At 43.2% G+C, this 72,089-nt stretch overlaps 4 long non-coding RNA genes across 5 annotated transcripts; 2 read left to right on the plus strand and 2 right to left on the minus strand.

Annotated features, from left to right (window-relative positions):
- Positions 1-17,539: 17,539 nt before the first annotated feature.
- On the minus strand, positions 17,540-24,279 carry LOC125183009 (uncharacterized). 2 transcript variants are annotated; one of them, XR_007163980.2, is made up of 4 exons: positions 23,544-24,279; positions 21,484-21,610; positions 20,589-20,853; positions 17,540-20,028 (listed from the first exon to the last, which is right to left on the minus strand). It is a non-coding gene; the product is annotated as an uncharacterized lncRNA (long non-coding RNA). The 2 variants fall into 2 exon arrangements; XR_007163981.2 differs by lacking the exon at positions 23,544-24,279 and adding an exon at positions 22,094-22,583.
- A 2,130-nt stretch (positions 24,280-26,409) lies between these two features.
- LOC106036046 (uncharacterized) lies at positions 26,410-46,386 on the plus strand. Its single transcript, XR_001207073.3, has 3 exons — positions 26,410-27,047; positions 33,672-33,769; positions 44,659-46,386. It is a non-coding gene; the product is annotated as an uncharacterized lncRNA (long non-coding RNA).
- LOC136786613 (uncharacterized) lies at positions 40,155-41,338 on the minus strand. Its single transcript, XR_010825778.1, has 3 exons — positions 41,054-41,338; positions 40,792-40,877; positions 40,155-40,507 (listed from the first exon to the last, which is right to left on the minus strand). It is a non-coding gene; the product is annotated as an uncharacterized lncRNA (long non-coding RNA).
- Positions 46,387-50,118: 3,732 nt separating the features above from the next.
- LOC106036067 (uncharacterized) lies at positions 50,119-55,145 on the plus strand. The gene is made up of 3 exons (XR_001207081.3): positions 50,119-50,444; positions 51,409-51,512; positions 54,197-55,145. It is a non-coding gene; the product is annotated as an uncharacterized lncRNA (long non-coding RNA).
- The last annotated feature ends 16,944 nt before the right edge of the window (positions 55,146-72,089 follow it).

Here is a 72,089-nt window from a genome sequence, read left to right on the forward strand (position 1 = left end):
CAAAAAGCACTTGTCAGCAGTGATGGAAACCCTACTGCAAAACCAGTAGTGTCTCCTCTGAAAGATGATTCAGGTGCAGGCTATTTAATGTCAGGGTACCCCTAGATGTCATATGTTGGAGGACTGTGATGCTTTTGGAATACTGACTTGTAAAAGTGAGTTACTTGCCTTGATCCACTAAAATCTGATTGCTTTTGTAACTTTATCCACTAGAATAGTTTGTGAGGACTGGGACTCCAGAGCTTAACCCACATGAGCAACTCAAACCCAAAGCAGATTCAGCCATGTCAGCAAAAAGTGACTAACTACTCCATTTAGCCTGTCCTTTTAAAAATATTTTATAGCAATCTCCATATGAACTCTGATGTAATTGTTACCAAGGATGTAGGGCAATGGAAAATCAACCATAAATATTGCAGATGCTCCTCCTTTCCTGTTATCGGACTTTCATTCTTTATTTTGTTTGTGTCATGCTTCTTTTTCTGATCCTGCAAAATTTCTCTCTTTATTTAACACTGAATATGTTGATGTGCTGAATGTACTTAGTTGAGCTACAGGCAACATGTCCGTGCTGCATATTAAATACTGCAATTTTAACTAACTTAAAAATGAGTGTTGTTTCTAAAGCAATCCAATATATTTATCTCCAAAAAATCTGGAGAAGTCACAATGTTCTACACTCCCTTCTCCAGCAGTTTCAAAACACTATTTTTTAAATGCACACACACATATGTGTTTGTTGTTATCCACTATGTCAACAAGAAGACTTATGGGTGAAATTTGCATTTTACCACCATTGTAAAAGCCACAGTGCACGTACCTAGAACATGTGGAACATCAAAACCATCTTTAAATAACAAAACCTTTTTCTCTGCTTGGGATGTTGAATTTCTTTCAAGCTACAATGGTTGTGGGGATTTAAACACCTGATTTATAGTTTTTATCATTCTCCTTAGTGTGTTGAAAGCATTTCTAAGCATGTGACTGATGAAACCAGCAATAATTTGGAATGACTTCAATTTAAGAGATACAGATGTGTTATAGAATCATATTATTTTTATAATAACTGCAATCAATTATTCTGGATCATTTCAGTCACTGCAACAGAGGGCATGTCTGGGAAAAAATGTGTAGTTATGTTTATGCAGCATACCCAAGATGCATAGCTGGGTGAGTGTCTTGGCATGAAATTATTCAGGTAAAGGGCAAGCTGCTTCAGCATCCTTGTGTCACTAAGTGAGTATCTGTCCTTCCCTTTTCCTCCTACATATTCTCATTTCCATGGCTTCCTGGGCTTCCAGGGCCCCTTCCCACTACGTTGCCTGTCACACTCTGCCACCTCTGTCTTCCTACAAGGCTCCTTTCTTCTGTCCCTCACTACCGGGGCCATACCAGATCTTTGCTCCCTTTCAGGGCAGGACACTCTTTACTCCCTCCACGCTCCCAAGCACGTAGTCAGTGCTGTCTGTATGCAGGAGCAGCAGGCTCAACCTGCCAGGTGCTTTGGAGAATGGTAGCAGGGCCATCCACAATCTCAGGTAAGACACAAAGATAAAAAAGCTTCTGCTATGCCTAAGGTTGAACTTGAGAGCATAAGCAGCAAGAGATCTTAGCAGAGGTGCGCACAGCGTGCTAGCAACAGAGCACATCCTATCCTGATCATGAGTTATTGCTTTCAAGCATATGCAAATATTCAGCTCATTAGCAGTCCGATCCAAACCCCTGTCCCATTATAGTCAGCAACAAAACTCTCCAAACTGTGGTGGGGAATTAGAATTTAATGGAGCTACATTAGCACAAGATACCTTCCCCATGAATGATAATAAAGCAACCACACTTAAAAGTTGTTATCTCACAACAGTGACATCATTTCTCCTTTCTGACATAATCTGTTTCAAGTCACTCTTCAGGAAAGAATTCCATGAGCTCTTACCTTATCAATAGGTAGTTCTGTATAAATCATTTCCATTAATGATTATGTCTTTTTGAACTGAAAAAGAAAATGATGCCAAGTGTATGACAATTGTTCTATCAATGGGGTAACAAGTTTTGTAGCAGTAGTCTCAACTATAGCCCAAAATGAGTGTCATCCCAGTCATTATTGGGTAAAAAGGTGGGTGGGAATAGATAGAAGTTCTCAGATCCCCATCAAGTTCGTTCCCACTCTCATAGGGATAGTGTCTATGTTCTAACTTGGCTTTACCTCTGAGGAGTCAGGCAGTTTGATCCTCTAAGTCCTGGAGTTAATCTTTAATTTTAGTTAGTTTAAGTTTCCTGGGATCTTTGACACTGGGTCACTCAATTAGGTATCTGTATTACCTTTAACAAAAAAGCATTGAGTATAAAATCTGAGCAGAATTAGCAGTGATAGGCTGTGGTCCAGATCTGAATAACACTCAGTTTTACAAGACATCAAGACTGAAACTCTGAAAACAAGCAAACAAAAAATATTCATTACTCTATTCATTACTCTAAACACCTCAGTAGATCCCAAATGCCTCAGTAACAAGGGCTATCACTGGGCTCCTCTCCATCCCCATAACTTCAGCTGCGTGTGAGGGATCTCTACACTTCTCCCACCTTAATTCTGTTTTCTCACACTATACCATCATAGACCCTTCGTACATCTCCTGGGGACCCTCCATATGCACACAAAGGAAGAGAAAGATCAACCTTGGCAGAAAATTGAGCTGAACATTTTTTTTTCTGCTGATGAAGCAACAAAACGTCACGGAACAATTTGTTTTTGCCTGAAGTAATGATTGCAGTGTCGCAGGGAAACAGCTAGTGCCAGAAAGTTAATCATCAGAGCCTTTGCACACTTGCTTCCCACACTCCAAAAATTCTGTTCTGTGATGTTAGTGCAAGTTCCTCATGTTGCCATTGCAACCATGAAACCAAATACCCTGAAGTGACTGCTCTGCCCCCACTTAGATTTTACTATAATTATTCCTGTGATTCATCTTAACTGTAGTCAAGGTATCACCAGGTAAATTAAATCTGCATTGGTGGATCACCACTGAACTGCTCAAATTAAAATATTTTTCAGTATTTTATTTTGTTATCACACCAAAGTATTAATTACCAAGCCCTTCTAGAGATGCTGAAATGGAAAGCAACGCAGCCACTACTGCATAGACATAAAGAGATTGCATGTAAGGATTATATAGTTAAATGATACAGAAATCTAGGCTTCCACTTAGGAAAGGTCTATTTGGAAAGGACTTGAAACACAGGGAAAGATAAAAATCTTGTGTGTTGAAAGCTCAAATCCTAATTATTCTTACTTAGTGATATCTTATAGCATGACTCCATGTAGCTGAGGAAATAAATCCCCTACCTCCTTACAAGTCCAAGAATAGCTAGTTCTGCACACAGCAATTGATGAGAACCTTGCCCAAATTAATGTGGGTTCTTTCTAGAGCACTCTCCTTTGAGGACCTCATCTTCCCAGTATTTGCTGTGCTTATCTGAACTTTTGTTTAACTCCTTTGCTCTTCTGCATTTCTCTCTAAAATACTGATTTTGATCAGAGGCCAGAAAGAGGGTGGAGCTTTCCATGATTCAAACCATGACAGTCGACATTGCCAGGATAAAAGACATCAAGCAAGAGGGCTGCCACTTCTCTAAATCCAGCCCTTTGCCACCACTGCATGGAGATTTCATAAATGCTCCCAGCCATCAGCTAATTACAGATGCTTGAACTGGCTCCCATTTCACTCCTCTTTCAGAAGGCCTTTCTCTGTATGCTTGCTTTGCCACAGTTTGGTTTTCCTGTTAGAAGACATCAATAACCAGAAAGTGAAGGAAGAAGTTAGCAGCCCCATAGACACATATCACCGTGTCCTGGAGCTAGCCACATGCTGCTTCTCTACGTGGCAATGTGGGGAGCACAGGGCATGCTTGCTGGGCTGCCAGTCAGAGCCCAAGCAGCTGGGAAGCAGACTCATGGGATTAGTGCTCAAGCACACCCTCCACCCTCCCATTCCCCTCAGGTTTCAGGTTTATTTCAGAGCCAGTCTACACCAAATAATACAAATTTGGAAAAAGCCTCCAGCTACATTCCTGCTATGCAGCTTCAGAAGACATCCGCAGCAAGGCAAATACACAAATTAATAATAAAGGCGTATCTTATATCCCTTAAGATGAGAGGTTTGGCTTTCTTTAGCAAAACTTCAGTGTTTTTCTTTTTTTTTCTTTTTTTTTTCTTTTTTAAGTTAACATGCCAAGAAGAAGAGCTGGGTTGAGCTGCAACACCTATTTTGCAGTGGGATGCAGCAGCTGATCCAGAGTCAGTCCTGAGCGCTGGTCCCACAGCCCCACACTCCCACCTCCTGCAGGACTTCTCATCAGCAGGGTGGTGATGCAGCAGGGGTCAGCAGCTCTCCCTTATGTGACTTGGATGACATCCATGTGCTTGTCGCATCTTCTTCCCAGAGAAAGGCACATGCTTGTTGTATCTGTTGGGAGGGGTCGTCTCTGCTGTGAATCTCAGCCAGGCGTGCAAACACCACAGGGAAGGGGAGTGTGATGTTTCCAGCCCAGGTCTGAGCCCTGTGGGAGGCAGATCTTCATTCTGAGGAGGTCTGAAAGAAGGAGAGCTCCCATCTCTGAGATGGTCTCAGGACATTTGAATAAGAACAGCACGTACCTCTTTCAGTAGGTAAAAGTAGGTCAGATGCTATAGTCAGAAAAATAAACATTTGGGTGTAGCAATCTTCCTCAGGTGTACACTATCACTTTCAGTGACATGATGAGACAAAATCTGGAGATTTAGCAGTCCTTCCAGTCCAGGAAACCTGTAGCTTCAGTCATGGATAATCATATTCACTGCTGTACAAACTTCTCACTTGCTTGAGGCTAAGATAGATTTGGAAATCAAGAAATATAATTCTGTTTCTGATAAGATTTGCCGTTCTATTGTGGTTTCCTCATCTGTGATATACAAAGCAGTTATTAAACATGAAATAGCTGATCTTGACAAGGTCATTTTGAGATAGATGAATATCACTCATACTTTTATGCTGGGAGCTGGTGCACGGGGAAGCTATGTGGACTGACTGCTGTCATATATTAGTTCTCTAACAGAATGAAGAGATCTGTCTTCTTCATTACAGTTATCTATCAGTAAGCTGTTCTTTAATATTCCGTCTATAGGCTTGTCTGGTTTCAGTGCACAGCTTCGGTGTGGCTCTCACTGAGCTAGCTTTAAATTAAATAGCTTAGAAGAGAGGTAGTTGTACTGGCTTTGAAGTTAGGTTTCTCCTCTTTCCCAAATACCCAGCACTGGGATCATGGGTTTTCCAGCATTTGCTGATTTTTCAGTTTCCCAAGTATATTATTTAGATTTTCATTGTGAGCTGCAGACTATATAACTCAGAGCTTCCCTTTTACCCTAAGCATCTTCAAGGGAGAAATAAATGGTTCTTTCTCAGAAATAAACAATATTTTACATGCATCCCAATATACTCAAAAGGGGAATCAAAGCAACTAGGAACTGTCCCACTGCACCAGAGTTTCAGTTTGGAAGTGAGGTCCTACTGCACGATAGATGCCTTCACAGCATCTAAATTTCGCTTCTGTAATTCACCATTTCCAACAGCATCAGTGAAGACATAGGTGAGACTGGTACACCTCTAGCACTTCATCCTCCCAAGTTACGCTTTTACTTAGCATTTCATGACCTGGATCTCAAAAACTATGGGAATGAAAAATGTCAAGGCTGTGTAAGCTCACTATGCCACTTCCTTTTATTCAGAACTTCCATCAAATTAATTTCCCCCCTGCAGACCTCTTACCAGCTTTCCTGGGCCTCCCACAGACCTTTTACTGCCTCCTTCCCCTCTGTGAGCCAGGTCACCAAGCCTGGTGAAGCAACAGTGATCAGCAGCAAGCGGTGCATGTTGTCAGCAGGACAGTGCTGGGGATGAGCCACCAGGCTAACACCCTGTCATTAATTCCTGTTGAATTCTTGCACATTTGGTTTCTCTGAGTCCTTAAATTTTCAGCACAGGGTTTGGAGCAGGAAGGAGAGGGGCAGCATGGTCCATGGAACTTGCGCACAGTGTAGAGGTCCCAAAGGCTGCAAAGGTTGGGGTTGTGACAGTGCATGGATGCATAGGAGGAAAGCAGGGTGTTTGTTTTCAACTTGCATAGATGCCTACAAATGGAGTCCACAGTGGCACCTGCACCTTTTCAGTGCCAGCCAGGCAGGACTCTCCCCTGGGCTGTTCCTTTTTCTGAGCAAGTGAAGATGCTGCAGCAGGGATAGAGGTGAAGCTGCACCCACAAGTGACCCAGTCTCTTGCTGCCAGCATTTCACTCCTCCTGGTCTCACAGACACAGCGTGGGGTCCAGCAGGCAATCAGGGCTCTGTGGGGAGAGCTTAGCAGAAGGCTGAGTCTGTCTGTGCAGGACCTTCTATACAGCCAGTTCCTGAGGCCCTAAGGGAAGGATCCTAGCTGGAGAATGAGTTTGCTCCAGTGGGCAACAAGCCAGGGCTTTAGGGTTTTGACAGAGCAAAAGTGCCTCGCTGACCTGAGACAAATTGGTCTGACTGTGCTGCAAAAGCCAGGCTCAGGATGTGCATAGGTAACCCGCACCTTGCCAGAGCACTTGGGACTTAGGGCAGGGAAGCATCCATCCCTGAGACCTGGCAGTGGCACAGAGCATGGTGGCCTGCCAGCCCTCCCTGTCAGCATGCCTGGCTGTGGGGGCATAATGTATCAGGATATGTATGTCACCGCCAGCATCCATGGGGAATCCCAAGCCTAAAAACCCCGCAAAACTATTTTGCATCCCCACCTACGGCAATATTGTAGGCTATAAATTTTGCATGTGGTCACTGTACTCTTCCAGAGTGTGTAGGCGGCTGTCAGCTTCCTAATCCTGGATTTATTGGCAGCAATGAGAGGAGAGAGAAGGCTCTTGTCAGGAACCAAGAGGACAAGAATCTTCTTGGCACTTTGGAGGACTCTCCCGTTGGTAGTTACATGCAGCGGGGTCCCCACAGGCTCCCAGGAATGTCACCCTTCCCAAACCACCACAAGCAACCCCCTAAGTTTCCAATAAAACCCACTGCCCTCAGTTTTCCTCCCTTTGCCATATGCACATACTGAGTAGCAATCCAGCAGCAGCACCCTCACCGCCGCTGCTGAGGAGCTCAGGCAGAGCCACCAGCCCAAGCTGTACCTCCTTGCCCCCAGTTTCAGGTACCCGGGGATTTCACTGGAGCAAGACGGGAGCCCTGGGATGAGCCTGCGCCTCTGCTGACTTCAGAGACAAACCTCCACACCCCGAGCTCCTCCTGGGGCATGGGAAGAGGTTTTGGCATCCACCTCCTTCTGCTGTGACAGGAGTCTAAAGCACCGTGGGAAGCCAGCAGGTAACGGTGGTGCTCACACATTTGTTCCACCCCCTGGCTCTTCAGATCACACAGTGTATGGCTTATGATTAAATAAATGAGGATTTCCTCCCCGTCTTCCATGCATTTTAGCATTTCTTTGAGAAACAAGAGCATTGTTCATCTGTAACTATGAAATGAAGCAGTGCACTGATCTGCAGGGTTCTTCTATGAAAGCTGGTGAAGAAAACATTTCAGAAAAAAAAAAAGAAAAAAGAAAAAAGAAAGGAAAGACAGAATTGCTTCCTTACATTATTTACATGCACTCTGCTACCTAAAGGCAGTTGAGCTCAACTCAAGTGTCTCACTTTGTGCAAATGTGTGAGCATCTGGCAGAAGCTTATAACTTACACGGCATGGGTGCAAGTGAGCAGAACTCTTGCATCCAGCAAAGACCAACAAGTATTATGCCATATAAATAAGTGACAGCTTTGGAAATGAATTCGTTTTAAGAGAGCCTGTCAGCTTGAAACGTAGCCACTTTGCAAAAAAAAAAAAAAAAAAAAAGCATTTCAAAACATTTTCAGGTTGATGTCTTCCCTGAATTTTCCCCCATCACTTTTAGCATCTCATTTTTGTACCAATTATTTAAACTTGCTCTCTGTGAAGAACCCACCAAAAAGGAAAAAAAAAATGCAGAGGAAAACCAATCATCTGTGCAAATGTACACGATAAGACAAAGCAAGGAATGTGTCATGACTGAGGAAAGATACTAACAAAAGAAATCAACACAATTATAGCTGGTCAAATAATTATTTCAAGAACTGGAGAGAGAAGGCAGGAGAGGGTGTTAGATAATGTTGTCCTTATAAAGCATCACAACTACAATAAAATAGAGCCTCATTAGTTTACCAGGACTAGCAACTCAGATCTTGCAAGTTGCGCACAGACCCCTGAACTGATGCAGTTGTTGTTGCCCTAATTTTTATTTTATGCTATTTTAATTTTTTTATTACTGACTAACAGCACAGTTTAGAGCAACCTTCAGCATGCTATGCCTTGGTGCAGGGAATTGAGCTACCACAGCACCGTCTACAGCAGTGCTGATTCCAGGCAAAAGGGTCTCAACAGGCTCTTTTGCATTCCCACTCTGGCTTCATCCATTGCTAACGAATGAGTCTGTTTAAGCATACATAACTCACAGTTATCTCTTTCAGATCATCTGCAAAATGTTAATGTAAAGTGTTCCCATTTAAAGATCCCTTTGCGTTGCAAGAGCCATGTGAAGCAGTCTCTATAGACAGGAGCAGCACCCAAATTAAGCTAGTGTGGAAGAAAGAGGAACAAGAAACCTTTGTAAAAGGCCCCGTGAAATCCTCCCCGTGCAAGAGAGCCCATCCGCCGTGTAGGCAGGCGGCATGATTAGCGATGGGCGACACCGTCCACCCTGGTGCCAGGGAGCTTCTCGGATCCACTCTACCATCCAGGCAAGACGTGACTCACGCTGCTCGCTTGCAACGAAGGAGGACCATCTGCTAGTCATGAGCAGATGACAAATTCACTGCATTGCGTCTTGTCGCTACTTCCAAATTTGTAAGTAAACACATTTTGTAACCTCTCTCGGAATACTTCAGAGCTTCGATAATGGAAAAGTTTAAATTTATGTAACGGGATGGCGGCGAGAGAGGGGGGGGAGAAGAAGTGTTTTTATTCTGAATGGAGACCGAAAGCACCCGCTCCAGCCCGAGCTGCTCGGCTCCGAGCTCCCCCGGGCTGCCGCCGCTCCGCGGTGCAGCCCCGACCTCTGCCGGCCCGGGCAGCGGCGGAGGTGCGGGTCGGTTTTCAGCGGCTGGGTTTCGCCGCCTCCCAGCTTGAAGGCTGAGAGGAGTACCGCAAAGAGTGAGCAAGGACCGTGCTGTGTGTTCACACTTCCGTTTGGTTCAGCGAGGGCATCGTCCGCACAAAGCATCCCCGTTTTGAAGGACAAGAGCCTATGGTGGATGAAAAGTTGCATGAATGTCACCTATGGAAGCTGTACACTAAACCCAGACATAAGAAGGCGCCAAATCACAGGACCATCCTCGCCTTACCGCTCCTACACTTCACACTCCCCATGGAAGGTAACTCTGTTGCTTGCAGAGAGGCACTGTCCTTTTCCAGTCCACCTCAGGGTGAATAACTGCTTTGCTCTAAGTCTCTGCTCTAAGTCCAGTCATCTGGATCAGCCCTACATGATGATGAAGGGCTAACTATGCTGCCTCTGAAAATTGAAATCAGGGGGAATTGGGTGATGATGAGCCTTGTATCTGTGCTATCCACATGTTAGCCAGCCCAAGGAAACCCTCTGTTGCTATTCTGCTTCTTCTACCCCAGCTTTTGTACTCCACAGAGTCTCTGCCTGAATGATTTGCTGACATGGGCAGCTTTCAGCACCTCTGCTTCTTTTGGAATGCTGGACATCCCAACCTGTCCTTAGCCCCCTTGGTGTTCACTCACACCTGAGAGACAGAAGAAAGTCAGAGACCAGCAATAAACCTCTGTAGACCGGCTTGTGAAATCACACAAAGCAGTGCACAGCCCTGAGGAAAGCACTGGACTCTTGCTGGCCAGGCATACACAAAGCCATCATCATCACTTGGTGGTCTATTGGCTTCTGTGCCCCTCACTCCCCCAAATACCATCTTTATAACATGGCCTTTCATCTCCCTTCAGATAAAATTTCTGTACAAATTTCCGGCATTTCAAATTGCAGCTACTCCCACCTCCTTTCCTTTCTGGCCTCAACAAACACTGTCTCATCCAAGTAGTACTCAGCCCGAGCACTGCCACGAGCATCCTTTGCTCTCAGGTGGCCATGGCTCTGCTGTCACCACCTCTGTCCCCTTCCCCAGTGCTGCCTTCTCAGCCACCTGCAGCAGAAGTCCCTTCCCCTCCTCTGTTCTCAAAGCCCCCCGTACACCCTATTCACTAACCAGATATAATTTCCTGCCTTCAGCTAGCCCTAGCCCTTAACATAATCCTTGAATGCCTACTTGATAGATTTTCCAACAAGGACCTTTGCTCATTCCCTCCCACAGCTCCTCAGGCGTGAGATGGGCACACCGCTAACACCTGCATGACTGCTCCCTTGTCTTCTGTCAAAATCATCATTACAAGCCTCTGGGATGCTCTTGGAAAATCTTTACTGCGGACTGCCCATGTGCTGAGCTCATTTCTGATCTGCCAGACACTGCTGTTCCATCATTTCCTCGTACTTTCCCTTCTCTTTGCCTACTCTGTCATCTTCCTTGGCCTCTGCTTCAGTGCTGAGCTCTGTAGGACAGGGCCCATCCTTTTTACTTAGCCATTCAATACTCAGTCTGGAGGTGTCCTGGTTCTTGATTAAGATTCCTATGAACTATGGTGATATGAATAGTAAATCATTAGGATCGACTCCCTGGTGTTGTACTATCACTCCAGGCATTCGCTACAGCTCCCGGTAGTAATTTGTCTTTAACTATGCTTCAGCACCTCGGCAATGAAGGTAGAAAATGTGTGATGCTAGTTAGCTGTAATCATGGCTGCCACTGAAAACACTGGTAGATAACCAACAGAAATAAGTCCCATAGTTCCTTATCTCAGAATGAAGATGTTGGTTTCTCTAGCGTTACATTTTTAACCCATTTTACTCAAATTTAATGCAGTCATTTAACTTTCATTTTCTTCCAGCTGCTAACCCCTCACCTAGTTCAAATGATTCATCCCTACTGCATTCACTGCCCAGGAATGTTGGCTTTCAACAAACTACAGCAAATAATGTAAAATAAACACAAGTGTGCTTTCATCTCACAACAATCTGGGTTAAGTACATATTTCACACACTGCACCACAGGATATGTTAAATTAAAATCAGAACCACCAGATTTAAAAATCCAATGCCAATTCAAACCATTGCTGAGTTATTTCTGTATTCACTTACATGTAATATTGGGCATGAGTAACAGCCATTGCTTTTTTAACCCTAAAATGTGCCATTTGACAACTTTTTTTCTCCATTAGTTGAGGAAAACCAAGATTTTTTGTTTGAAACTACTCCTAGTAAATATCCTTGTTATTTTTGTCAAGTATCCTGATCTCCTTGAACAAAACTGAGAGCCTACAGATAGTCTTGTCTCCATATTTCTCTTATTTTAGTGTTCTACATTTTCAAATTTACTTCCAATCATACACTGAAAAAGTAGCCTGGAATGGCTTACTTGAAATGATAAATAGGTTTTTAAATGTCTGCTGCTTCATTCTGCCAAACAGTCTGTATCTTGGACATATTCATTTTCTAGTCAAAAGATGTAGAGGAGCTACACTTGAACAAAATACTGTAAAAAGAGGTTGTAGAGACTGGGAACTGACAGAAAAATATCCATGTACTGGGCACAACTCTGATTTAATGCACTCTTACTCTAGATTTCCATAGTGTAATATTTTATGAATCTAGCGTCTCATTCCAACAACACTAGGATAGGAATCATGCTTTGGTTGTTGATTTATTTTGAAGATATGCAGAATAGACATTATATTTCCTTGAGACTTTATTAAATACAAGGCTTGAGATTGTCCCAGATTTAGAAAGTCTCTCTTTCTGTGCCATGTTGCTGTGTTTAGACATACAGAGGAGTCTAAAAGCCAGAAATGAAATGCTGGGGTTAGGAAGAGGAGAATTATTGTACTTCACCTCTTTTCTTTCCCTTGTCTTAATGAGGCTATTGCTTTGCCTCTGCAATATTTGTTTGAAGAGATGAACAGGAAGTTTTGGGGAGTTTTGCTAACTCTTTGACAACAAGACTCAGCTTCCTCCGCACTGCTTGGAAGGATCTGCACTTATGGGAATGACTGAAGTGTCCTGAGGACAGAAAAAGAAACAATCTCGTTTTAAGAGGTTAATGGTTCCTGGATCCTGAAGGACCTACCCCTTGCCAAAACTTCTGCTTGCTTTTCTCCTCTCAGCTTTCATGCTGCTGTAAAGCTAGACAACATCTTTCCCTCAGCAAGGAAAAATATTGACCTTTACTGGTGTTGACAAATACAGCAGAAGACAAATCCAGATACAAATATTTTCATCCATTGCCACAGAAACTCTCTGAGAGCTATATAGCCTTGTCAGGTCAGCTGAAATGTGAACACAGTCCGTTGGCTGGGAAAGGATGGAAAGCCATCCATTTCTCCCTAATAAAGCAGCCCCATGTGCTCTTTTGCCCCTCTCAGGAGAAGAAACATCTCCATTCCCTCAAGCCTGCTTAGTTTCTCTTTTAGGTCAGCTTTTGTGTAAGAACGAAAGCAATGAAGCTTAGTAGCCATTGGAGGAGGTGGTGAAAAGCAGAGCAGAGGAGTTGGTTTTAAAAGATGTGCAGGTCAGGAATGTTATCCTTGCTGAGGCTTTGAGAGACAGCTGAATATCTGTATTACCAGAATTAGAACTGCTTTCTTTTAGCTCCACTTACAGCTCTACAACTTAAATTGTACTGCAATTTAAGTTTAGAGCTCAGTTCAAAAGCCAGTAGCTCCACAACTGGCATTGGTAAGGAAAAGAGGATAAATAAGCTAGCATTTTTTCCTCCTTTGAAATTAAAAACAATAAATGCCAGGATTTTCAAAATTCCAGGAAAATTCAGCCTGAGGGATTTTCTCTGTTGGCTTCAATAATCTTTGGATTCCATCCTTGGAGAGAACACTTTTAGAGCAAAATATAATAACAAGCAAGAAGAGCACTGAATCTCATAGCTGCTGTACAGCAGAATTAGATCTTGCTGCACTCCTGTGGAGGTCTATACACTCGATTAGGATAACATTTCAGCTTCTTTTAACTACTGAAATCCTTATTCTCTAATATCCAGTTGTGCCTATATTAGGGGAGTGCTATGACATGCTTGGGCTCAGAGATGGGGCCCAGAAGTAGGGACATCCTGGTGAGAGGAGAAGGCCAAGGAGACCCTCGTTTCAATTTTTGGTCCAAACACTTCTCTTTACCACCACTGAAAGGTAAATCATAGAATCATAGAATAGTTTAGGCTGGAAGAGACCTTAAAGATCATCTGGTTCCTCCTCTCCTGCCATGGGCAGGGACACCTCCCACTAGATCTGGCTGTCCAACACCCCAGACATGGTCTTTTCATGGGCCTGCCTGCTACAGAGCTGCATGGAAATCTTCCATGGTAACTTATTTCCCACCAGAAATAAATAAATAAATAGATAAAAATAAAAATGTTAGTTTGTAAAAAACAAAGGGTTTTATCAAAGATAAATAATTTTGAAAAGCAAATTTTTAGAGGAATTCTTCCAAGAAAGTCTCATCTGAATTTTCTGGAAGCAAATGTTTCAGTTTTCCATTTTGAAAGACTTTTTACTATGGTGGACTCCTACTTCAATAATGCATTAAAAAATCATGATTTCAAGGTGGAGTAAGAAAGAGGTATTGCGTTTTTATCAAAATGAAACACTGAGAGCAGTTCAGTGAATGCTGTTTTTTTACAGGTGGTTTGGGGGAATTTATTTTGGGCTCAGAAAATTTGGAAGAAAAATGGAGTGTCTTTGTTCCATTCTGAGAAAGAACAATTTTTCAAACCCATTGCTTTCCCTCTAGACCAAAAACTCTCACCCATCCCTAATTCTCAGAAGCCTGCATCTTTTCCTATGGTCAGCTGTAGCTGAGCTTTGGGTGTTTGAGGGGAGAATAACCAAAGGAAAGCACTGTGCTGTCAGGGCAATAGAAACTTTGGCTAGTGGCTAGGAGTGGGTGAGCCTGAGAATTACTCGTGCTTGCCTGCAAGTTGGCAGCATGTCTGGAGAGCATCCAGGATCTCCAAGTGCCCAGAGTTACAGGCCAGCCCAGGAAACAGCCTGCTTTAACAGCTCTGGGACACCCGGGAGGCCTTTTTTGGTTAAGTGCAAACCTTTACTCACACGCACACGCCCCACCTTAAGCAGCAATCCAGTCATTCTCAAAGAATGTCTTAAAAATAATTAAACGGCTTTACATCATGTTCCAGGAGATTAAAATTTTCTGCCTTGCATTTCTTAAAGCTACCAGCTTATAAGATAGCATGTCAAAGGAACAAAAGGTCATACGTGGCACTACTTGCTGCCTCCATCCGGGGGGAGTAGCCAAGCATTTTATTACCTCTTTTCTTGGCTAAGGAGAGGAAAGAAAAGTGAAATAGTCTTAGCTTAGGCTATGTAGTGTCCCCTAGCCTCTCTCATGCAAGTGTGGGGTCATGCATTTGGCATCACTTTAACTCCTGTTAAGTCATGGATGTCATCCAAACATGTGCTGAACATGAGGAGTATGTCCTCCTCAGGTGGAATTTGGAGATTCCCTTCATTTCTCCAGTATTTGTGAAAACAAACAAACAAAACCAGATTAGAAGTGAGGAGTGGCTCTAAATAATGTCAGTGTGGTACCACCTGCTGTGCTTGGAGGGCTGTTTTGTTTTTCAAACAAACTGACTATATTGTTCACATTCATGAGAATTAAATATTGGTCTTTCAAGACTATCTATCCAGGAAAAATAAAACAATGGTTTCATCAGCAATAGGCAGAAACAGCTGCTAGAAACGGTTCTCAGAGTAATGCACTGGGAATAAATGTCTCAACATCACATTGAGAGAGAAAGGATAACAGAAGATGAAGCAGGTCAGCTGGCACCTGCAGCAACCTGGCCAGCCTGCCTGGCCCCTGGGCTCACCAGGCAGAGGCTTCTCAGGGACCTCTGCACCAGCCATGGTCAGGGCACTAAGTCCTGGATCCCAGTTTGGCACCTCTGATGGTGGCACAGGACACTGATGCAGCACTTCTCAGCACTTCTCTCTCCCTCCCTGTTAAGTTCAAGTTTGATTTTTAATGCTTTTCAAATCAACTTAACTGTGATTCTTAGGGGAATCTCAAATTTCTTGTCATATTAGGATAACAAAAAATGTATGTGCCGTTGTGGGCCACTACATCACACGACTCCCTCTTGTTCCAGTCCCTGGCATCCCAAATCACAGTATGGATGCAGCTCTAATAACCTTTCCTGGGCAAGCTGCTAGCCTCCTTGGGTAGAGAAAGGACATGAAGAAGAACTAATATCCCAAGACAAAAGAAAAAGCTTTTCCAAATTTTTCTCTTTCTTCTCAAGTGTTTGATGAAAATGTATCAAAGAGCAAAAAGGGTCTCAAAGAGCAAATGACAGTGTACGGGCTTTGTGTCAGGCTCTGAATATGAAAGATGAGAAAGGAAAGAAAGAGACAAAAGAAAGGGAAGAAATAATAAGAAAATGAATAAAGGGAGGAAATGGCCAAGATATGAAAAGAAAGTGAGAAGCAAAATGGCTGAGAAAAGCGGGAGAAGAAATTTTGAAGGAAACGTGTGAGGCTGCAAAATAGTAGATGTACATGTCTCTAGTGGAAAACGGTCATTATGGGGCACGTACAAGCAAATATGACATTAAAAATTACACAATAGCAGATAAGTAAAGGCTGTGGGTAGGTCTGGATAGTTCTCCTCCAAATAAGGCAGCCGAAAATCAGCGTTCCCTTATTGCAGCTATTGTGAAGCTAAAGTTCACTTGTACTGAAATGTTTCCTTACTTTGTATCATAGCCTGATAAGTGATTTGTTCCACTGGGAGAAAACCTTTTATCACCACGGCCCATGTGTGTTTTGTTGGCACAGTATCTGAAGTCCAATTATTCAATATACTTTTTCAGCTGGTGGGTATTTGTTTGAATTTTTAACAAAGGCGGGGTAAAACTATGTTTTTGAGAAATTCTGCTTTGCACTTTCTCCCTGTCTGGGTCTTGGCTCTTCTTTTGCTACTTTCTGTCTACAGCCAAATCCACTCCCTGAAGCACCGAGGCACTGCAACGCTTAAATCCAAAAATCCTCTGAGTGTTTGCAACACCCCGAGCACCCACACACCCCGCTTCTTCCAGTGCCCTTTCCCACTGCGGTGTGCAGATGTGCTCTGGGCAGGCGAAGCACAGTCACATCTGCTCTCATCAAGGTACTGCTGCCGTAGCAAAGACAAGTGCAGCAGCCCCAGCAGTGCTCTCCCAGCACTGGTTCTCCCAGCAGTGTTGCAACCAGTGCTTGGGATAGCTTTGACAACACTCCCTCACCCGGTAAATTCGTTCTCTCCTTGATTTCACACGCTGAACAGTAGCCAAAGCCATAACCTGTGAACCTGTGATCTTCCTACCTTGCAAGCACCTTCCAGACGTACAGCTTAACAACCAGGTGTCCTGTTACAACTAAAACCACCTGGAAATTTCACAGAACTTCTCCAAAATGTGCTATGTAAACGTCAGGCTTTTTTCAAGGTCAAGACGGCTTCCTTTTTTTTTTTTTCCTCTCAACACTATTTACACGGTAACTATTGTTTTGCTGGACTTCTTTCTCTTTGATTCTTGAACAATTTAGGCTTTACATTAAAAAAAAAAAATATCCCTTTCTTTGCTGTGCATACATATGTGCTCTGTCTAAACATGAGCATCGCAGCTGCCTAGCATGAAGCAAAGTTCTGCTGTTTTATGGTAATAGTACATTCCTCCTCGCATTTTGACCAATGGTCTTTATAACTGAAAAGTACACAGAATTTAGGCAAAGGTTAGGCAATACGTAAACATTGCACATTTTCATAAGAGATGCTGGTAACAGCGGCAATAAATCACAGACTTGGTAAAAGCTGACGGTGGACTAAGCACCCCGCATTCAACATAAATAAGGAAACAATTTTCTTTGTTTGTACCCTCCCAGCATCCCTCCCATTTAGCGATGGCTAAAACAATCAAAACCATTCCCCAAGCCACTGACCACGTCTTGAGATGCGCCCATTGGGATTCCCTTGGAGATGAGTCGCAGACCAAGACATTGGAATGCTGCTTGGCTGCAGAGTTACTGAAGATCAAAGTGAAAGTACGGAGAAAGCAGTCATAAGGCAGAAAAAGTGTGTGGCCCTGGGTAGAAACCAGGACCCCAAAATTCTTTTGGGCAGAGAGCTTATTGAAAAGTCCAACCTTCATTTCCCAACACGGAAATGAACTTGTTGTTTGTTCCCACTGGTCCAGGAAGAAAAGCAACACAGGATAAATAAACAGGACAGCCCCAAATAAATATTTGTCTCTGAATATCAGTGTCAAACCAGCATCCTCCTGGAAACAAACTGGCAAGATGTCTCTTCTTCTGGGATGTGGGAAATACTACGTGCAGCCACTAGGCAACACATGGACTTAGGAACACAGAGCTGGGTAGCTGGGACATTGCAGCACAGACCTGCCTCTCCTTCATTTGCAAAAATCCTCAGGTCTAAATAAGAAAACGCCACTGCGAGAGAGAGTAACATAAGGTCAGGCTCACTTTGCAAGGTAACATCCTTTCCCTGGGCCAGCTCTGCTGCCCAAGTGAGCTGGCTGGAAACCGAAGGGAATTTTGCCATTTGAAACTGTTTACATTTCAAACAAAAAAGACTTTCATATTTCCTACTAGGCGGAAATTTCGTAACTATGGCAGTAATGGAAAATAATTAGTGCAGTATTCTGAGACTTCATTTAAAATGTTATATCTTAATGCACAGGCTTTCATTTTTTGATCGATCACAGGCCCGGCAACAGCAGCAGTAGTCAGCTACATGACCATGGAGAGCCCACCAGCAACCCCTCTGAAACAGCTCGCTTAGAGTTACATATTTCAGTGCAGGTGTGTTACAGTCATCTCTGTAGGGCGAGAACCATCAACAACACACCCGGCGGGTAGCCAGGAGGCAGGGCAGGGTGTCAGCGTTGCTCTGCGGACAGGTCTGTCCTTCCGAGCTGCTTTCGACTAGGGGGCACTGTGAAAGCGTCGTGCTGCTCCGTGTACAAGTTGTCACCGAAAGTTGCACGGACATCGAGAAAACACAGGAACACGCATTAGCTACAGCTCCTGCTTTCATTCCAGCACACCTTTGTATCTGCTGGCTGCCCCCTGGCATAGAAATCCTTCTTTTTAGCTATTTTTAAGGCGTGGAATGGGAAAAAAAAAAAAAAAATCTTGAATGCCTATTGCTATCCCCCTCCTACCTATATCCTATAAAGATTTTAAAATCTCAGATTAAAAACCACCTTAAAAATAGTTTTCTAACAACATTGCTTAACACAAACATTGAAATCCAAGGTCCCGATAACATGCCGACTGCAAGCTTTGAAATAACCTTTGGAAGTAGTACAAGAGGGTTATTTTCTGCCGTCAGATGACATGTTATTCAGCAACGATATTTGCCTTCTCTCCGAGGTGGCATGCCGTGATTAAGAAGTGTGTTATCTTTTGTTCACAATCACTTGTAAAGATCTTAAATACCCGTGACATAGCTCTAGCCACCCCTCCAGTTCTCTGCCAGGTTGTCATTTAGCTTTATGCTCAGTTCAACATTCTTTATCCAAATTTGAATGGGGGGGGACAGCCTAGTACTTGTTCCAGACACATCCAGTGAGTGCCGAGGTAGGATTTTATAAGCATCTCTAAAATCCCATGCTAAGTTCTGTTATGATCCCTTCACCCAGAAGTTTTACGAAACAGTCAAGTTGCAAGGCCAGGAGTTACCACTGTGATCATCTACTCCAGCCTCCTGCAAAACATCTGCGGTATTTCATCCACTAAATCCCCTAATGCCCCTAAGGGAATTACTGTTCCCTCTTGTGTGAATGAGCTCTCCTGAGCCAAGTAGCTTCCGTTTAAAGTAAAAATATTCCTTCAGAAAAAAATAAAAATAAAAAAATCAGCCTTACTTACATCACCTTTCAATATCAAATACCTTCTCTTTACTTAAGAGCTAATAAACTATGGTCAAGCCATCTGTGGACTCCATCAGTAAGCTAAATAAATGGAGCTTCAGCTCTGTTTTTGTGAAGCTTATTTTCCCACATGTCCAAGTTTTTTTGTGCATCCTCCTTGAACTCTCCCTGGTTGGTCATGTTCACCTTGAAGACAATGCCAGAGCAGACACCGTGCTCCAGCAAAGGTCTTTGGGTCTGGCTCAGTCCGGGTATCTGAAATACAGGTGTCTATTGCTGAGGCTATCCCAAGGGCCAAACCTCTCTGGAAATGTGTAGCAGAACATTCCTGTGCTACCCATAAGGAGCTGCTTTAGGGACTGGGAGTTGTGCATCTCTTCTTTGAACCTCCATGAGGAATCCAAGCTTTAGGGATGGAAAGAAGGGGGAGAGCCTGCTTTTGAGGACATTTCTTTCTCACCAGACCTGACAAAGTTATCTGCTTAGGAGATAGGGTTTTCTACGTACATTGTCACAGCATTAAGGAGCTGCAGTTCAGGGTCAGGGCCTCTCCGTGCTTGACATTACGGATCCAAAACCTAAAGTTCTTCCCTGTCCTGTGAACAACATTTTTTTATTATTATTATTATATATTTTTTTTCCTACAGAGGCGAAGTGCTTATAGGGCTTTTGCATGCTGTTTGTTTCACTGTGATTCAAAGTAAAAATTACAGTAATGATCAACTTTGTTCTGTACTTTTTTGATCACCTTATTTCCTTTCTTCCTGCTGTCCAGGATTGTTTCCAGTGGTTCAAGGTGCTCTTAGGCCAAGACATCAAAAAGCAGTTGTCAAGTCTAGCTGACTTGTATGTAGTAAAAACTGATAGCAAACACTTCTCTTTCTTTTCCTGAATCTTTTCATTCCTGACCTATATTAAAAAGAAAAATACAAATATTGATATAAGTAAAATGGAGTGGTCCAGGAGCTTTCCACAGGTATTAAAAATAATGATTTAGCAGTTCATTAGAATTTACTTTCCTGTCTAATTCTCAGTCAGCTGCACTAGCCATGCCTGACTGGTAAAGGTATTCAGTAGAGAAACTGGGGCTAAACTCAATAGGAAGCAGTTGTTGAAAACTATCATGATAGAGCAGCTTTGTGAAAGCAGAGACTGTATTCGATGCTTTCACTGTGGAAAAACAGTGCTGGGATGTGGATGAGGAAAAATTAATTGATACATGCTGTTACTCTTCATTCTATTCTCTGAATAATAACTGAGATGAATTCAAGCCATGTCACTCAACTCTGAATTTGTTTGGAAAGGATTCAAGGAGTAAAGGAAACAGCATCCTATCTGAGGTTCAGCCTGCATCTCAAAATCTGTTCCATTAAAGGGATGAGGAAAATGTAACAGAACTTAACTGATACTGAACATGGTGGATTTTGTTTCATCTCCTCTCTAGAAAGCAAAATATGGTCTATACTTACTTTAAAAAGACTGTGATAAAAATGATGAAGCAAGAGATAGAGACCATAGCAGGAAGACTCTGGATCCTGATGGCCTCTCTTTTCTAGCTGCTGTCATGACACACGTCTTTCCCCTGTGGAGACTCAGCTGGCCTTAGATGTGGCTGGTTTTTGTGATTTAGCAAAAGGATGGTGCTGTGTCTAAAGTACCAGCCCAGTATTCAACAGGCACCTGTTCCATTTCAGGCTCTGACACAAACTTTCTCTGTGACACTGAACAAATCACCTGCACAAAGAGAAAGCAGAAAGGTGGTAAGACAAATTGACTGTGGTCAGTGCTCAAAAAGTGTGGAATATAGCATTCTAACTTTAGCAACTGCGCTTTTAAAAAATATGTAATTTTTAAATGAAACATCAAAATTTCCCCTCTTATCTTGAAATGAAAGTTTTCCCCAGATAATGGTTTGGATTATTTTGTTCCTGGTAAATAAATAAATAAATGAATACTTTAATAGCAAAAATAGCTATTTAGAAATAAAACAATATGTGTATGCCATTACAGCACTTCAGAAATGAAGCCCATCTGCAATCTGTTCTCTGAATCTTAGTCCACTGACCTAGTGTGAGCACACAGACTCTCAGTGAAGAAGAAGAGGAGGCAGAGGAAAAATGGATGAGAGCCTCAGCAGATAAAACCCAAGAGCAGTGCTCAATAAAATGTGTGGAGAACAGTAAGTGCAAATGTCAAACATGGGTTAGGAAAAGACAACAAGTTAATTTTCCTCGGTCGGGAGGGGATTGCTGGTTACCCATTCATGTGAGAGTTCAGAAAGTGTGTTCTCCCCAGAAAGTGCTCCATGCACCAGAAGTAGGAAGGCCACCTTTGCCAGCCCAAATCTTAGGACCATTTACTCACGTTGCATAGATATGTAGAAGTATTTTCCACCATCCCAGGCATCATGTGGACCAAAGTCTGTGGCTCCTTTCACAAGATTCATAAATGTTTTTGTCATTCTTCCTCTTTTTCACTGGAGGGAAAGATGCTGTGAAATTGAAAGGACCAAGTGAGAAAGTAATGGAATGAAAGGAAAAGGAAGAGGCTTTGAGTGCTGAAGTGTGGAAGGAAAAATAACCCACCTTCTAAACCCCTAATACTTCCAGCAAGAGGAAAGATATACCCAAATGTGAAATGCACAGGTAAAACAACAACAATTTCTAAGGTCAAAACCTCTTCCTCTGTGCTGTACGATATATACATTTTTTGAGTATACATTGGTGTGTGTGTCTATGTATACATATACAGAGAGAAACAACGAGAGAGGAAGATCATTTCTGCTCAGAAAAGTTAAATTACAAGAGAGCTTTGGGACAGCAGAAAGCAAGTAATATGGTTCTTGTAATTGCATAATTGGTAGTGATTATTACAAAACATCTTTTGTAAAATTTGCTCCTATATTTGTGATGAATTAAGTAAGTCAGAGGAGAAGTAACAGCTCCATATTTCTTCTATAAGACAACATTGGTACCTCAAAGGACAGGATGGACATAGAGAACTTCTGTTTCATTAAGCGTAAGTGTGGAATACCAGCACCATTCCTAGTGCCCTGAAGAATACAAAACATATGTAGCTCTCACTAAAAAGAAATTTCATATGAAGGTCCAACCCAGAGTTTCCATGAACCAGCAGAAGGGCTTTGTAGTCAGTCAAGAATACAGTATTTCTGTTTTTCAAAAATGTCTTCCTGATGTAGAAATGCCAGTTGTATTGGGTTTACACGGCAAGGGTTTGACAGCAGGGGACTGCAGGGGTGGCCTCTGTGAGCAGAGCCCAGCAGCTGCCCCATGTCAGAGCAGAGCCAGCTCCAGCCGGCTCCAAAAGGGACCCGCTGCTGGCCAGAGCCCAGCCAGGGAGCGACGCTGGGTGGGCCTCTGGGAGAGCAGATTTAAGAAAGGAGAAAAAAAATCGTGTAATAGCAGCTAGGAGAGAGGAGTGATAACATGTTGAGAGAAGCAGCCCTGCAGCCCCCCAGGTGAGTGCAGCAGGAGGGCAGGAGGTGCTCCAGGCAGGCAGCAGCAGTTCCCCTGCGGCCTGTGCAGGGAGAGGCCCCCGGTGGAGCAGGCTGTCCCCCTGCAGCCCATGGGTCCCACACGGAGCAGATCTCCACACTGCAGCCCGTGGAGGAGCCCACGTGGAGCAGGTGGATGTGGCCTGGAGGAGGCTGCGGCCCATGGAGAGCCCCCGCAGGAGCAGGCCCCGGGCCGGAGCTGCAGCCCGTGGAGAGGAGCCCACGCAGGAGCAGGGGGTCTGGGGGGAGCTGCCGCCCGCCCGTGGGGGACCCGTGCTGGAGCAGTTTGCTCCTGGGGGATGGATGGACCCCGTGGTACGGAGCCGTGTGGGAGCAGTGCTGGAAGAGCTGCTGCCTGTGGGCAGCCCCCGCAGGCTCAGTTCGGGAAGGACGGCATCCCGTGGGAGGGACCCCGCGTGGAGCAGGGGCAGGGAGGGAGCGTGAGGGAGCGGCGGAGACGAAGTGTCAGGGGCTGACCGCAGCCCCCATTCCCTGTTCCCCTGTGCTGCTCAGGGGGAGAAGGTGGAAGAGGGTGAATGGGGGAAGGTGTTTTGGTTTGCTTTTAGTTTCTCACTGCTCTAGTCTGTTAGTGATAGGCAATAAATTGTATTAATCTCCCTATGGTGGGTCTGTTTTGCCAATGATGATAATTGTTATCTTCCTGTCCTTATGTCAGCCCTTGAGCTGTTTTCATCATATTTCCTCCCCCTTTTCCTTTGAGGAGGGGGAGTGAGAGAGAGGTTGTGGTGGAGTTCAGCTGCCCAACTGAGTAAAACACGTCACCAGTTCATGATCAAAAATGACCCAGACTCTCAGGATTGAAAATCTCACTGAAAGTCACCTTAGAAACACCTCTCTGGCTTTTGCTTTTGAAAATACTGTGTCCAAAGAAAAATTAAAGGCAACTCACCCTGTGGAAAGAGTACTGAAGAACCTCAGACTCCTTGAATGTCACTGGATTTAGAAAGCAGATCTTCTAGCCACACAGTGTCCCCAACTTCCTGCTTACAAACTGTTTCAGCATTGACTCAGTAGGAATAACACCATCCACTGAATCACCCACCCATCTGCAACACCTGCTTCTTCCTTGGCTATTACGCCTTCCTTGGGATGACTCAGTTGAGCTGCTCTCAGCTTGTGAGATAGGAGACCATACCTTGAGACACATGGGCTGAGAGGTATTCAAGACCCCCTACTAATTTCCATCTTTCTGCAACCTGGGACACAATAATCCTGTGTCCACTCCCTGTGACTCCACACAGTTGGGGGTTGTTTTGTAACTTTTCCAACCCTGCCTATCTGGAACACTTTCCTGCCGAGACACTGACTCACTTCCTCTTTAGGAAGCTCACCCAAAATCCTTTTCACTTTAGCTTATAAACTATTATTAACTCCATCTGTAAAGCAAAACTTTACTCATCAGTAGAGCTAGCTGGGAATTTTCCAGTGATACACATTTTTTATTGGAAGATGTTGATTTGTCAAAACATAAATCTTTTTTAGAAACACACCAATTTTGCTTAAGCTTTCATCAGAAAAATTGTTTGCATCCAGAGTGGAATTTCTTGTTGCAAAGAAAGAAAGAGAACAGCTCATCTTAGCCAAGGCACTAGCATTCAGGTCACTGACATAGGAGAAGTGGACTTTTTGGCAGAACAGGGACCCAAATTTAGTTTTCCTAACCTACACACTGCCATAACAATCATGATCTCTTAAGACAAAGCAAGTTTGTGGCCTCCCATTGACATTGTTTTATTAAGTAAACAGTCTGTGGTACAAGGACTTGATCCTAGAAACTTCTCTGCTTCACTTCCGTGCTTAACCCCTAGGCAACCAGTAATTCTGAAAATTCACCATCTTTTTCTCATTTTCATAAAATCATGGAGTCATTGGTTTGGGTTGGAAGGGACCTTCATCACCCTGCCATAGGCAGGGCTGTCTTTCACTGGATCAAGTTCACTAGAACAGGTTCACTTTTTCTGAGAAACTTCAAAACACGTTAGGTTCTTCCCACTGAAGAGCAGGATGTTTTAAAACCTTAAAAGTAGTCACAGATTAGGAGAATTAACAAAGATTCCGGATCAGTTTTATTCATTATATTTACCAATGCTACTGTACAAAGCCACAGGTTACTCCCTCCACCTTACAAAGACACCGGTTTTAACAAATTTCCTGTGTTTTCCTTGGGACTGGAGGGAAATTTCTCGGTGATACACCTCCAACAAAAAATACACCACTTCAGTCAAAATGGTTCCTCTGAAATGCCTCATATTTATTAAATCTCTATGAGTGAGGCAATGGGTTTCCACAGCTGAAGGGCCCTCCCAATTTGTTAGAACTTAGATACAATCACACATTGAGATTTTGCTACAGATAAAACCTGTATCATTACCCATCTGTTTATGTTTGTTCTTTTTTTCATGGACTAAAGAAGACTCAATTGACAAGTGTGGATCTTTTTTCTTTATTTTCCATCCGTGGCTCAGAATTAATGTATTTCTGAAGGGGCTTGAGATACTTACTTAAGATCAAATTCTGATATTTAAATATGTATTCAGAAGTTTACTCTGCTTCTATATTTCTGTCTCTTTGAAAATGTGACAGTGCAGTAAGTGGAATGCCATTATCAGCCTAACTATATCTCTATTTTTTATTCCTATATTATTGGTCATTAGGAATCACGAGACTAATGGAATTATTTCTACTCATTTTGGTTTTATAATCTGTTATTCATCAAGTGTTCAGCTTCTATTCCTTACCTTTTGCTGGGCGTCTTAAGAGACTATAGGTTGCCTCCTATTTAATGTCCAAGAAGTTCTTGCACTGCTTACTACCATGGTCCTACAAGGGCAAGCAAGCTGCTGTTCAGTATGGCTACAAGCACCCATTTGACCAAAAACACCAAGCAGGATGGTTTATATCTGCCTGGAGAGCAAAGGCTTCGGTTCCTATAAAGGCTGAAAATACTGTAGCATACATGGAGTAGTGTACACTTTCTTCCAATGTACTACACTTTTGTAGTATACACTTTCCTCCAGTACCGTTTACTTAACGGTGAGACTCCATAGTGAGAAAGGGCTTCTTTCTTCTAAGATAACTTCATCATTGAGCAGATCTCATTTCTAGGGGAATGGCTTGTCGTCTATTTCTAGAAAATACATTCTTTCAGGGAGTCTTGGCTATGTCTGCTTTCCACATGTATTCTGTGTTCCCATGTTTACTGCTGGAACAAAAGGACAAGGAAGAGAAATGTCTGTGCAAATGAAAATTTCAACCCAAGAGTGAAGAGTCTCAAAGGGTTTTGACTGCAAAGGAACAGGAAAGAAAAAATCCAAGCCAATCTGCCTTTTCCACCCCCTCTATTTGTCAGTTGCTCCCCCTCCTTTAGACTGTCAGATTTCACTCCCATCTACTGTATGGGCACATAAATCTTGCCAGAAATGCTTCACTCACTTAACACCTACCTGCTGGAGCTTAGATTCAGAGAGAGAGGAAAAAAAAAACACAACCTCAAACCCTGGCAATTCTTATAAATCACAGTGTTGCTAATCTCTTTTCAAGAGAGTCAAATGTAAAGTCATGTTCTTTCTTGTGAAAACATTACTAGCCTGTGGGTGTCAACACAGCCTTCTTTTCCAAGAAATCTGTTGCATCCCACAGTGACTCTAGAGAAATTGCACTCTGATGACAGTGAAGAGAGGCTGCTAGAAAAACATCACACGCCAGTTCCATACAACAGCAACCTCAACAAGCACTTGTTTTTGTAAGATCAGTTCTCTCCAGTTTCATGAAAAGCAGAACCAAATTTCACAGATAGATTTTAGTGGTTTTGTTTTTACATTGTCATTGTTTTGAGCTCTCCCCTCCACCCCAAAGTCACATTTTTCAGCTTCCTTATTCATTCCATGCCAAGAGGCACTACCCCATTTCTTTACAGCTCTCACGAAGAGTAAACAGCAACTTCAGCCACCTGGTTGCTACCTTTCATGACCTTCTGCACCTTGTCTTCTCACAGTGGGACTGCCTCCTCCTCCGGGGTCTCCTCAGCATCAAGTAGAAGATCTGTCTGTGGCAGCTGTCCTGTTTTGATAAAGGTCTTGTCCACCGATGAAGAGACCATCCAGGGTCCTTCAAGCCATTGCAGAAGCACAGCTACTCATGAGATCCTGGGGAAATCCCATGCAGAACAACTTCCCAGATTAGTGTCTGGAAGGTGTCCATAGACCTCTTGGATGGAAAGAGCCTTTGCTGGGAAGCATTTTTACAGCGAAGTGGAGGAAATAAGAGATGCTTAATGAAGAAAGGGTAGAATCTCAGGCAGTCAAAATCCAGTGTATTACCAAAGGACAGCACCCATGAAGTACCGTAGCAGCACTTAAAGTCACATGGAATATGAGACTCTTCTATGTTAAAAGTAAGTTCCTCATTATTGGAAGAAGATCCTTTGAACTCATGTGCATGATGAGAAGAACCATAAAATGGTCTGAGATCCTTCCAGTTCCTGCACTAATTGATCTCAATTGTTGGGTTTTATAATTTGAGTGTGTTTTGTCTTTTTGCATTCATTTAACTGGGTAGAGAATTAAGTTCATATATCCATTTGCATGTGTTTGAGTAGTGTCTAGAGCTTAGACCACAACTTTGCCTTTGCTGTATTTCTGTCCAAAAGAATGACTCTGTGTGTGACAAGTTCATATGAAGTCATGGGGCTGTCTGAGAATGCTTCACTCTAGACGACACTTATCCTTTCTGATCCTCCTGCCCCCCTCTCAGCAGTTACCCTGCTGCCAAAGATAAATCAAGACAGCACCTTTTCATACTGCCCTGAATAAGCAATAGCACATACCACACTCTGTGTCTATCAGCCTATAAATGCACACCTTAGGCATGAACAGGCAAAGCTTCATGCCTCACAGCCTTTAACGGGTGAGTTCGCTGGCTGACAGATGTACGTGTCACCCTGTGATACTTCATTACAGGAGGGTTTGTTAAAAAATAAACAACTTTTGAGCTACCAAAAAAAAAAAAAAAAGAGAGAAAAAAACCGAACTTTTCAAATGCAACTATTCACATGGAAGTAAATGCCTATTCAAGAAGATAAGAGGTAGCAATGAGCTGGTTGCACTTAACACATTGTTCTTTACTTTCACCTCCAAAACAGCAGGAGGAAGAGGCCACCTCCTACGCCTCAAGTTCACCTTCTCACTTCATTAAGCAGTGGGGAGGTCTAGGGAACTGCTGCTTGAGTGTTGACTTTGGCAAAATCTCTACCTTTTCTCCCTCCTTGTTTTTGATTCTCTCCCTCACAGATTGCATTTTGAAATCTCAAAACTCAGGTAAAATCAGCACAAAAGCTGGCTGAGTGAAGTGGCTCCAGGCAGCGACCATGCCAGGGACTTCTTGCAGCACCAGCCTGCCCTACTCCCTCAGCTCATCTCAACCATCCTCTGTTTGTGGCATATCTGTCTTGCAGTCCTCTCCCAAATTCCTTCTCCTTTGATGCTCCAAAAGTCTGGCAACATCTGAAAATAAGGCAGGAAAAAAGGAACAGAAAGAAAAGTCACTGGAAAACAAATGAACCAAAAGACAGAAAAAAAAAAAAAAAAGGAAAGAAAAAAAAAGAATCATATATGTGTTTCAAATTGACTATTTGAGAATTTGGAAGAAAAAAAAATATATATTTTTTTTCCTATGAATTGCTTCCTGTTAAAAATTTGTAACAAATTCTGATCCCAATAACAGCACTGGCAAGCTGGCATCTATTTTGTTCTGGTTCATTAATCCGTTCTGAGATGTGACAAGCCATATCGTGATTTCTTGGCAAGGCAACATCCAAAAGGCAGTTCTCTGGGTAAATCATAGCTTTAATGACATCACATGGTACTGTGATAATTTACACCACACAAGGGCCTATTCCACTGTCTGAAATCTTTTGCCCATCACATTACAGTTTGTATCCAAGTCAGCTTTACTTTTATTGTTAGCATCCTCATCATTTATTATTTATACTGCAGCAGAAACTTGAAGTCACAGTCAGGATGCAGTCTGCAGAGTGTTAGATGCTGTAACAACACATGCAACACTATTCCGAAGAGCTTTCATTCTTACTCTGCTGCTGCTTGACATATTCCTACCATCCAAAGTCCATCCAAATAGATTTTCACCAAGTGCTTAAATGGCTGAGCTTTGGCCAAGAAGGCACCATGGAATTACTCATAGTGGCAGGCTAGATGAAATGTAAGCATCACCAATTCATCCAATTATTTTTCAATAGAAGCTGGGGCCAGAAGGGACTTTGTATGTCATTACTCTTGATATTCCAGACATTCTTGTTTTGAGTTTGGTTCTGTGGAAGGAAATAATAGTTTGTTTCATTGACAGCAGAGGACAAGTAAAAATTAGCGCATTTTATGGGACATAAAATAGTCCATTAGAAAATGATGTTTAGAGAGAGACATTTTTCATACTACAACACAACTCTTCACCATGTTTCAAAATAAAATATTGATGAAAAGCATATGACTATGCTTACCAAACCAATTATTTTTCAAGTCTTCTGTAAGTTCAGGGAGATTATAAGGGAGTAATATTGGAATGTGATGGAGAAAAGTAGGGAGGAAAGTAGTGGTAGTTTAAATTAAATCTTTTTTTTTTTTTCTCTGTTCAATGAAGAAGTTAATAATGGCCTATCATAAGTTGATTTTGGGAGTGCTTTGTAATTCCATGCTTTAGTTCACTTATTGCTCCCGTACAACTGTACTTCAGCCCAAATCCAAACCATAAATATGGGCACCTCAGGAATTCTGGATTGCTTGAAATCTGAATCCCGATCTCTGTTCTGTATGTGAGCCAGAACAAAAATCTAGATCTGTGTGCCCTCAAATACTAGTGCTTGACTTGTGGGTCCACATATCCTAGGCTGGGGCCTCTTTGCATCAAAAATGCAATTATTATCCAGGAAGCAAGGGAAGGACAATCTCTTTTCATGTACTTAAAAAATGACAGTGGAACAACTTAAACTGTTTCCGAAATGCATGTGCAATCAGTCTGGAAGAGATTCTATAAACAGAACTATCCATGAATCCAAAATCTCTTTAAATTTCTGTTGTAACTTGAGTTAAAGTTCTGGGTTATTCAAATTTATGTGAAATTGAGATAAACTTCCAAGATTCAGTCACTTTTAATAGCATGGGATACAGACTTCTCAAACCTGCTGTGAAAGCTGAAACCTGGGCCAGCTTTTCATCCACAAGCTGAGCTTAACATCAGTAAAAAAGAGTTTGTTCTCTTCTCTCACTTCCTATACTCTTTAAGGGGAAAAAATGGGAATATACAGGACAGCTTAAAAAATTGTTTCTGACAAACATAGACCTTTCACATGCTGGCACTTCCACCTCGATCAGATGCTTTGTTTTATACGTTTATAGCCTGTATGCGTACTCCAGACCTGCACAGTCCTGGACAGACCTGACAATCAGGGCTGCCTTCAGAGGTGACCCAGGGATCTGCTCAGCAAAGCATTTGCCTGCCACCCGGCAGGGGCTGAGCCTGGCTGAATTGGCACCTTAACCCGTACAAAGCCACTGCTGCCAGCTCCACACAGAATTTTTCTAACTCCCTGATCCAAAAAAAATATCTCCAGCCAAAAACCCCTCCTGGCCTGCAAATATGTTCAGGCATACACCTCTGTGCTGTAAATGAAGTATCTGGCGTATTGCAAAACTGTATGGAAGGAGCCAACTGGAACAGAGCAGAGCTAGTGCTGGGAGAAGGTGTCTGAGCTGTTGAATTTAGTGACTACACATATGTCATATCCAAAGGAGCATTACACATTCCGCTTTAACTGTCATGTTGGTGGGCATGAATTTATCACCTGGCCTTTTGATACCTGATAATGGGTATTTTGAGGAGGACTGCTCTAATTGCCTCACGTGGAAGACAGCCATCTGTAATCCTAATTGCAAAGAAAAACAAAGACCTTGTGCCATCCACTGACTTCAACAATGAGATGTAAAGGACTCAAGATGTCCTGTTTAGTTACAGTAACATAGTTAATGCCAGAAATTTGTGCCCAGACCACGTCTTTTCAAGTCCAGGCCAAAAGAAGTGGGGCCAGTCTTTGAAACTGATAATGAGAACTAGCCAGAAGACTGCAAATTATGGGTGCCTTTGGGTACACAAAATATTTCTAATGGTATTGGTTTGCACATTTAAAAAATTTAATATTATGCTGTTTCTGTTTGTTAGATTTCAGCTCTTTTTCAGGGTTGAAGTAAGGGGAGAGAAAAGGGAGAAAAAGAAAATTAATTAGAGAGAATTTTGCATGTTTCTTAATGAACTAGGAGAGAGACCAGACTCCATGTCATTTGAGGCAATGAAAAGACCAAAGCATCAAATCTTGGCTTTCATCACAGGAGTCATTTGACACTGAGAACTGAATGAATGAATGAATGAATGACAACAGCCTGATTTCTGCTCTTTGGTATACATGCATTCAGTTTTATTTCAACAGAATATATGAGGTATTACATAAAAAAAGCCTGAAATAATGAGGTAGCCCTAAATTTCCTCAGATAGCAGTAGTAGAGTAGCTAGCAGTCCTGAAATGTTGTGCCATGTGTATAAAGCACTGTATCAAACATTGTTGTGCAGAATTAAATACTACCACCATTTCTATATTTTGCTGTCTGAAGAGGCTGGCAAAGAAAGGCAGAAAAGAAGGCAGGATGGTTTCTCAGAAATCATGGGTCTATTGTTTTCCTGGGGACATAATTCTCTCTCTATGTCTAAAAGACATCTATCTGATCTGGTATCAAAAATACCCAGCAATAAAGTATCTATTTAAGGTCTTGTTAAACTCAGCACACTGTAATGCAAAATAAGTTCATAAATGTGAAGACCATCTGTAAGGTCCACATGCCTAGGAGGATATGAAGGCACAGAAAATCGTGAGAGGCAGCACCTGGCCATGTAAGATATGGGGGTCCCTTCTAAAAACAACACTTGCAGTTGAACCTTGCAGGCAGAAGATACTCCTCCTACTGTGTCCTGAAGAGGCACCACTTTTCCTCTCATACGTCTGAGCATGAAACAAGGAATGAAGCTTTAAGAGGGGGAGAAAAGGGAACATAGCATCATCTCAAGTGTAGCCGCTGTCTGTATAGCGGCTGTCTGTTAACTTAATTTCACACTTCACATGTGTGGGTGCCCATCTTCCACACATCGTTCGTGCGCACCTTCCTACCTTCCACACGTCAGTGCTCGGCAGGCCCTTCACTGCTCGCGTCCACCTTCCCGGTGGTCATTTGTCCCCTGGTGCCAGCCAGCAGCACAAGCCCCAGGTACCTTTGGGAAGTGCTGCTGAGTCTCCGGTCTGCAGTCTTTAGCTCAGCAGTAGCTGGAGGGTCCCTTTTGCTGCTGCTGCTCCTCAGCTTCAGGAGTCGTGTGCTCTCCGTGTCACCCAGGGACAGGCCCCAGAGCATGTTGCACGGACTCCCTGTTGCTTAGAAATAAACTCTTCCATTCTGGCAGGTATTTTGGACCCCACTGCCATCCATCAGGGTCTCACTTCTAGCTGTTGAGGATTTTCCAGTCAGCCTGAAGTTTGCTGCCATATGCCTGTGTGAAGTCTGTGTTGGGGCTTTCCCTCCATTCACTGGTTAAGGGAGGAAAGGACACCTTTCTCCCTGGAGCTTTTGGCTGCAGGACTTACAAGCTGTCTGGGATCTGTCTGGGATTTCTTCCTCCTTTGGCATCCAGATCCTTTGACACCTAAGGTACTGTGCTATCCTCTGAGCCCCCAGGGCCAAGCCTGCTCTGAGGCATTTTATCAGATACCCTGCATGGAGGACCCTTGGTGGAGCTGCTGAGTTTTCCTCGTCTCCTCCTCCCCTTTTTGAAAGCCTTCTTAGGAGAAAGCATCTTTTTGCTGACAGTTAGATGAAAAGGGGTTCTACAATTGTTCTTTTTTTTTTTTTTTTTTTTTTATTATCTTTTTTCCTAGGGATGGGAGTGAAAAGAGAAAAAGAGAAATTCTTTACTCCGAGGGAGGTGAGGCACTGACCCAGGTTGCCCAGAGAAGCTGTGGGTGCCCCATCCCTGGCGGTGCTCAAGGCCAGGCTGGATGGGGCTTTGGGCAGCCTGGTCTGGTGGGAGGTGTCCCTGACCATGGCAGGGGGTTGGAGCCAGGTGGTCCTTAAGGTCCCTTCTGACCCAAACCGCCCCATGATTCTATGGTTCTGTGATAAAGAGCTCTCTGCCTCTCAGTCTCTGAGTCACTGAGTTTAAGATAATAAAATAGAAGACATAAGAAGTGTTCAAAACAGTCAAGAGGGATAGATTATCACATCAAACAGTCTTGGCAATACTTAGAATTTTCCAAGAATTTAAACATTTCGTGTGTGCAACCAACTTACTATACAACCCAGAAAAAACAAGTTGGCCTAGCTTGGAAAAATCTCATATGCTTCAAGGTATTTGTCTAGGCTCACCATGCTCATTTTTGGTTTTGCTTTAAAATTCTACAAGGATACAGAACTAACCACACGCTAGCTATTTCAGATGAGGCAACGTGGTATTTAAAAGTTTAATATTGTAATCTTAAACCTGTAACCTGGGCCTGCTCACCCTAATACTATTTTCTTGGAGCCATCTTTTATAATAATCTTTGAGAACTGCTTTTTTGCTGTGCACAAATCTTGTCCTTAACCTTGTGTTTTCTATACAATTTTTAAAAAGCTAAAAGTAAGTGATATTTCTGCTTGTTTATGCATAATATATAACCCAAATATGTATTAAAAAAATGAAGCGAAATATCCAAGCAGATGAAAAATGCCAACCTATATAGAAATGAAATAATACTTTCATTTGAGGATTTTTTATTATTATCAATTTATTTATCTGATGACACTGTATTGGTATGAGAGTACAGTTACAATTTTAATGCTCTTCCAGATAAGTTTTATGCTTTTTGATACATGACCGACAGAATATTCCTTTCCAGAGAATGAAATAAAAACTATTTTATTTTTCTTCCCAGCACAGCCTCTTTGTTCCAGAACGTTATGATGATGACCAAATGCCTCTGTCTGATAACTTGGGCAAGTCGCAGAGAACCACGCTGCCTGTCCATGCCAGGTAAGTTTCTGGATCTGCTAGGGTCAAACCACCAGCAGATGCAGTTGGAGATTAATTATGTTCTAAGCAGTCTCTGCCCCGTGCCTTTTTTTCAAAACAGCAGTTAAGTAACTACAGACCTATGGGACACACACAGTCCTGTTTTCATCCCCAGATGATTTTCTTTGCAGTTTGCCTAAGGAGCTATCTGTCTCCTGCCCTGCCTAGTCTTCCCTCTCCTCGTCTTCTTCTTTCTCTCCCAAGCCCTGCTGAAGCACAATGTTTCTGTGCAAAACATATTCCCCTTGTTTCCCCCCATGGTATGCTGGGTGCAACGTAATTCGTTTCCATGATTCAGTTCAGGAAGAGCATCAAGTGAGAGACTTGAAGAGCTCCATATGTTTAGCCTGTCAAAGAGAAGATTCAATAGCATTTTATTATAAGTACCTTATGTACTTTAATCTAGCAGAAGCCAAACATGAATCAGTATCTGGAAGTTATATCTGGACAAATTCAAATGAGAAATAAGGAACAATGTTTCATGATAATTATTAATTATTTGTGCAAACTACCACATGAAGATGTGAATCCTTTAACTCAAGCCCAGGTGCCTTTCTGGGAGACATGCTTTAGGCAAATACAAGATGTTGAACCCAGGATAAGGGTAGCTGGGTGAAATTTTCTGGAAGTCAGACTACCAGTTTGTTTGGCCTTGAAGTGCAGATATCTACTAATCACCTGGTTTTAAGTGTGTTTCTCTTGAATACAAAGGGTTCAAAGCGGAAAACTATGCCAAAAGATTAAAAAGTAAATCTGTAGTGTACACCATTCAAAGCTGGTAAGCCACAAGAAAAGATTATAATATTCTCTTCACCATGGAAACACAAATATACTGAAAAAAATCAAAATGTTGGTTGTTTTGTGATAGAAGACAAAAAGGGACATGAATGCTCTGAAGTGAGTTGTTAAAAATAAATAATAATAATAATAAAAAAAAAAAACAGCTGAGGAAATCTGGGTGACTGTTGCAGGCAAAGCATATAAATACCAGGGAACTCTGTAAAATGCACCCTGTAATTGCAATGGAAGAGAAGCAGCAAACTCAAACACCAGAAAATACATCTCTTGGGAAAGATACTGGTAAACCCTGAAGACCGCACTCAGAAAGCCAGGCATATAGCTACAAGTTGAGAAGAAAGGCTTTAAAAAAGCATGGAAAGAAGGAAGACAATTTTAAAAAAAAAAAAAAAGTTAAAAAAAAATCAAGTTGGGTCAACAGTTACTAGACTTATGGCATTTCAAAAAAAAAAAAAAATTAGGTGACTGTTTTTCAGGTTAGCAATATTTTCTGTTGCTAAGACACAGATGTGATTTTCCTGATTGCCTGAGACTGGTTTATCAGTAAGCATTCTATTAGAAATAAATTCATAAGCTGACTGGCACACTGTGGTTATGTAAATCAATGTCACAAACGTGAGGAGATACATACTGGGAAGGACAGCCACAAATCCAAGGCCACTGTTTGGGTTTCTGGGGGAACAGAAACCTCCTGCTCTAACACTTATTCTCAAGTGTCCGTAATCAGATGTTCTGGTGGGAGGAACCCATGTGAATACAGCACTTGACAATATGATCCTTGTCACCAATAGTCCTTCATTCCTGGTGTATTTTCACTCTCCCTTTGGTGAACGTTCTTCCTCTTTGCACACTTTATCCCCATCCTCTTGCATACTGTTTCTTCTTTCCCTGGTGTAAATCAGGAGTAAGTTGAAGTAAGGGCCAAGGCTGCTTTTGCTCTCATCAGCTTCTGGGAGGACTTCTCAAAGTCCAGGACACTGCAGTCTGTCATTGGGTGGTAATGGGGAACAGGTAAAACCCTGCTGCTTTGCCTTTGTTTTCTTCTGAGAGAAAGCAGCACTTTTTATTACTATTATTTTTTTTTTTTATGAAAGCAACTGCAGCAGTTAGACAATATTGAATGCCTTGAGGGTTGTTTGCATTGGGAAAAGAAACTGGTGCTGGAGCTGGGTGCTTTGTGCAAGGCTGATTATTGAATGAGGACGTCAGGAGCCCTGTTTCCCTGAACTCAGCATGGACAGTAAATAGGACTCAGTTTCTATTTCAAGGCTTTTTTCAGCCAACACAATCCGTAATACAAGTTCTTTTTTCCTTGGTCTCTCTCTCTCTCCACAGCTTTATCTTAGTAGCAAATGACAAGTAATTTTTTTTGGTGTGTCCTCATTTTCCATCTCTCTATTCCTTTTGCTGCAGATAGGACATGCTCACTCAGATGGTATTAATTCAATCCCTAGATCATTTTGTTCTCTGTATTTTCATTCAGGCCACCATCTAGATGGTAGCAGAAACAAAGACACCATTAATCTGTCCACTGTTTCACTGACTAGAAGGTGTTATGTTCACCAAATCCAAAGCAGAGATGTGACTGTGCGTGGCTCAAAGACAAGGTATGCTGAGGGCCATTCACTTGTCAAGATAAGCACAATTCAGCTGTAACTTCCTTGGTCTCTTTACTTGAGTTGCTAGTATGTATAATGGCAAACCACTGAGGAGAAGTTTGTTTCCTAATACAGATGAGTTTCAACCCCAAAACTTCATTTTCTGAAAGCCATGCCATACCAGTTTATGTCCTCTTGAGATGCAACTCTCTAAGGGTGCAAAGTCAAAAAAGGAAAAAAGTCTTCAGAAATATGAAAGGGTGCTTATATGAAAATGTTGAAGAGCTCACAGTTTTCTTTCTATACCAAGCAGACGAGTTTGTTTTGTTTTTAAATTGCTTGATACTGTGTGGCCTAAACCACATCCAATGTTCTGGAAGGCTATGCCTAATGGATGGGCAGAGAGTGAGCAGAACCTCAATAACTTCGACGATAATGTGAGACACAGAACAGAAGAAAGCATATGCAAAGGCTCCACTTCAGTTCCTATCTGAGCAGAAATCACTGTTTTGTTTGTTACTTATTTTCCAGGTTGGTTTGCAAGGGGGTTGTTTCCTGTCAAACACAGCCTCTGCATTTTGAAGAGACCTCTTAAATCAGACCTGTGATAAAGTAGCTTATAATGCTGAACTGTCCAAATGCAGTTTTTTAAAAATCAGGTCAGAGAAATCCTGTCTATGAGGAGGGTCAAACAGCAGAAAGGAGAGGGAGAAAATAAAAAAAATAAAAAAGAGAGAGAGAGAGAATGAATGTCTTTCCTGTTCCCATTTAGCCTGAATAAGAAGGGGAAAAGGGAAGACAGAACTAGAACAAAACTATTTCAGGCTCCTTTACAACTGACAATCTTTGTTATTTACATATAAAACCAGACTGGACAAAGCACTAAAAATACATTGAATCTCATTGGGAACAATCCTGTATCAGCAGGGAAATATAGCAGTTGACATAAGTGGCCTTTTTCTATCATTAGCCTCTATGATTCCATACCCATTTCATCCACAGCATGTATGTTTCTTGCAAGTCTCTCTGTAATAATAGTACCAGAAATACAATCCACTGCAGCGCTCGTTCTCTGCACTACTGAGGAATGGTCTCTTTTTAATGCTTGTCATATTGGTATGGACGTTGATGACAGACACCCTGATGCTCCTCTCTATTCCAACAGTTTTAAACCAGCATAATTCAATTGGAAAAAAAAATGTACAAGCAGAAAATCTCATGCAGGTTTCGGGGTGATTTCTACAGACAAGAATAGATGACACGTCATGCTACAGAACTCCTGAAGAAGACGAGCACTGTTATCTGCCATTGATATACGCACAACTTACTTATCAGACATTAAACAACTGCCGTGACTTTTCCACTTTCTCCTAGTTCTCCAGGTCTGGAATTATCTGTCCTGATTATACTAAAGGTGTCCTGTCAGTGTTGCAGCAAAAAGTATTTTTACAGGACAAATTCCCCCTGCCCTGATGATAATGGGGATCTTCATTACCAAAAGTGTAAGTCCTAAAAAGAGTCTCAGTTAACACCAGATTATTCCCTAATGTTCTCTTGGAAGGCAGAATGCCATACAGGGTGTCCACGCATGTTTTACACCCTTCCAGCACTTAAATAGCATATGCTGTGTTTTCTGTTTGAGGTTACCACTTAGGTGAAGACTCCAGCTTGTTTAAGTATGTGAATACTCTAACTGAAGCCAAAGTACTCAGGAAATTTGTTCAATAAGTTTTTTGTTGTTTCAAGTGCTTCCCACTGAGGTTATATGAAGATCACCTGTGATGAGGCTTTCTGGTTTCTCTGTATTATTAAAGAACTGACCTGGCATGGCATGCAGGTCTATGCCAGGCAAGTATTATCTAGGTAGACATTCCTCTCCACACTTTCAGCTTCTCTTGGCAGGCCAGTGGATTTGTTTCTTTCTCTCTGAGTTTGGTGTGGCCAGTGCTCAGGGAAAGGGGAACCTTTGGCTGGCAGACATTTCTTATTGCAGATTCTCTGAAGCATATTGTGCCATCTGAAGGCGAATCCAAATAAAAATGACTGTCTTAGAAACATTTTTAATTCCTAGCCAGCATAACTACAACTCAAAGCAGAGAGGTGTTCTATGCACAGATTGACCAAGAGTTCACTTAGCCCCTTCCCTCAGCTGGAAAAAGATGACAGAGTTACAGTCGATTGCCTTTAACACATTAATCATGAACTCACTTTGGTTGTTTCTGACCCAGTTGTATCGGTTTAATGACAGAATAAAGACTACTCCTCGTGAAAGCGTACACTTCCTACTCAAGCTGTCTAGTCTGTGAAGTTGAGCATTCAATTTGACAGATGATTATTGCAGTGCTACGTGCACGGACGGGTGTATCAAATGCCTGCCACTTCCTCCTCTTAGGTTTCAGATTCTGGGCACCCGTCATGCCACAGCTCCACAGCAGGAGTAGCGGCCAAGGCAGCTAGTGAAAAAATCCTGAAATGCCTTGTTTTACAAGCTGAAATACAGAGTGATAACTTCAGGAAGTTTGTTCATACTTTGGAGAGGTGATTGAGGGAGGAAGCAAGTGCATGTGTACAGAGCAAGTGGATTGTTTAAGCCAACAGTCCAGAAATGCAAAGCAGGGATACAAGGTCTCTTGGAAGAAGCTGAAGTAGACTGTACTCCTTCATAATCAACATGAACAATGTGGGTGTTCAGAATATCGCCAAGTCCTAGATTTTGACACAAGATTTTAGGCCAGCACAAAAAAACATCTGTTCAAATTCATCTTCACCAGCACTTCTGTAGTGTAGCAACTTGCCAGTTGCATAATAAAATGAAACTGGGCATGTTGCCTTATGTTTGGCACTTTGGTTTATTTACATTTTGCGTAGGTGCCCAAACATAATCGGGCAATGATTGATGAGAAATTCACACTATTATTGCACGTTCTTAATTTATTAGGGGTTCTTGGACAACTGAGACATTGTCACACAAAAACTGAGAAAGACAGAAGGCTTTTTTAAGCCTGCTTCTCTAAGCTAATGAGATTTGTGCATTCCCACTGTATGCGCATTTTTAATTATGTACAAATACGAGTACCTGGCAATACTTTTTGATCCTGTTCACTGATTTGAAAGGAGAAAAAAAAAAGCAGGAAGAAGGGAAGAGATGTCAAATATACACAAATATACAACTTTCAGCCAAATTTATAAAAACAGACAGAGCGCAAGCTAATTAAAATCTGCATTAGAGAAAAGAAAGGTCAAGAGGGAGAGAAAGAATGAAAAATTAAATGTCTAGCTGTGGAAAAGACTTCAACTACAGTTCGTATCTTTGTAAAATCAAGTTGATCAAACTCAAAAACTACAATAAATTAGGTTTCCTTTATTCCAAGTGCTTGGGGAGTTACTTGGGATTTTGGTTTCTTTATGCAATGACATTTTCCTGAAAAATACTCCTTACACATACTACTCAGCTATGTATAAAGGGGCATTAAAAATGGGAGTCTGAAATATTTAAAGGGAAAATTAACGAGTGAGAAAGGGATTCTGCTGAACCAATTGAACTTCACCATCTCCCTTTCTTTGGCATCTAGAGAAAGCCCCATTATAAAAACAAGAAAGCATGACACCGTAAACCACTTTTTTTTTTTTCTCCTATTGAGAGCTTCAGACATACAAATGAGTTCTTGCCAGATAGCAAGTGAGATTGTATCAGTTCCAAACAACTGACTCAAAAAAAATAATGAAAAAACAAACAAACAAAAAAATGCAGGCACCCTGAGAGTCCTCTCAGCTTCAAAACGGTGGAGATCATTTTGCAGAAGCAAGCTTTGCTCTTGGGTTACAAATGTTTATGCCAAATTTCAGCTCAAAATGCTTTTGTCTTTGTGTGAGTGAGTATGTGTAAAATTATTAATCTTTGAAAGCTGGGATTTGTAATAATGGAATTATTGACATTTTCTTGGCTCTAACTTTGCAGATGTGATGCTAAGGACAAGAAACATTCCCACTGTTTGATGAAAGGGGTTTCCAGGAAACACTAACAGTAATCATTCTTTAAGCAGAAAATGTTTTCCATCATCTGGCTGTAGATGACTATAAATAAAGGACTCAATCTCATTTTTATACAGTATTTCTACACTGTAAGAGATGTAATGATATATTGCACAGCTTGCAATGGAATGCATATACACAGTGAGGAGATTATAAACAAAGTTCATATGCACCACAATTGTGTGTGTTTTAAGCAGTGGTGTGAAGGAGAGGTCCACAACTGCACTTGTTGCCTTGGTTAATGCAGAAGGCTCCGATTCTTGTGCTGTAGCTAAATTGTTTTAGAGACAAACATCAATATGCAGGCAAAGGATGGAATCAGTATTTGTTTGCTAGCATTAAAGAATGTTTACTAAAAGCAGCCAAAATAAATGCTACCATTTCTTTTTTTTCCCCAACAATGTCAGTAAGTGTCGTTCTCACCACACCACCACCACCACCACCCCCCTTCCTCTCATCTCCAAGTCTGGAATATATCAAACAAAACATTGACCTTCCCTTGTAGAACAGGGGTGGTAAGGAGCCCTGACAGGGTACTGCCCTGCTTGTACTCACAGCCAGACTCTGCTCTCCTGTTCCTCTGAGACAGCAATGAGCTGTAAGCCCACCAGGAAAGGTTCAGAAGAGGTAACCAGTAAAACCTTAATTGTTAGGGGAAACAAAAACCTTAGAAATGTCTTTACTCTGCAGGAGAGTGTGATTCAACAGACACTGAGCTAGCACTGGTGTAGGTCAGACAGCCCAGCACCCTCTTCAATGGGGATAACAGCTCAGGCCCACACAGGCAAGGCACCAGACTCAAGCTATTAAATCTCACCAACAGGATTGTGCTGTAGCAGCTATGCAGCTTCCCACACGGAGGCAGCAGGACTGCCAGCACCTCTGCAATGAGCTCCAAGAAGTGCGTGGCTCTGGCATGCTCGTGGTCTCTGGGCAGCAAGGATATTCTGCGCACTCCAGGAACATGGGTCAACAACATCCTCCAATATGAGGATCACAGAGCTGAGACAAGCCAAGTAAAGCATTCCCTTCCCTTCCCTTCCCTTCCCTTCCCTTCCCTTCCCTTCCCTTCCCTTCCCTTCCCTTCCCTTCCCTTCCCTTCCCTTCCCTTCCCTTCCCTTCCCTTCCCTTCCCTTCCCTTCCCTTCCCTTCCCTTCCCTTCCCTTCCCTTCCCTTCCCTTCCCTTCCCTTCCCTTCCCTTCCCTTCCCTTCCCTTCCCTTCCCTTCCCTTCCCTTCCCTTCCCTTCCCTTCCCTTCCCTTCCCTTCCCTTCCCTTCCCTTCCCTTCCCTTCCCCCTTCCCTTCCCTTCCCTTCCCTTCCCTTCCCTTCCCTTCCCTTCCCCCTTCCCTTCCCTTCCCCTTCCCTTCCCTTCCCTTCCCTTCCCTTCCCTTCCCTTCCCTTCCCTTCCCTTCCCTTCCCTTCCCCTTCCCCTCCCCCTCCCCCCCCTCCCCTCCCCTCCCCTCCCCTCCCCTCCCCTCCCCTCCCCTCCCCTCCCCTCCCCTCCCCTCCCCTCCCCTCCCCTCCCCTCCCCTCCCCTCCCCCTCCCCCTCCCCCTCCCCCTCCCCCTCCCCCTCCCCCTCCCCCTCCCCCTCCCCCTCCCCCTCCCCCTCCCCCTCCCCCTCCCCCTCCCCCTCCCCCTCCCCCTCCCCCTCCCCCTCCCCCTCCCCCTCCCCCTTCCCCTTCCCCTTCCCCTTCCCTTCCCATCTCAGAATAGCCCAAGTTGGAAAGGACCCACAAAGATCATGGAGTCCAACTCCTGGCTCCACACAGGACCACCCAAAAACCAGACCCTATGGCTGAGAGCCTTGTTCAAGCACTTCTTGAACTCCAGCAGCTCGGTGCTGTGACCACTTCCCTGGGGAGCCTGTCCCAGTGCCCGACCACCCTCTGGGTGCAGACCCTTTCCCTAACCCCCAGCCTGACCCTCCCCTGTCCCAGCTCCATGCCGTTCCCTCGGGTCCTGTCGCTGTCCCCAGAGAGCAGAGCTCAGCGCCTGCCCCTCCGCTCCCCTCGTGAGGGAGCTGCAGGCCGCCATGAGGCCTCCCCTCGGCCTGCTCTGCTCTGGGCTGAGCAAACCCAGGGGCCTCAGCTGCTCCTCATACGTCTTGCCCTCCTGACCCTTCACCATATTTGTAGCCCTCCTTTGGACACTCATAGTTTTATGTCCTTCCTTGTATTATGGTGCCCAAAACTGCACACAGTACTCGAGGTGAGGCTGCACCAGCACAGAGCAGAGCAGGGCAATCACTTCCCTCGACTGGCTGGCAGTGCCATGCCTGATGCACACCAGGACACAGCTGGCCTTTTTGGCTGCCCATGCACACTGTTGACACATATTCAACTTGCCATCTACCAGAGTCCTTGGATCCTTTTCCATGAGGTTGCTCTCCAGCCTCTCATCCCCCAGTCTGTACATATAGCCAGATGCGTTTTCCCTTCCCATTTAGGTCTGGCCATTTCATAACAACTTGGGAAGAAAGTGGTCAGAATAAGTCAGATAAACCCCTGAGTTGCTGGACAAACAAGGAAGGTACCAATTAAACAGACTCAATTTGAAAGTTTATTTTCCTGCTTTCTTTGTATTCAAGAAATAGCTCTGGCCTGAATCAGAATGCACTTGCCCATTACCATCTCTGAGTATCCAGGAAAGTGCTTTCCTCCATCCTTGTCCCATACTGCTGCAGGATTACAGTCGTTCAGCCATGTGGAAGCTATTGCCTGCCTGGGTGCAGCATGAGACAAAGCAACATCAGGCAAAGAGTGAAAAATAAAAACTGAGAAAGTTAATAACTACCTATATTTGTATTACCAAATCTGTAATGAGGGTAAACCTTAATAACCATAGCCCAGCACTGGAAAACTACGCACCTTTGAAAAACAGATTTCACCCTCTGGCTATTCCCCACTGATGATCTGCATTGCAGATTTGCAGCAATTTTTACATAAACAGAGACTTTCACAGCATCATAGCAGTGTCTGTCTGCAAGCAAATGACCACACTGGGAAGCAGGAGCTGTGAGGCTATCTAACGATTATATCAGCATAGATGTGTCATTGCTGTTTTCACAAGGCATCATAGAGCCTTGCACAAAGTCATGTGAGAGTGAGTGAGAAATCAGCTGAATCTAATAAGAAAATGGGATAATTAATATGAACTCTATGAGGAACTGTTTGTAAAGCAGTATGCAGGGTTCTCTGTTCAGCAGCTCATTATTCAACCGAGCCCTAGTAAAGCTTCCCTGTCTCCATGGAGCACAACGCAAATAAAAAACAGCTTCATTTTCCCCATCCTGTCCCTGGAGTACACTATTTAAGGTGATCGTACTTTTCCTTTTTTTCACAGAACTTTTGCTCAATGTGCTTATGGGCACCTAAGCTGTTATTAAACGTGCTAGCTGAGGAAGTAGAGGCAAGCTAGCCAGAGCAACTTGGAGAGGGCAGCCCCACTGCCTTCTGGCTTCTCCTGAGTCTGCTCAAAGAATGAGGAAGCACACAGGTAACAGATTTCTTGTGAGGCATGGAAAGTGTAGGTGAAGCAAGTTCTACAAAGAATTTCAAGCTCACATCGGGAGGTTTTCTTGGAAAGAAGTTTTCTCTTTGAGTGATAATCAGATAATCCCAGCATTGGCAGGAGATGTAGAATCTCACCCACCCCCTGACGCTGCATTGTTTGCAAAGGGAAATTTCAGTGAGCAGAGAGGAGAGAGGAGGGAGGAAGAAGAAGCATCAAGCTGGCTGCTGCTGAAGGGATAGGTCCAACATGACGTGATGTACTGCTGCTGCCACAAGTCAGCCAGCATTGCTTCTGCCCCACTGCCTACCTTAGAGCATGGTAAATGCTCTTCCTTTCCCTACTGCCAAGGACTTGTTTGCTAATGGACTGCTGACAGATGGATGAGAACATTTGTTTTATTTTTCTCCTTTTCTTCTCTGCATTTTTAAAAAACTCCCCTTGTGAAGAAACAAATGGCATCCGTTCATCCATTCCTCTGCGATCTAATGAAATGTGGGCATCTCCCTGTTGATTCAAATAGCCCTTTTCAAAGTGAAAAAAATAATAATAATGATAATAATAGTAATAATAAAAGCAGCTGTGATCTGTTTTGTGAAATGCAACAACATGCCATTAGGCTTTCTTGTATTTGGTGCAAGAAATCCAGTTGTAATGCTCTTGGGCACATCAGAGCTGTGCTCCATGTCTGCTGATAAACCAACAGCAAACAAGAGACCACTGCACCAGTAAGGCAAGGACATGTAATCATTGTGTCCAAGGTTTCAGCATAATGTCTAGGTAGGAAACCAAGGCCAATACATGAGCAAAGACATAATTTAGCTGCAGAGTTACACAGTGATCTTCCATCTTTATTTCTCTCCTTTTTTTTTTTAGTGTTCATGATCACATTGACTTTTCTTCTTCCACAGGTCATTCAGAGATGTCCTGGGCAGAAATGCATGTGCCCATGCAGGGTGCTGAATGTTCAGAGGCTTGTACCCATCTTCAGTGTGGTGGAACTGCTATGCACAGGCAGAACATCTGCCTAGGATCCAGACTTTCCAGCCATGTCTTCTTTCTTTGCCCAGAAACTCTGTCCAGACATGATCTGAAAAATACATGTCCATTTGGCCTGGATTTGTAGATGTTCAGCAGTCCAGAAGGAGTGATATTTCCAGTCAGAAAATGTGACAAGATCAACAAAACCCAGACACATGACAGCTGTATCTCTTCCAACACAGATGGACTGGATGCGTACTCCCTTGGAAGACACTTTCATCTTTATACCTAGGTTCCAAGAACTTTTATTATAAACTGGAGTCCATTGTGTCAATTTACCCTTGTTTCAGCAAATTTCAGCTCAGCCTTGCTTCTAGGCTCCCGTTTGTGAGCCCTGACAGTCAGCCAAGGAAATTAATCTGTGTTGCCTGACTGCAGGGTCTAAAAAACCAAAAGAAACCCCAAAAGCTAAGTAGCGGTTCACATGCAAATGTGATGCCTAAAAAACGTGTAAGGGATGTCTCAGTGGAAAGAGAATTAGAGACCAACCTTAAATCCATTGCTGATGATGACTCAAAAATGAAGGAACAGGAACATAGATCAAGTAGATAGGGGTTCCTAAAACGTTCTCTGGAACAGCAAACCACACTGAGGAATCCAAGCACTGCAAATGAGGCACTAAGCTGCAGTTTGACTAAGCTGTCCTGAAAATGGCTGGTACGTTTGCAGCAGAAGAGATGCTTTCTGGGAGCGTGTAGCTATCACTACTCAATCAGACAGGCAGTCATAATGAGAAGGCAGCAACCTCTCTCCCCACACACCCCAAATAATAGTTCAAAAAAAAAAAATAGAGTAGCTGGATGTATTTTTTCCCATTTTCTTTTTTTTTTCTCTCACTAGCCACATAAGATATATTAGTAGGATTTTGTTTGTTTGTTTGTTTGTTTGTTTGTTCGTTTTTCATTTGTGTCTCAGTGACATGCAAAATGTGTGATATAAGATATAATATAAGGATATAATTCCAGTCAGGCAAATGGCAGCTGCCAGTGCCAGGAGGAGAAAAGTTCTTACAAGCTAGTGATCGCATAGATCCTTACAGTTGTGTTTTGTTTATGGGCTTGTTGTTGTATGGTACGTAGAAGATACTGGTAATAATCCCCCAAATTATGTTTTTATGATTTGGAGTACTCCGTGTGTTATTTATGTCAGAATCAATAGAACAGTTTATATGACCAAAAAAAAAAAAAAAGTGTTGCAACAGTTAATTCAAATACAGAAATTTGCATGCAAGTGGAACTGATCAATCCAATAAAAATGATTGCCAAGATTCCTGAGTCTTACAGAAATACTTTCAATAAAGACATTTTTAATAATAATAATAAAAAATGAAATTAAATATATAAGAGCATAGGATTCAAATGGAAAACAAACCTTTTCTGAATAAGTGAGGAAAAAAATCTATACTTCGATTAAAGCCTGTTTTTATAAATTTATTGAAACAGTATGGATATTTTAGTAAAGAATATAATTTATTTTTTAATTCCAGGTTGTTCACTCAGATCTCTTTTGTCTATGCAGTTTTTTGAGGGAGAAGTATCTAACTTGGTGGTAGTTTCTCTTCCCAGATTTAGGCAAATAAGGCACATCTTCAAGCTTGTACTGATGGATCTCCACAAGATCTTACTGCTTTCACTTGCAAATTGATAAACCCCAGGCCCTAGCTAAGATAGTATTTGTATAAACTACAAGTCTCTCCAGCTAGAAACCCTTGCCCACCTTTTCTGACATTTTAGAAATACCTGGTCAGAGGAGAGAGATGTAATAGTGTTTCCTTCCCCTCAGCACTCCTTTAACTCATTAATGTGCAGTCAAATTCAGTCTAATGCAGGTGAGACTGTAAGAAATTATATGTCTTTTGTGTCAAAATGGGTCTGAAATGCCAGTCTAAGAAGAAGACTATCAGGAAAAAAAAAACAAAAAGAATAGAGGCTATAGTGACAACTGTCTGCTCTCAAGAGAGAGTCAGCCGTGACTGGAAAGCAAAGCACATAGTTAGCTGGTGCTCACTTGTGTTAGTATTAGTATAAAAGAAACTGAGCTTCCACAGAAGGGCAGGACAAATTCCACAGGAGAGGACAACTCTTCAGATTTGGGTGATAAAACTCTTTCTTTCTCCTGACCATGGCAGGGACAATTTGATACCAGGACTGCTCTGTTCTAGTCATTTTTTAATCACAGTTGGTTTCATTCTAACTTCAGAGGTTGGGTTATGGCATGGCTGGGTACATGGTGGAACAGTAGTTGTCACCTGCAATGTGCCATGGCCTTTCTGTGAAGCATAGAGGCACTTGCCTTACTGCAACTATATCTGTAGCTGATCAGAGGCAATAACACTGATGTTCATTATGCACGTGATATCTGTTGTTGTGCTGTACTCGAACTTGTGTTGTGATGGCCTGCTTACACATCGTCTCTGGGTAGATGGGGAACACTTGCCAGAGGGTGCTCACATCACGAGATAAAATGGTCATTCTAATGCTCAGGCACAGTTTTTTTCCTTACGCTATAGATAGATTCAAATGAGTGTCTGCTGGCTTGCCAGATAGAAATAAATCTCATACGTTAATAATTGCTCATAGAGAAAGAAGTCCTCGCTTAAGTTTCTTAGACAAAGATATTGGCTTTGTAAATAGTTCCCAAGCTATGATCTGGCTGGAGGTATTCAGTATATATGGGATCTGGTTTTGAAATTATAATTTCAGAATATGGGCTCATCTTTTGCCTTAAATGTATAAACCTGTCTGTGAACCCAGATAAAGCATCCTCCAGTTCACTCACCTAAACTCCATTGCTTGTTGGTGAGAAAGGCAGAGTAGCCTGGTTACAGATCTGATTGTTGTAGAAGCCATTTCATATAATCACAGAATCATTAAGGTTGGAAAAGATGTCCAAGGTCATCTAGTCCAGCAGTCCACCTACCACCAATATTACCTCCTAAACCATGTCACTAAGTACCACATCTACCCTTCCCTCCAACACCTCCAGGGACAGTGACTCCACCGCTTCCCTGGCCAACCTGTTCCAATGCCTAACCATTCTTTCTGAGAAGAAGTTTTTCCTAATATCCAACCTGATTTCTCCCATCTACAGCAATTCCCACATCTCTGAAGAATTATGACTATTAACTGTGCAATAATTACATTGACAGGAACAAAATCATGGATCTGAGGTCTCCCCACCACAATCACAAACCCAGATGATGGAGACAAAACAAGAAATGTTGCTACTAGTCACCATCAGGCAGACCTAGGCTTGCGTATTTGTGGTGTATATGAAATGAATGACCTTTGGTGTGACACATGCTTAGTCATTAATGCACAAAACCCAGTCATCTACTTCTCCTACGTTACCAAACTGTTTTCATGTTCCAGAAAATAAGTATTCCTACGAAGTCATTCCTCCCAGGCTGCTCTCTCTTCCTAGATTTTATCACTTTCAACCTGGTACCAAAACTTTGAACAGCAACACAAGAAAAGCAATCATTAGAGACATATTTAATTAACCCCTAACATTTAGACTCACAGGTACAAAAGTAATCATTCCTGACGTCAAGGTTGCCAGTTACATATGGCAGCATAATGTAGGTCTGTGTGGAACAGAAAGAAATGAATGTCTGAAATGAGTAATCAAGCCAACAGTGAGAAATAGGTGCAGTAGTTTGGAAAATGAGATTAACCAGTTATCTTTTGACATAACAGTATCATTTCTGTGGGCTATTTCTCTGTCTGTGAGAGACAAAACAAATTCAACAGCCTGACGGTGACCATAACCAGAGAGGAATACGCCCTTGCTAAAAGTATTTATTTCCTCCTCTGAAGCTTATTGATGTGCTCCATGAGATTCAGATCCAATAGAGGATCAAGGGGGTTGTATCTGACGTCAGTTTCACAAAAACAGCTTGGAGAAACACTTTGATTTTATCTTCCAAAAGAAAAAAATGTTATTACAAGACCTCAAACTCCACTTTCACTCATGTGTGCAGTAACTCATATCAAAGTGTTACCAATACACATTTGATTTTTTTTAAAATTCTAACAATGTTTAAATTCCCCAGATTTCCTGATAGTAGATGTTAGTTACATATTTTTCCATGGAATTTTTCCATCAGAAAATTGTGCCTCTAGAAAGTTCAAGGTTCTATCTTTGTTCAATTTTAAAGAGGAAAAAAGCCCTAAAATCTTCATTTCAAGAAGGTTAGTTTCCTCATTTTGACCTGCAGGTATATTGCAGATTACTGTTTTCATGCTGCTAATAAATTTAAACATAAAAAAAAAAGCAAAAAAAAAAGCTGTAACTTTATTGAAACTCATACCTGGTATTTCTGACATAACCTAAAAAGGTTTTGTGCCAATGATTTAAAATTGTGAAGTTTTATTGTGCTTTGGAACAAGAAGACTCATTGGCACAGTACCATAGCATTCCCTAAGGGAATCATCCACATTAACCACAGACACAGATAAAAATTTCTCAAGAGCAATCTCTATATGTTTTGCTGACCACAGAACACATGGAGGTAAAATGTCATGCATTAGCCCATTTAATAAATGGTTTCAAGTTATTGAAAATACCAAAATTAAAACTCTAGATTCAAAATCCTGGAGCTTGGGGAGCTGCAGATGGAGAGCTGAGACCCAGCAGCTACTCGGTGTTCCACAGACAGCGCTGACGTTACAATGCAATCATCTGATGTGACAGGGATCATATGCATTCCCAAAAGCAGCTCCTCGGGCTTGCAGTCCTTGAGCAGTCATAAAAATAAAATGTCTCTTGAGACATTTCAAAGATAAGGCTGGAGAGAAAAGGGCCATGTGGTTTGCAACGCTCTTAGATAAATCCAAAGTAACCCTCTCCTCCCATGACGCACCAAGATCATCCATAAGGTATCCAGTTCTCTTCATGGCAATGGACAGCCATGCTGCTCTGCCGGAGAAAAATAGAAGGAAAGTATTTGAGGCCTTGCCACTTTTCCACAAAAATGGATGTTTTCATGAAATACGCACCTTCACCCCTACCTCAGCAGCTTCTACCCCACAGGAGGATGGCCTCCCTTCAACATCCTGTCTCTGTCAGAAGGATCACAGACACTTTATGGAAGATTTACACAGCCTCGTCAGTTTGTGCCTTGAGGGCATCTGGTGTTTAGTCACACAATCCTGTGAAGGAGGCCTATTAGGCTCCCATTCTGCCAAGTTTGCTGCAATTAGTAGCGATGCTCCCGGGATCACGCTCTGATACGGTGTTTTCTGTTCCTCTGCCTTCCCTTTCCCACTTGGGCATCCTCCTCCTGCCCTCAGCAGTGCCGAGCACCATGGCAGGGGCCATCAGGAGTGGGCAGCCCCGTGCTGCCCCACCAGAGCTGGTGGTGCTGGTGGGGCCCTGCCATGCGGCTGCCCCCGGCATCGCCCTGGCGGCGCGGCTGGTTGCAGGAGCAGGGTGCGGCAGGCAGGGCTGAGGCGTTTGATCTGAGATCAGAGGTGGGGAAGGAAGCAAGGCCTCGCTTCAGTTCCCTTGCCAGCTGGGGTGGTTCATCCCTGCTCGCACCCGCAGCGATGAAAATCGGCATTTACATAACACTGGTGGTTCACCTTGGAAGCACTCTGATGGCATGAGCGAGGCCTGTTCTGAATGAAGTCGAGGGACACCTTGTCTGCCAGAGGTGAGTTCCTCTCTTTTTTAGGATAGCAGCTCAACCCACAGTGAGGGGCTGAGGATAACACAGCACTGGGGGGCAGCACCCACTTGCCTTGGTCCTCTCTACAAGCAAAGAATCCCCTAGCCACTTAGGACTGGAAAAGTTGATTTAAAGTGGTCCCAAAGCAAATCTCTGTCATTTGCCACCTCCCACATCGCATATAAAAGAAAACCTTCAAATGTTGTTCCTTCTTTTTTTTTTTTTTAATTCATTAATTTATTTTTTTATTATTATTTTTCCAAAATCCTGGCTTCCTTACTTCTGCTATAGGGATCCTCAGAGGGCTGGGAAATGTGGGGAGCTGTGGCACTGCAAGCATCAAGTAGCAGAATCCTCAGCAATGGGAATATATTTCATGTGAAATGCTGCTTGTGTTAATATCTCTTCAGCACAAATGCCTGTAAAAACACTCAAGGGACGAACTCTCTTTGTGAAAATTTCAATATCACTGCCTCTTTCTCAGAAGGCAAGAAAGGATTCCTTTCCATAATGGGAAGGAAAAGAGTGCGACATTCTGGATATTTCTAAAGGAGAAAAATAAACTTACACTGATTCAAAAGAAGTCTTTAAAATATCAACATTGTTTGGAATGTGGTCTATATGATAAATTTGTATATACACATAGAATTATCTACATATATAGAGAGATCTGCCTCTATGCTGTGTGTAGATGTGTCTATATAGACAGATGGAGATATCCAGAGTATAAAAAGGAAGCACACAGTACAAGTGTTAGGAGACAGCATGGTATATCATAGGAGACCGGACTAAAAATCACAAACCCTGGGGTTAAAGCTTGGCTATTCCACTGAGTTTTGGTATCATCTTGCAGAAAGCACTTTATTTTCCTGTGTCTCTTTTTCACCGCTCTTCTTCATCTGCTTAAACTGTATCTCTAAGGACTCTCAATTGCCTTGTGTTTGTACAGAGCTTTTCACCATGGAGATCTCTAGGTGCTGCTACCATAATCCTCAGAGGTTCAATCCAGTTCTCTTTTAGAGGTCTGTCTGTAAATCTGGGAATGCAAAAGAGGTAAGTACATTCCCCATAGACCTAACAGCTTCCAGATTGCAAGTCTAACAGTTTCAGTTCCCTCTAATTTACAAATGACTGTGCTTTGAAATGTCAAATTTCAGAAACATTCAAGCAAAAAAATATATGCCTAGGTAAGATTTAGAAACAAGCAGCAAGCGCTTGTGCCCTTATTGATCGGAGACTTTCCCATTCTGCACCTCCGAACTAAATCAGTAAAAACTTTTTTTTAACAAGACCAAAATGAGAAGGTTCCCACGTCAAAACAGAACTATCAAGACAAGTGGGTTTTGCAGCACAGTCCCAGCCAGCAGGCTGATTTAATTGAGGCTGGTTTAAAGAACTGATAGTGGGAAGGATTTTTCATCATGACACAAGTCTTTTTGCTGGTATATCTTAGGAAAATGATTCATTAGGATTCAGCACCAGCTATTAGCTAGTTAGTATGCTTATTTAATTATCATTAAAAAGGAGAGAGAGAGTAGGAGCGTAATTGTGCAGCAAGCTCTTGCTAAGGGAGCATCAGGAACCCACTAGTCACCCACCCTCCCCACTTGTTCTGGGCAGGCAGGTAAGCTCCATCCTAGCTTTTTGGTGGAAGTGGTAATTTCCACCAGCCTTGACTGGGTGTGGATGGAGACAGCGCTCTCCCAGTTCTTCCAATGCCCATCCTCAGAAGAAAGAGCATCAGAGAAGTAGTCCTCCACCAACCGAGCCAGTTACCTAAGCAAGAGCAAGGAAGCGGTAAGGGAAAGAGATAAGAGAACGGTTCACTTATATGAGTATTTTATCTCCAGTAATGATGTGCACATTGAAAGAATTTGCACATATGCTTTATAGGTAGGATATAGAAATAAAGGGGAATTTATTTTTTCTTTAATGGATTCTTTTTCAATGCAAGGAAAGCAAAGATAATGGAGCATTTACCCAACTGCATTCTGCCCAACTGCATTCTGCCCACTACTTTATAAATCCCTTCAGGTATTTAAAATGTATGCTGTCAAAGACAGTGAAGGTAGACTGAAACTTATTTGTTTGTAAGTGTATGTGTTTTCGATAGGGGAATCAAATGTTCATTGCGATTTAGGCATGATGCTTATTAGAGCACACTAGAGTATGAAAATGTACTATCTGCAGATAAGCAGTTCAGATCTAACAACAGACAATTCATTCTGTGTATTGATTGCTCCTCTGAACATTTTCTGTGAGGAATGCATTTTCTCCATAAAATAAAGAATAAAAACCTAACAATATGTATCTTCAAAATAGTGATTGTACATCACTGGGTGGAGAACAGCATAGATCAGTGTTTCCAAGATACACAGAGGGAGAAAAATCATTTCTCTACTGGAGAGCTCTGCTCAAAGAGTCATCTGCATTTGCTTTGTGGTTTGATTGAAACATCTTAATTTCTCTTGGAGTATCTCCTAAATTATTTTTATTCAGAGTAACTGTAATATCACCAAATGATATAGGCAAAAAAGGAGATAGCATATGCCCATATCTTTGTGTGCATATAGATGAATATGCATGTTCTGAATAGTGATATATAGTGCCTTAATGTAAGAGGGGATTAGAGGTTAAGATAACACACACCGGGGGAAGAATACTACCTAATTTTCTGATACAAATGTATTCATTCTCTAAGGCCAGATATGGTGATGAAAAAAAATGCAAGAAAAAAAAAAAGCATACACACCCTGTAGCTTACCCTACCTTATGGTAGCTTCTACTATGAAGACCAAAAAGAAATCATCCAAAACTCCACTCAAGTCTCAGGCTAATTCAGAACAGTCTGCACCTGCTTATCAGGTTAAATACATGTAAAGTGTTGGTAGCAGTCCTCTGCAGAGCTTGAACTGGCTCCCTCATCTGTCTAGCTCCTACCTCCAAGCCCACTTTCAGCCATGCTGCTGGAGCCCACCTCTTGCCAAGCTTCTCTGGAGCTCCCGGGCAGCCCCTGCACCTGCTCTGCAAGGCACTGCTGGGAGCAGCTGATCAGACAGCAGCCCTGACCAGCGCAGTATTCAGTAGCTCGCTGCTTGAAATGGTTTTAAATACCCAAGGAGTGCACTCAGGGAAGTGTCCATACCCCTGTCTTGCAAGCCAGACAGGGAGCAGAGGAGCATGGCAGCAGGGTGTCACCCTGGACACCTGAGCAGCTTTCCTTCTAGCTCGGGCGGGTGCCCAGCCTGAGGCCAGGACATCCTCTCCTTTGCCGTAGGCAGGCGGAGCTTCTTGGCAGCTGAGGAAAGAGGGAAAGAGCCAAATACCAGCATGGGAGAAAGAAAGCAAACCTGTGGTAGCTTCCAAAAGAGTTTTGGAAGGTGTCGACAAACTTTGGTGAAGAATTCAAACTTTTTGCCAGAAGCAGAACCTCCCCTGTTCACGGCTGGGTGCTCCTTCCAGGCTAGCTCCCTGGTCTGCAGGCCAGCACACGTACAGTCATCCTCTCCTCTGCTGGAGCTCTTCTCAAAGGCAGCCATGAGAGCGAGACCTTTGCAGACACTTTGAGCGTGCCAGCTTGTTGTGATGGGTCTGTGTTGCACAGAAGGTTGGGCAGTAGGGGTTGGTCGCTTGGTCACTAAAGCGAGATAAGACATTTTCACTGTAATCATCCAAATCAAACACCGGACTCTGTTTGTTCAGATAATCTCCCTGCTACTGTCTCTCTTGATTAACAGCACAGCAGAGCTTGAACTGAAAGAAAACAAGACAGCATGAGAGAGAGAAGAAAGTCCTCCCCTTGCTTTTAATCTGCCTTTTCAACAACTTTGTTTCTCCACCATCATCAGCACCATTCTCCAGGCAGACACAGATCCCCTGGTCTATCCCCCACTGCCTAACTGCCCAAGTGCACTACAGCCTGGGGCAGGGGGAAAGAGCTCTCACAGTCCTCCGAAAGAGAAGGGACTGGCCAGTGCCAGAAGCCAGCACTTGTCTTGAGACATGGGCGATCGGACCCAAAAAGAAAGTTAAGCAGCATGTTGACGAAAGAACCTACCTATGAAGAGTGGAGTATAAAATAAATAAATAATAAATAAATAAATAATAAAATGACAAACTGTCTTTCAGATTAACTTTTCTGGCTTGTGACAGGGTTCCTAACAATCACATCTCACATGGAACGACTCCAGGAGACCTGGGGAATGCATCTGTGATAAACGCTCTGTCTGAAGGTCAGAAATGACCAATCTGCCACCAGGATGGGTTCTATTAGAGAAATAAATGTGAGAAGAAATGGCAAAATAGCTGGGAAAATTGGTTTTGAGGGGAAAGTTGTTACTAGAGCAAGGTTTCTCTTCCACTTTTACATCTGAATGCAAAAGTTTTTAAGCATTTTTTGAGAGGATCCTCATCTCTTAGTGTTGTTATCAGTCGATCTCAGTTTAATAGGATTTGGTGAGAACAAGGTCAGGGGTGTCCCAATAGTGGTATTCAATCCTTCAAATTGATGCTGACATACACAGCAGCTGAACATCCCCTGGTCAGATTTGTGATGGTGTGTGGAGCATGGAGGACCTTCTGACATCAAATCTTTACTAGTGCTTTGTCCTAGGGAAGTTTCACTTCCAGTATTTCCTATATTCACAATAAGGAAATTTTAAAAAATCCTCCTTGTTACTCTTAACCTTCTCCCATTTTTTGACTTTGGGCAAATGGATAACTAGACAAGAGATGCAGGGCACAGTGGAGTACCTGCCAAGAGTGCTAGCAAGCACAGTTAGAGGGCAAGTCTCCCACAGCTGAACAGCTGGTTTTAAGCCAACTCTTTCAGCATTAGTACCACACAGAGCAAAAAAATACAGTATTAAAGTCCTTTCTCAGTGACATAACAGATGTTGTTTTCAGTGTTTTCAGCTCTGTCCCTGAGCTCCCCCTGCAACTTTTCCACTGACCCTCTAGCATGACCTTTGTAAACCACTGCAACATTCTGTTCCTGTGCTTCTCTCCCCACACTCTGTGTTTGGACTGCAAGCCCTGCCTGGTAGTGAGGGTGCACCTGGTAGCACCCTTATATGCTGGGGAGATGCTAGAGACTCCATGGGACTGGTTTGGTGGACATGATTTGGTCTAATTTCTGTTCTGAGTGAACACAATCATATAATAATTAAGGTTGGAAAAGACCTCCAAGATCATCTGGTCCAACCATCCCCCTACCACCAATGTCACCCACTAAACCATGTCCCTAAGCACCACGTCCAACCTTTCATTGAACACCCCCAGGGACGGTGACTCCACCACTTCCCTGGGCAACCCATTCCAATCCCTGACTACTCTATCTGAGAAGAAAATTCTCCTAATTTCCAACCTGAAATTAAAAGCACTCATATATTTTAGGCTTTTATAAGCTTAAAATTGCCGAAGTTGAGTTTCTACAAAACTGAGCAACTACTTGCATGTGCAAGAAGGAGGACCCAGGGAACTACAGGCCTCACATCCATCCCCAAGAAGGTGATGGAGCAGCTAATCCTGGAAGCCATTTCCAGACACATGAAGGACAAGAAAATCAATAGGAGTAGTCAGCATGTATTCACCAAGGGTAAATAATGCCTGATAAACTTGAAAGACCTCTACAATTAAATGACTGGTTTTGTGGGCACCATGTCCCACAAGATCATCATAGAGAGGCTGATAAATTATGAACTACATGAGTAGACATTGAGGGGGACTGAGAACTGTCTGAAAGGTTGGGCCCATGGGGTGGTGATCGGTGGTGCAAAGTCTAGTTGGAGGTCAGTAACTGTCAGTGTTCCAAGGTGTCAATAATGAGTATGATCCTGTTCAACACCTTTATTAATGATGTGACTGATGGAGGAGACTGTACTCTTGTCAAGCTGGCTGGTGACACAAAACTGGGAGGTGTGACTGACCTCCACCACAGAGAGGTGCTGCCATCCACAGAGACCTCAACAGGCTGGAGGAATGTGCTGACAGGAACCTCCTGAAATTCAGCAAGGGGAACTGTAAAGTCCTGCACCTGGAGAGGAACAAGCCCAGGCACCAACACATGCTGGGGGCCACCCAGCTGGAAAGCGACTAGGCAGAAGAGGACCTAGTGGACACCAAATTGAACATAAGCCATCAACCTGCCCTGTGGCAAAGAAAGCTAATGGTATTCTGAGCTGCATCAAAAGAAGTGTTGCCAGCAGGTCAAGGGAGGTGATTTAAGCTGCCGGCCAGGAGCTTCTGAAGTCTCCATCTCTGTATTTTGAAGGCTACGGTATTTGGTGTGTTCAAACATCGCACAACGTTTTTACCACCAGCTTCCAGCTGGGGGTGCCAACGTGACACGTCGTTTGCTGTAAACAGTGCAACTGACAAAAATACTGCCATGTTATGTCATGTCTTGAGTTGCTCAGCTCTTTCCTTTGTGCTTTGATATTATAGCTAAGCTGATCTATTGACTAACTGGTGCTGAGAGGATAAGTTCTGCTTAGAAAACTGGAGACGGGTTGTATGATTCAGCCGTGTTTAACCATAAGATCCTTGTGAATGACCCAGCTCTAATACATCTGCTTTTCTGGAATACCAAGGCACACCTCAGTCTTCAGTGTGTTCTGTGGCTAAGTCTCTTCCTGACCTTGGAAGAGGTAGAGAAGGAGGAATAAATCATGGAGGGGAGGAAGGCAATACATCATGGCTCCTCCTACATGCTACTGACTTGTGACACCAAAAAACAGATGTGCCTGGTATTGAAATGGGGAGATTTGGCATTATCCTATTCCTCTCTTACAGAAACACCACTATGATTAACATAAACTTTTCATGATCAGGCACAGGAACATCCTGAATCTATACCTCAATGACATGAATGGGTCACTTCACATGCCTTGGAGTTATGGTCCCAGGCTCTCTGCAGATCCATTGGCCTTGCTTACTTTCATTTCCTGTTCATGAGGTTTTCTTTCCCAGTCACAGCACTGGAACCCTGTCTGTGTTGTTAAAAGACCACAGAGATTCCAGAGATAAGCTAGTAGCTGAGGAGAATGACACAGCTACAGTAAATTGGCATGTATAAGCTATTACCAAAGTTGCTTCCAGTAATTTGCAGCCATTATCACAGCACCTTAGTTCAGTCTGGGAAGTACCATTACTAATGCTAGTCCTTGGAGAAAGATAACAAAAGAGATGAGCAATTCGCCAGCTCATATCTCCTTCATCCCAAATCCACCTGTTTAAATTCATCAGAGCACTGGCAAGCAGCTTTGTGCATTCAAGCCTTTCTACTAAAGTTCAGAAGAAATTGATATAAGACTTGAAAATATAGGACTGATATTTTAACTCTGCAGTCATTATTTTGACTGATGTTTTCTGTACGTGTCCCCTGTTGAGGAAGACTCCTCTTAAGCTTCTGCATCATCTGTAGAGAAGAGATTATGATGTTATTTACTGGAAGAGGTTATAAAGATGTATATAGGAAGAATTTATACTGAGCCTCTGAATATCCTCCATTTAGGGACACTGGTGCTGGAAGAGATCATTGTTCCTCACCCACAAACCAGCTACTCATCACCACTTCCAGCCAAAGGCTCCAACCTCCCTTGGTATGCTAGCATGTGAGCCCTCTCCAGCCTTCCTTGGTCATAACAACCTGGTGTGGTGGTGTCACACTGGAAGACAGGTCAGCTCCACCACACCACTCTCTCACTCCCCCTCTGCAAGAGAATAGAGGGAGACAATATAATGAAAAAAAGACTCATGGTCTGAGATAAAGAGAGGGAGATCATTCACTAATTACTGTCATGGGCAAAACAGACTCAACATAGGGAAATTAAAATAATTTAAAGCCTATCAATAGCAGACTAGAGCCATGAGAAACTAAAAGCAAACCAAAACACCTTCCCCCCATCCACCCATTTCCAACTCCTCCCTCCGAGAGGCACAGAGGAACGGGGAGTGGGGTCTGTGGTCAGTCTATAGCATTTTGTCTCCGCTGCTCCCTCACGGTCCCTCTCTGCCCCTGCTCCACGCGGGGTCCCTCCCACGGGATGCCGTCCTGCCCGAACTGAGCCTGCGGGGGCTGCCCACAGGCAGCAGCTCTTCCAGCACTGCTCCCACACGGCTCCATACCACGGGGTCCGTCCATCCCCCAGGAGCAAACTGCTCCAGCACGGGTCCCCCACGGGCGGGCAGCTCCCCCCAGACCCCCTGCTCCTGCGTGGGCTCCTCTCCACGGGCTGCAGCTCCGGCCCGGGGCCTGCTCCTGCGGGGGCTCTCCATGGGCCGCAGCCTCCTCCAGGCCACATCCACCTGCTCCACGTGGGCTCCTCCACGGGCTGCAGCGTGGAGATCTGCTCCGTGTGGGACCCATGGGCTGCAGGGGGACAGCCTGCTCCACCAGGGGCCTCTCCCTGCACAGGCCGCAGGGGAACTGCTGCTGCCTGCCTGGAGCACCTCCTGCCCTCCTGCTGCACTCACCTGGGGGGCTGCAGGGCTGGTTCCCTCACATGTTCTCACGCTTCTTCCCCAGCTGCTGTTGCATGGCGTTGTTTCCCTTCCTTAACTTTGCTCTCCCAGAGTCCCACCCAGCGTCGCTCCCTGGCTCTGGCCAGCAGCAGGTCCCTTTTGGAGCTGTCTGGAGCTGGCTCTGGTCTGACATGGGGCAGCTGCTGGGCTCTGCCCACAGAGGCCACCCCTGCAGCCACTCATTACCAAACCCTTGCCATGTAAACCCAATATACATGAGTGTTCTTAAACCATTTTGTTTTATAAATTCAGGTTGTTTTGACCGAAGCAGGCAAAAGAAACATCTCTCCTGGCAGAGCAGATAGTGAAAAGCAGCTGGAGGAGACCCATGATGAGTCACTTCTGGATGCAAACAGAGCTGTTGGCTTATCCTGTATCAGGTTTGAATCTGTCACCATTCAGGGGAGGCATCAGTTTCAAGAGGCATCTAAACTGTGGTGAACAAGATTGAAAAAATGCTTTATCACAACCCCAGCAGCAACTAGTGGGCTAGGGCTCACATCTGAGCTTCGCTTCTGGAGTATTATGGGCCTTATACCCAGAAAACTGTAACCATTATCTTAAACCAAATAACTACTGATATCTAGTAAATTCTTTCCAACTGCTGTCTTCCAGACCCACTTCTACTATCAACAATAAACAATATAGAACTACAACCTAGCAATAAATGAACAAAGCAAAACACCATTCTGCTCTCCTGTCACAGAACCACAAGACTCCCAAGGCAAGATGGCACCTCTGGAGTCACCAAGTCCAAGCCCCTGCTCAAAGCAGGATCAACTACAGGAGGTTGTTCAGGTATGTGTCCAGTCAAGTTTCAAATATCTGCAAGGATGGAATCTCCACAGCCTGCTTGCATAAGTTGTTCCAGGGCTCAATCACCCTCTTCCAGTAAGAAAGTATTTTTTCTTATATTTAATTTCCTGTATTTCAATTTGTGCCCACTGCCCTTTGTCATTTCACTAGGCACCACTGAAAATAGCCTGGCACCTTTCTCTTTGCACTCTCCTTTCAGGTATTTATAGACCTTGATGCTATCCCCCTGGACTTTGTCTTCTCCAGTCTGAGAAGTCCAGCTCTCTTGGTCTTTCCTCATAGGAGAAATGTTCCAGTCCCTTCATCACTCTAGTGGCCCTTCGCTGGAGTCTCTCCAGTATGTCCATGTCTTTCTGGTACTGGTGACCCCAATACAGGATCTAGTACTCCAAATGTGTCTCACCAGTGCTGAGTAGAGGAGAAGGATCACCTCCCTTTACCTTCTGGTGATGAAGGATCACCTCCATTTACCTTCTGGTGATGCTCTCTGACTAATGTAGCCCAGGAGGTTGTTGGCTTTCTTTATCACAATGACACGTTGTTGACTTATGTCCAACTTGGTATTCATCGAGACTTCCAAGTGCTTTTCTGCAAATCTGTATTCTAGCCAGTTGACCCCAGCATATACTGGTGCATGAGGTTATTTCTTCCCAGGAACAAGGTTTGGCTTTTCCCTTTGTTGAACTCCATGAGGTTTCTGTCATCACATTTCTCCCTCCTTGGAGATCTTCAAAAGCCACCTGTACATGGTCCTGGGCAACCTGCTGTGGGCACCCTTGCATGAGTGGGTAGGGGGTTGGACCAGATAACCTCCAGAGGTCCCTTCCAAAATCAACCATTCTGTGATTCTGTGATTCTCCAACCTATTGACACCCCACTGAATGACAGCACACAAATATCTGGTGTGTCAGCCACTCCCCCCAGCTTTGTGTCATTGGCAAATAATCTGAAGATACCCTCTGTTCCCAGCATTCAGGTCATTAATGACAATGTTAAACAGTACCGGTGCCAGTATCAACTCCTGGGGTACCCCATTAGTGACTTCCATCCAGTTGGACTTTGTGATGTTGATCATATTCCCTCAAGCTGTTCAACTGAGTCAGTTTTCAGTCTACCACACCGATCATTTATCTACTCTGTACTTCATCAGTTTGTCAAGAGGTTATTATGGGGAACAGTGTGGAAAGCATTACCAAACCCAAGACAAACAACATCCACAGCTCTGATCTCATCCATCATGCCAGACATCTCATTACAGGTGGCTATCTGGTTAGTTAAACATGATTTCTTTGTAAGTCTGTGATGGGTACTCCTAGTCATCTGCTTGTTCTTCACAGGTCTGGAAATTTTTTCCAAGAGTATTTGTTCCATCACTTTCCCAGGGAAAGTTGTGGTGATGCTGACCAGCCTATAGTTCCATGGATCCTCCTTCTTACCCTTCCTGTAGATAAGAGTGACGTTTGCTTTCTTCCTGGTCTCAAGAACCTGATCCTATAGTCATGATCTTTCAATAAAATTGGGAGAGGCCTCACAATAACATGGGACAGATCCTTCAGCATTCTTTGTCCTGTTGGTGACGGAATACTGGGTACACAGACATGTACAGTCTTTTGTAGGCTCAGATAAAGGTGAGTTTACTGTTGATGTAGAGTGTGCCATTGCCCCTTCTGCTTTCTCAATCTTTCTCCCAGTCTTCTCCCTGTTAATCTGCCTGATGGAGAGCAAATCTGTACTCCTCAACTTGAGCACCTACTGATATCTATGTCAGAATCTGAAAATAGGATTGCAGCAGTTCTTCATATGCTTTAACCAGGGCACCCTAGATAGCTTTGGTACAGATGATGTTGCAGCCATCACAGTGGAAAGCTTGGTGAGGTCTGCCAAACCTACCTAAGTAATTCTCCAACTGTTTTATCAGGTGCAGAGCTGCATAATTGTTTAGTAATTGTGATGGATCTTGCAGAATGAAGAGGCTAGTGATAGATGATGTAGAAAGAGATAGACTTCAATTGGGCGTTTACGGTGTGTTAATGATGGAGAACAAAAAGGAGCTACTACCTTTGCTTTTTGTCACATTGATAAGTGAATCCCAGATAGATGGCCTGATTTGTTTAAGGCCCTACCGTAGGACTGTGGCAGAGCTAGAACTGTGTTCAAATTTCCTAAATCCCATTCAAGTGGTATAGTCAAAGCTCAGTGACAAACTGTTGTCAGTTTTCAAAAATATTAATGATTTCCAACACCAGATTCCTGTGAGTCCAGCATAAGGCATGTTGAAGATACCTGGTTTTCAGAACATGGGTTGCCAAGAGTTCTCAGCTGGGACATAGGAAAACTTAGCCATACAAAATTAATAGTTGCATTTAAAATTCTTGGACAAATTGCTCTTTTTTCTATAGCTGCAGAACCTTTAGTTCCACTGTATTAATATTGTTCTGTTTTTTTGTTTGTTTATGGTCTGGGGCTGCCTTAAGAAAGATAAATGAGAAAAGCACTTTGCTTCACATGCCTAGAGTGCTCTTGCCATTAGTCTGTTAATGCATACTTGAATACTAAAACAATTGACCACGTTTATCACTAAGTAGAACCTGAAGGCCACGATAAAAACAAGGAACTACAGTATTCCTGGCTGTAATGTTTAGTTGCCATGGTGATATATTTGGACAGTGAATACATTTGTTGGTCTCTCTTCCCTGCAATGTGGCACACAGAGAGAACCACGCAGTCTCTATTTGGGGGATCATTCAGCACATTTGGTGACTGCTTTGCTTGAGAAGGAACAGAGGGTTGGACCACACGTGATGCTTCAGAAAGTATTAATAAGATGGCTTCCTTGTGTTGTAGTAAAGGATCTGGGACTGATTCAGTTCCACAGCCTTCCCGTGCCCAGTTCATGTGCCACATCAGCTGGACAAGCTGCATCTCCCCACGTCCCTGTCTGCAGGATGGTGATAATGATGCTGCTCTCCCTTACCAGTGTTGCCTGTTTATTGGAGAGTGCATTGTCTCCTACTTTCTATTTACATGTGAACATTCATTCTTTTTTGGGTTCTAGCATCTATGTTGTAAGGGTGTATTAATATAAGGGCATAATCATTATAGAGCTATACTAAAATATCAATAAATGACATTTCTGCACAAGAATCTAAAAAGAATTGAAGAAAAGTGAGCAGAGGGTACAAGAAATTCTTCATTTGTTTTGACCTATGGTAGCTGAGAGTGGAAACATACTTTGGTATCTTCTTATATATGCACTCAGAGGAAGCACAACCAAAATGACAGTGTAGCTGGTATGGCTATGGGCTTAAGATAGGCCAGTAGGGATTCAGCTATTTATTTTCTAATGGTTGTTCTGTAGCTTGTGTTTGAGCTAAGACTCTCACAGGAGTCTTCAGTCTGTTGCCAGTGGGGCAGGTTTCCAATTCTTTGCAGCCATCACACAAGAAAAGAAAAAGAAAAAAATGAAGGTAGAAAAGCAGAATCAGAAACCGGTTCTGGCTCCTCAGGATGCATCGATGGCAGCTGATCTGAGAGGTACGGCTAGGACTCTCTGCATGGGCTTATTCTACAAAGGCTCACAGATGGCCTTACCCTGAGCCCACCCTTCAGCTGTGGACAAGCATCCACCCCAGACAGCTGTGCTGGCTGAGAGAGCTCCAGCTCATCAGGTCTTGACGAAGGCCGCCTTCTCTCTTCAGCAGGCAGGGTCACGCATGCTCCCTCCTTCACTCTGGGTGCAGCATGGGGACAAGCTTTGGCCACGGGCGGATGTCCCCACAGGGGAAGTGGTGGCAGCGGTCGCTCCTCTGCCAGTTGTGCCTCTCCTTCAGAGCAGCCAGCTGCAACCCCCCTTCAGTCACACTGAGTTTGTGTAAACGGTATTCCAGAGGTTCACTGTGTGCAGCAAAAGCAGGGTGCTGGCTGTAACTTCAACATTTGTCCCAGCTGGCTGCAGAGCATGCAACTGCAGTTGAAAACACCCAGGGAAAGTGTTTTGCCCAGCAATGTATTCCACCAGCATAGCCATTTTTTCAGTGAAGGCCCCTGCATGCTGCCTTGTGCTCCCCCAAAATGTCCCAATTAAAACCCATGGCCCTGCCTGCCATCTAACACGACTCACCTTGAGTAAAATCAGGGAGTGATTTAGTGATAGGTGGTGCAGGCTGGGGCAGATCCTCCTGTCCTTATTCACTGTGAATTGCGCCGTAGGCAGTTATAGTACCAGGGAAATCAATGGGATAATGAATACTAATTAGCGGCAAGTCACAGTGGGAGAATCTGGGAGAACATCTGTCCTTGCCCCAGGAGTAGGAGTTCCTCGGGTCCCTGCCATTGTCACACAGTTTGGGGACCCTCATGGTCCTGGGGAAAGCAAGATTTTGAATATTTACAAGCAGCATAGGAATTGGCCCCCAAAATCTCTTTCTCATCAGTTTCACTAAGCTCTAATTATAATGTAAATTGAAAAATTGGAAGGAATTCAGAGACGAGCAACAAATACGATTAAGGGGATTGGAGGATTGATTTATGAGGGAAGATTAAAAGACCTAAGAATTATGCAGTTTGACTAAATGATGACCGTGGGCCTGATCTTGCAAACTTTTCCCAGACATGGCTTTCCACATTAAAGAGGAAGCGTGATTTAAAAATATCTACCCTGTTCTCCAGTGAGAAATTTTGCAGATCAGTATTCCAAGCTAGGGTAGAGGGAAGCGTTAGTTTTCATCTTGCAGCAGCGAAAGCTAAAATTTCCAGTGTCAAAGATCAAGGAGTGCTTGCAATTTTTTGTTCGGGTTTATACAGGAAAAGGAAGCAGAATTTATTCACATCAGATAGAAACAGGGGGGAACATGGAGATGTGAGATCTGTCGGTGATCAGCATAAGAGAAGTGATAGAAAAATGATGCTTTTCACTTGGAAGACTATTAAATGCCGTTTTAAATTTGTAGATGTAAAACATAAATCATTACACACACACAAGAAGTCAAAAGTCTGAAACTCATGGATCGCACTTTTGCGTGGATGATACACAGCATTTGAATGTTTTGAGGATGCATTTAAACTCAGGAAAACATTACTGAGATACATAGATATCACAGGACCAAGTACACAGCGTGACAGAAGAAGGCAACAGGAAAATGGGAGATGCAGCACCACAACGGGAAAATGAAAGATGCAACAGCAAGCGTGTGACTGTCCTCTCGCTCTGTGGCTTGGCTGCCTCCAAGCTATGGGGCTCTGCTGCAGCAAAGCCAGCCTCCAGGCATCATGCTTCTTGGAGGGATCGTCCTGCTCATGGTCCTTTTCCCTGGCTGGCATTGGTGCCTGGCTGGGTTTCCAGGTAAAGCAGATTTAAGAGGGTAAACTGGCAGAAAACTCTTTCATTCTGGTGGAACTGTATGTATGCTAGTCTCCCTCCAGCTCATCGCTGGCTTGGCCAAGCATTGGTGCTGGCACAGGAGGAACGATGGTGGGACTGGAGAGTCAGCCTGGGGAAGGCACGGGCTGGCAGCACGCGTCTTCTGGAAGCAGCCAGCTAATAAGATTTCAGAGCAGGCAATGTGCTGTGCTACCGTATGTGCTTCTTCGTTGCTTGCTCAGAGGTGATGTGGACTAAACAGCGCTGGGAGGGTTCTTTTCAGCTTGGTGTTCAGGGAAGTGAGGGGCAACACAGCACATTTGGGTGATCTTTCATAGTCCAGCACTGATGGAAGCAAATGTGAATGAAACCTGACCTCCCACGTACAGGCTTCAGTGAACAGCCATAGCACGTGTGCGGAGGGATTCAGGGTGGACATGGATTCAGTACAGGAGCAGGAAAACTGAAAAAATAACAGAGGCTTTAATGGCCTCTATCCACCAAACTAGGGCTAAATCAGCATCACTTAGTCTCTGATGCTTCCCATTCATGTTGTGCATCTATAGTTCATGATAAAGCCTATTGTCCCAGACCTGTTTCTTACAATTCTGGGGTCATTCTGCCTCAGATCTTGAATAGCTGAAGAAAAAAATAAGCGTTGAGCGAACAGTTAACATGCTGAAGTATCAAATAAAATCCAGGATGAGGGGAAACAGATCCGTTAGATCATGACTAACACAAGAATATTCATGCAGAAAATAAAAACTCCCTTGCTTTCAGCCCACCAGCCCAGGGTAAATAGAGCTGAGTAACACTAGCAATGAAATAAATAATTTCATGAAAAAAAAATAAAAATAATTATTTAAACTCCTTGAGAATTTGTCATAATTGGCCATTAGTTTTTCCTAGAGAAAAAAAATAGTAATATTTTCTTTAATGTCAGATTGAAATGTTTTACTTGCTGAAAACTATCCAACCTTCTTTTTGTTATACTCTAGAAACAGCAGAACTTTCTTTTTTTTTTTTTCCCAAAACAAAATCAAACCAGTATTGTTTAAAGTAAAAAGTCTTAAAAGTGTCAGATGAATCAGAATCAAAAGCAATACTGAATCAAAGAGGAATCAAATCAGAATCAACAACAGTATTTGGATTGATCGAAATGTAGTATAATGGCTTATTCAGTAATCAAAAAAAAAAAAAAAAGCACTAACTTTTTTTTTTTCCCCTATCCATCCATCTCTAAAATCCATCACTCATCAAGCTCCTGCCTTGGGGCACTAACCTCCCTGCTGTGCCAGAGCCTGGCTTGGACACAGGCTCAATGCATGACATGGATGTCATGGCAGCTCTGCAAAATAGGATTCAAGTAAGTCAGGTCTCTGATCTAGGTCCAGTAACTGAAAAAACTCACAGTACAAGTACTGAAACCGAACCTGGCCTGGAAATATTTGTCTGTGTGAGCCCAAGTTGCAGTGGGAGGTGATGATGGAACAGGATGCTGACATGAATGCAACATCCTCAGAGGCATCAGTGTGCTGCCCTAAACAGCCACACCACTGTGCCCACACAACACAGCGGAGAGAGACTGCATATGAGAGACGCAGACACCAGCAATATAACAGAGCTGACCACCTTGATTACCTGCTGTACCAGCGCCGGGGGAGGCAGTTCCCAGCATTTCCAGGAATGACCTTGCTGGTTCAGCAGGTTCAGGTTTAGACCAGCATGCAGCACAGAAACAAATGCCCTGCCTTTGTCAATGGGCCTGGAGCAAAAAAAGAAAAAAAAAAACAACTCACTATCTTTCCAAAAAACTCGTAGCTGCTTATCTGAAACAGTTCACGACAGCGAAAGAGCTGGATGACTATGTCATGCAATGCTGCATTGTGATTTTTTTGGAAGGCAGGCATGATTTCACCGAGGCAAGCAAGGGAAGGGTGAGTCAGCAGAAGATTTCATAAGAGCCCTCGGCAGCTGGCTCCAACGTGGTGGCCAAAAGGGAGGCACGCGAGGTGGGCTGGCTGGGCGCAGCCACGGCCCCAACCTCATGTAAGACACAGACAAGTCTGCAATGGCAACATGGAGAGAAAAAACAGCTGGGGAAAACTGCTGAGGGAGAGAAGGCTCTTGGAAATGAGTCAACATTTCAGGACAAAGACCCTAAAAGCCTCTGCAAGCCAGGATAGGTCCCTGGTGGTCTCCCTGCTCCATCCCACGGCTGCCCCCTCTTGCATCTCTGACTTCCACAAAACCTCCTCTTGAGGAAGAGGAGGAGGAAGAGAGGCAGGAAGGCTCTGGCAGGCCTGGGGGTTGCTGTCTTCCTTCTCAGCCCCACTTTCACAGAAGCCTGGGTGGAGGGGCCCACCTATAACCCACAAAACAGGGGAGGCTGCCTGCCCATGCCAGTATTTCTCCACTCGCCACAGTGCCTGGGCTGGGGCCAGCTGCTCCATAGCTGCATGAGAGCAACTCCACAGCAGCCACGTCCAAGCCCCAGAGTTGCTGAGACAGTCTCTCTGCAGCCACGTGCAGGATTTCCAACCAGGAACCTGGTGGAGCTGCAGGGAGTGGTGCTGCAGCACGTGAAAAATCAGAAATAAAATGCAAAGAGCTCACGTGCTGGGGCCAGCAAGGAGTGGGCTAGCTCTACAGCACCCAAACAAGGAGCGGGTTGGTGTCCTTCCTCCCCACCAGGGTCGTAAGGGCTTCCTCCCTTCCTCTGCACCCACACTGCACGTGGCCTGTAAGGAGCAAGGAAAAAAGTCAGGGAGAAACCGGCAGGGACTTTTGTTGTGGGCACTGGAACAGCACCCGCAGTTGCATGTAAGGAGCTGATGAGTCAGCTGTGGAAGGAGGAACAGAGAGGCACAGCCTTTACACACTATTACCATCGGCATAAATATTGGACCAAGATGTCTTCTATCCCACACCTGAACCAAACCTGAGCAATGCTTAAGCACAACTCAAAATACTCAGGAAATGGGGGAATGTGAAAACAACCTCTGGGTCAGTGAAGGAAGTGTTGAATAAGAGATGGGGACAATGAGCAAGAAAAAAAAAAAAAGAGGATTCAAGAAAACCCTAATTTTTTGCAACTTTTTAAATCAACTATTATTTTTATTGCAATCGATGCTTTCAAGTATATTTTGCCATGTGAACTCCTGTAGGCTCTGATGTCCTAATGTCCTAGTCTGATATTGCTGTTGCGGTTGATATTTGCTTTCGTTATTCCTGCACAGGTTCACACACACCACTGAAGTGTACCCCCCCCCCTTTTTTTTTTTCAAATTCCTTGCAAGAAATTCACAATCGGCTTCCCTGAAAAACTCTGTAGTTCAAGAGTGCCATCTTGAGGTTTACTATATTTAAGGACTAGCATGTTGATTGAACTTCTAGTATTTGGGGAATTATTAGTGAGCTCAAACACCTAACATTTAATGTATAGTTTTTAAGAGACATGAACAGACGTACAGAGATGCAGCTCATATCTGGCCTGTACTGCCTGGAGTTAAGGGATCTAGCTTACAGAAATCCCAGTCAAGATTTTCAGAAGCAAGTAAAAATAGTGAGTGCTCTGTTTTGGGATACCCTACTCAAAATGGAGATACCTGGTGTTCAAACTCTATCCAATTCCAGCCATCTGAATATTAGATATGAACTAACTTTCAAAATATTTTAAGCCAGGCATCCAAAATGACTATTTTTGATTTTTTTTTTCTTGACTGTAAGAAGGCTTACTTGAATTCTTAATTTGACTTAAAAGTAAAGTTGAAGACAGAATAAAACTCTGGTTTTCAAAAATACTTAATTTTTATTTTAGACACTCTCATGTTTTAAAATAATGAAGACACTTTAATATTTTGGAGTGCAAGTTTAGGAGGTGTTGTAAAATCATCTTCCTTCTACAGCATTGTCCAGGCACAAGTTATTTATCACTGCAGGAAAGTAAATGAGTAGATCATTAAGACAAATCACACTTAGGTTTTGAAGTTACACTGAATGGGGGGTGTTGCTTTTCATTCTTCCTGCTGCAACTGCCAGGTGGCTTTTGGTTTGGGAAAAGGATGTGTGCCAACATGTTCACAATATAGTGCATTAAAGGATGAGGCGCCGCAGGAAACCAGAGACCCTCAAAAATATGCATTGTTAGCACCACAATTAACCTGTGTTTCCTTGCGATAGTTGTCACTTTAAAGCCCAGACCAAAAAAAAAAAAAAAAAAAAAAAACTTTCTCAAACCATTGCCTAATGATATCTAACCCCCAGTTATCTTCACTTCCCAAACTGCACAAGTATGTTTCATTTTTTTATGACTATTTTGACTTCTATTAGATAGAAAGCCCTAAAATTATAGATTTGAATGAAGTTTAAATGAAGAGCAATCTACCTCCAAATACATAACGCGGTCTAAAGGAAGAAGCTCAGTTTGTTTCCCAGTGCGGAGGCAGACTGCAGCAGAAGGTATTTTTATCCTAAGCATATTAGTACAGCAGTGACAGAGCTCCCCCCAGAAAAACAATATGAACCCTTACTGTCTTTAAAGTATAACGTGCTTAGCCATATCCCAGTCTGGAAGGAGGAGTGGGTAGGAAACAAATTTCCCTTTCACAGCAAAGTTTCACAACCATGAATTTGATTTCTCTCTCTCTCTTTTTTTTTTTTTTTTGTCTCTGAGGTCCAAAATAACACCTTGCCAATAAATTGTGTCTGTATGGCAGATCTTCTGAAGGGGGTGGAAGCAGCCCACCACAGCCTATGGACTGGGCTTCATGCACAGACCTTCATCCTGCCTGCAGACCATGGCAGCACCAGGGTGGCTCAGCTCCGGAGAAGGATATCACACGGTCAGGGGGCTTGGAGTAAATGAGGACTTTCTCCTCAAGGAAAGGCCCTCTCAAAGATCTGCAGCATGCTAAGCCTATTCACAGAGAATAACACTTTTTATTCTGGAAGCAGCCTGTGTTATTTCTTGAGAAGTAAGGTGCTACCACGCATAAACAAGGTAGCAGGGTGGTTTTTTTTTTTTTTTCCTGTGTAAGCGGTTGCTGAGGCTGAGCTGTGAGCTGGTTCACCTGGAAACTATTGCCTGGGTGCGAGCCAGGTGTCTATTTTGGGTCCCTCCACAGGCAGGAGTGGCATGGAGTCAAGCCATCCACTTGTCTCAGGCAGCCAAAACCTTGCCCTGTCCTCTGGAAGGGCAAAGAGCAGGAACAGCACAACAACTGAAAGGAAAAATTAAATGAAAACTTATTTTCCCCCCCATACAATTTCAAGCTTGCTACTTCAGTTTTTGTTATCAATTCCCAGTGATGACTGGGAAGGCAATCAAAAGATTGGAGAAGATGTATGCAAAAAAATCACCCCACAGTCTGACCAACTGCTGAAAGGTTCCAAATGTGGAGGTTTCAAAGGAGCTTTAGCCAACTGTTACATTTACAGTCACCGAAGAAAAAATTACCTTCTATGCTTTGACATGTGTTAATATCTTTTTGAATGCTAAGCCTTGTATTACTAAGTTGTATTTGAAGCTTTTTGCGTTAGAACAACAGTGGTGTATGATAACATGCCTTCCATGGAAGCTGAAAGAATGACATTGTATCCTATTGTGTCTTTACATTGTATTCTAAACAAAGATATTTTCCTGTGTTAGCGTAAAATCTAAATATTTTGGAAAACTATACATTTTTAGCCTTAAAATTGCTATAGATATTTCTCCTACCGGCTCTCTTGTTCCTTTTGTCTTCTTTTGTGCTTTTATAAGATATCTCCAGTACTTGACATTTATACTTATGCCTTTTTGCAAACTCGATTTATTATTGTAACTGAAAGATAATTGGTGCTACCTTATAAAATAGATCCTACATTTATATTTTAAGACCTTTTTTTTTCTGCCAATGTTAACAAAATATATTTAGTGAAGATACAAATGAATAACACTGAAAAAAAATATATTTGTATTACAACTCTCTCCAAAACAACAAAAACTGAGGAATAAGGTGTTTCACAAAATACAAAATAACTGGTGAGGACAAAATAAATAAATAAATAAATAAATAAATAAAAATAAAAGGTACTGGGAGGAATTCAGCAGTGACCTTTGAGAGCTGCGTATTCAAGAGAAATCCAAAACCATGTGGCAAAGCTGCTGATCCAAAGTTGAAAAAATTAGGGTTTTAAGGCATCTGTGGGGGACAGCAGCCCTGTGACACCACAGGGACGAGTTCTTCTGCTGATGAGCCCATGGGCCTTGCAGGATGTCCCCTTCCTCACAGAAGGGTCTTCCCCGGCTTGGTGGTCCCCAGCTGGGGTGGGCGCTCTCTCATCAGTTGAGGGGTCAAGGCAGCATCTCAGCACCTGGGTCCTTGGTGGCATCTGCTGAGACCCAAAGCAGCAAATGCATGGACCAGCCACTGGCCAAGGACTAACTTAAGGCAGTGAGCAGAGTGGTTTTCACAGCTTGCATTCAAAAATGAGACTGAAGCAAATATGTCAGGAGAAAATCATTTCACTGGAAGGAGGAAATGAGCTCATGCATCTTCAGTTAAGCCATCACTGTAGTGATGGGATGTTCCCTGGATCCAGTTCTGAGGCAAGAAAAGCATTGGCATTTCCATGGGATATTTCTTCAAGGGACACACAAATAATTTTGTAACTCCTAAGAAATAATTCTAGGAGAATTTATATAGCAACACTTGCTTAAGAGCTAAGTGTTGGAGCTCATGCATTGAAAACAGAATTCATAAGTTCGCAAGTAACAGGAAAGGAAGCTGCTGTTCAAAAACAAGCTATCTGTGCGTTGAGAAGTACACACTCAATATACTAATGCCATGGGTGAGCACTAACTGCATATTCTGAATTTCTGTGTGTAACTCTGTGAGAAGTCATGCATACAGTTTTTTTGCATTAAGCAAGGAAACGTTAGAGTAGCACCT

The sequence above is a fragment of the Anser cygnoides genome, chromosome 1, assembly GCF_040182565.1.
Source record: "Anser cygnoides isolate HZ-2024a breed goose chromosome 1, Taihu_goose_T2T_genome, whole genome shotgun sequence".
Classification (NCBI taxonomy): Eukaryota; Metazoa; Chordata; class Aves; order Anseriformes; family Anatidae; genus Anser; species Anser cygnoides.